Source organism: Notolepis coatsorum, assembly GCF_963971535.1.
Source record: "Notolepis coatsorum genome assembly, chromosome: 18".
Lineage (NCBI taxonomy): Eukaryota > Metazoa > Chordata > Actinopteri > Aulopiformes > Paralepididae > Notolepis > Notolepis coatsorum.
The window spans coordinates 50,074,650-50,146,137 of NC_140182.1; the positions used below are offsets into that span (position 1 = coordinate 50,074,650).

The 71,488-nt window shown below is 46.6% G+C and overlaps 1 protein-coding gene across 2 annotated transcripts; it reads left to right on the plus strand.

Moving 5' to 3' along the window:
• Nucleotides 1-17,160: 17,160 nt before the first annotated feature.
• smad6b (SMAD family member 6b) lies at nucleotides 17,161-50,540 on the plus strand. Of its 2 annotated transcripts, XM_084334892.1 has the most exons (4): nucleotides 17,161-18,664; nucleotides 23,984-24,040; nucleotides 25,688-25,765; nucleotides 49,640-50,540. In XM_084334892.1, exons 1-4 carry the CDS (start codon nucleotides 17,872-17,874, stop codon nucleotides 50,173-50,175), a joined length of 1,464 nt encoding a protein of 487 aa, XP_084191018.1. In that variant the 5' UTR covers nucleotides 17,161-17,871; the 3' UTR covers nucleotides 50,176-50,540. The 2 variants fall into 2 exon arrangements, with proteins under 2 accessions (XP_084191018.1, XP_084191019.1); XM_084334893.1 differs by lacking the exon at nucleotides 25,688-25,765.
• Nucleotides 50,541-71,488: the final 20,948 nt, after the last annotated feature.

Below are 71,488 nucleotides of genomic sequence, written 5' to 3' on the forward strand. Positions count from 1 at the left end.
CAGCGGTTCACACTGAGTGTCTGTACTCTCTCTGTAGTCCCCCCCCCCTCCTCCTATATACCGCCACTGTGAATGTGGACTAGTAAAAAACACACAGACACACGAAAACCTCACAGAATTTATACAGAAACCAGTCACAACGATAGTTTTGTGACTTCAAGTGGTGCTGAAATTCCTAGCCTACCCGTGGCACCGTTATTTTCCAAAAGAGGAAAAATTATGTTTTTATATTTTTTGAAAATAATGTACTTCTGTTGAACCTGAAACGTGAATATGAGTAGTGAGTGAGCAATCTGTTTTTGATGGAGAGAAAACGGGAGGATTTACATGTGAACGTTAAAAGCCAAAGTGGCTGGATGATGTCTTCCTGAGGTGTGAAAACCTGCTCGCTGCCAGCTGCTCTTGGCTCTGGTACCCGGGTGCTCACCGACAGTATTCTCAAGTTTAACACTTCTCGTACGATCCAGATCCAAAAACAAAACTTTATGAATGTGTTAGTCACGTTGAGAAAGTTAAAATGAGCTGAGCACAAACACACACACACACACACACACACAGACACACACACACACACACACACAGACACACACAGACACACACACACACACACACACACACACACACACACACACACACACACACACACACACACACACACACACACACACACACACACACACACACACACACACACACACACACACACACACACACACACACACACACACACACACACACACACACACACACACACACTCATTATCCTCTGCCACAATAATAATTCAACACAGCAGTTATAATTCAACGGTAGTTATAATTCAGTTACAGCAGCATATTAAAAATACATAACATCAACTATGGGTTGATGGGCATAATGCTGTGGGGAAAGTCCGCCTGTGGATGTCTGGGCCCCCTGGAGGGAGAGATGGAACCCACACTGCAGAACCTGCCGCACCACTTGGATAATTATGACAGCCAATGATTAAGCTGCTTCTTGACGTACAGGCACCCAAACCAGGGAGAGGTGTTTGGGGCCGAGCCAGGGTGTGGCCCCCACCACGGGGCTTGTTACCTTTGTCTTTAGACACGCCTCTAATTTGCAGCCCAGAGGAATGCCCTGGTGATTAGGCTGGAAGAGACACTGCAGTTAGACATGGTCAGGAACTCTGTTATCTGGATCTCAAAAAGGCTATCTGTCTCCATGGCCAACTGACCAAATGCTGATAGAGAGGGGAAATATTATTCTTCACACAGTGGCTCTGCTTGTATCTCTATGCAGAGTTTCCATATTTGTGGAAGTTCTGCCTGTCAGGAAGAGGAGGAAGAGGAGGAAGAGGAGGAGGGGGAGAGGCAGTGATAATGCAGATGCCCTCAGTATTGATCCAGGATTAGAAGGTGGGTGCCTTGCCTTCAGATGATTATCTTAAGATTTGTCTTTATGACATAATAGGCTATATACTGGTAGTCATGTAGCTTCATACCACCTGACTGTTTGACCTTGTGTGTGTGTGACTTTAATCTAAATGTGTGTGTGTGTGTGTGTGTGTGTGTGTGTGTGTGTGTGTGTGTGTGTGTGTGTGTGTGTGTGTGTGTGTGTGTGTGTGTGTGTGTGTGTGTGCGTGCGTGCGTGCGTGCGTGCGTGCGTGCGTGCGTGCGTGCGTGCGTGCGTGCGTGCGTGCGTGCGTGCGTGCGTGCGTGCGTGCGTGCGTGCGTGCGTGCGTGCGTGCGTGCGTGTGTGTTAGCCATAGATATTCGGGATGGCAAACAGAGCAGCACCAGTCACAGTCTGTTAATATTATTGTAAAGATTCTTTTTTGGGTGAATCCCCCCAACAAATTACATGTGTTATGTGGCTGTATATGAAATACATACTGGCCATTCTAGGGCTAATGCATATGAGTTTGGACTGTGGACAGTTGTGCACCACGTTGCCTGTGTCAGGCGTGTGCGCATGTGTGTATTTACGTGCGTGTGTGTGTGGACTGTGAACAGGGCTGGGTGCTGCGTTGCCTGCGTTGATGACTGCTGATCACATTGTGCACAGCTCATGTGGCTGGTTGTGTGTGACTTTAATCTAAATGTGTGTGTGTGTGTGTGTGTGTGTGTGTGTGTGTGTGTGTGTGTGTGTGTGTGTGTGTGTGTGTGTGTGTGTGTGTGTGTGTGTGTGTGTGTGTGTGTGTGTGCGTGCGTGCGTGCGTGCATGCGTGCGTGCATGCGTGCGTGCGTGCGTGCGTGCGGGCGCGTGTGTGTGTGTGTGTTTGTAGTCTTTGAGGTGAGGATTAGTAGTTGAGTGTTGAGTCAGGCCCAGACGAGGGCCCAGGAGGTCAGGAGAAGAGGCCTACGTAAGCAGGCTCCAGTACGTGTTGCTGAATGGGCCCATAATGGGCCTGGATCAGAAGGAATGTGATCATGGATCCTTGTTACTGACAGCAGGCCCCCAGGGACGTGAGTTACTCCCACTGATACAGAAAGAAGATGACAAACACGCCGCCCCGGGCACCGTCTCCCCCGGACTCGCCGTCTCCAACACGACTAAATTAATCAAATTGCCTCCAATTAAAGATTTAACTATCGTTCTTCCCTCTCGGCTGTTCCACTTTTTCTGCCTCCCATCTCGTGGCGATACGCACTTTGCAGAGCGTCAGTGTTGGCCAGGCAGACGATAGGAGAGGAGGTTCAGGGTTGGTGTGCACAGCGCTGTTGTTTTATTCCTCGTTTTCTGTGCAAGGAAATGGACGTGTATGTTGGAGAACTGATTGTAGAGATTCAATTCCACAGTTTGGAGTGAAGGAATGTAAGCCTGTTTCTACCAGTGAACAATTGAAACCCTTGACTGGATATATAGGCTGTACTGTCCAGATGAAGTTCTTAATAAACTAATAGTCATAGGAATTTCTCGACAAATTGAACAGTGCATTTTATTGACAAAATTGTAAAATAGTTCTTTTTGCGCTGCAAATTAATTGAATCGTGTGAAATTAGACAAATTTTTCAGTGGCCAATATGTTTCCGCTAACAACTCGCGTAACGTGAAAATATCTAACGACATCTAATAGATCTAACAGCCTCTTACAAAGACACTAATGACCGATACACCGACCGACAAATCGACTAAGAAGGGATGGCCCCAGTGGTCCGTATTGAGATCTTCAAGTGGTCGCTGAACATATAACATAATCTGCATGTTGAATTTGGGATAACATCGAACATGACCTTCTTGCAGAACACGCTGCCTTGAGATGAGATTTCCTCCCCCGGCTCCTGTCGTTCCTGCGATGCAGATCCGTATATCCCTGTTATTAGAACCCTTCTACTCCTAACCTGCTCTCCTTACCTCAGCTGAATGAACGCTTTATACCAGTTTTGAATACATACCGTCTGCCGTCACAGGCTAATGCATTTTATGAGTGTTGACGGTTTGGCTCTTTTATAGGCTACTCTTGCTGTCTCTCTTGTGAATTTGGCAGTGCCTACATTGTTCCTAACGACAGAATGTGTGATTTATGGTACGAGTTTGCTAACAAGTGTAATGTTGAGTTATTCATGGACCTTTTTTGTGGCATGCTGCTCCGGTTTGACAGTAGGCTACAGTTGCAACTGATGGTGACATAATAGTCCTGTACAGTTTTTTTTTCTTCTAAATACAAAGATACACCGTGTCACCCTAATAAGTCTATTTTGATACCAAAAGGATCTGGTTTTGACAGTGTATTATTTTTCAACGTTATTCATTCTCACACTCACATAAATCCAGTGTGTTAGTTTAACATTGTAAATGCTTCCCCCCTCCGCGTGGTGATCTATGCACTAACAACAGTACGCAGACGGGTTGTAAAAGCCCCTCGTGTCCTCTGTGTTGGGGTTCTGTGGGAGTCTGATAAAAAGAGGTCAATAATTCAACAAGACATGGAGACAAGACGCACCGTATAGTGGTTTTCCGCAGCTCCTGCGCTCGCCGTGCAAGCAAATCAGCTCTTGTCCGTTCCTCTCCCTCGGCCACTTTTAATTTGATTTGCTCTCCTCCTTTCTCTGAAGTGTCAGTCGTGAGCTGGGCTGGCGTGACCACCGCGTTATTAACCCAGAGGGCCCTTCACAGGGAGAGGGACAGGCTAGTAAGGGACAGGCCTGTTGTAGGCCCTCCTACTCCATTACGTCCTCCTCTTTGAAGAGGTCTTCCCTTACACACGGACACATGCAGCCCACTTTAGGGCAGTGGGACGGCGGGTTAAAATTCCTGAACTTTGATTTCTCAATTGTTTTTTTTCATCTACACTCTGAAAAAAGATGGATCTTCTGAAGTTCTTTGTGGAATAGACGGTGCTTCATAGAACCATTACTTTTGGAAGAACCCCTTGAAACGCAGAATGTTTTTGCATAGTACTGTAACACTGGAAACATAACGACCATTACACTGTTAAATCATTCTTGAATTCCACTGAGCTTCTGCACTAACAGTCATATTTTGAGGAATGGTCACTTGGCGTGAAAACCTTATCATCGAATGTGTAAACCCACCACTACATTAATCCTAACCTTAACCTCATTGGACCTAACACCCCAGCTTAAAAGAACATGCCAACATTATGCTAAATTAGCTTACTGTCTTCTCCAGAGTCAGACAAGAAGATAGATACCAATTTCCTCTCTGTGCGTTCAGTAGAAAACGATCCGGCTGCAAGCTAGCTTAGCTTAGCATAAATTAATGGAAGCGGATATGGACCACTAGCCTAGTTTAAAACTCCGGGAGAGGTATTTTTGGCCAACAGTCTGTATCCGCTTCCATTCATTTGTGCATCTTCAGGAAATTTGTATCTATCTTCTTGTCTGACTGAGACAGTTAGCATTTCCCATAATGTAAGCATGCCCCTTTAACCGTCCATTGGACGTGGTGCATGACGCGGCACTTGAGATACCAAGTTTTTAGAGAGTCCTGGTTCTTCATGGTACAGTAATAGTTCAACAGAAAAAAAAACTATTTTCTCTACAATTCTATAGTTTTCCCACGGTTCTTTCATAGACCATATGAAATTCTCCAGGATAGTGATGAGGTAGCCTGTCAGTCCACTGATGACCTACCGGTTAAAGAATATATTTTGTAACCAAACATTTTAGCAAAAATAAATGAATCAGCCAATCAGGAAGCTGTCCTGCCTCACACAGGAGAACTGAGGCTGTTTAATACAGAGTTTGCACCATAATTGCTCTCTGGACACCTGAGAGAGAGGACCTGTCGTAAAGGTTGAAGTAGAGAGAGACCATTCAGACGTATTTCTTTAGGTAAATACCTTGTAGATCTCTCCCTTCTTTTGTTTTGATCATTTGATGGTGAACTGACCCAGTAAAGAGACTCACCAAGATTCCCAGAAGATTGGAGTGCTCACCTTCCCGCTCACCCCTCCTAGTCTGTCACTGTGGTAGGACTGCTCCGTACCATCTGGCTCAGAACTCACTATCCACACCACACTGTCCCAAAGGCACTGCCCCGTACTGCCCACGCTGGGGAGGAATATTTCATACTTACCTCTTTACCTAGCCTCCTACACCACTCTGTCCACTCTGACATTCTGTGGCACAGTGGTGTAGTGGTTAACACTCTCGCCTCACAGCTAGAAGGTCCAGGGTTTGATTCCCGTTTGGGGACCAGGTCGCCGCGTTGCCAGGTACCCAGGTGGGGTATCTCCCGGGCCTTTCTGTGTGGAGTTTGCATGTTCTCCCCGTGCTCGAAAGGGTTTCCCCTCCAGAATATAAACCCAAGGGAAAAACATGCAAAACAGATCACTAACGCTGTTGTGTCCCTGACGAAGACAGACAGGAGCACTTGGATTGGTCCCCGGGCTCTGCCCCACACCACAGCCCGTGTCTGCTCCCAGCTTTGATATCTCATTACCTAATTGATTTGCAGTTTTTATACTTATATCTACATACCTGGTTTGATCATTCATATCTCCCTGAAAGGAATTTGACTCACCTGGTCTGATGATGAGATGTTAGTTGAAGGTTGACGTTCTGGTACTACTGCTGTTAGATGTTCCAGTAAGCATCCTACTGCTGTGTTAGATGTTCCAGTAAGCACCCTACTGCTGTGTTAGATGTTCCAGTAAGCATCCTACTGCTGTGTTAGATGTTCCAGTAAGCATCCTACTGCTGTGTTAGATGTTCCAGTAAGCATCCTACTGCTGTGTTAGATGTTCCAGTAAGCATCCTACTGCTGTGTTAGATGTTCCAGTAAGCATCCTACTGCTGTGTTAGATGTTCCAGTAAGCACCCTACTTCTGTTAGATGTTCCAGTAAGCACCCTACTTCTGTTAGATGTTCCAGTAAGCACCCTACTGCTGTGTTAGATGTTCCAGTAAGCACCCTACTGCTGTGTTAGATGTTCCAGTAAGCACCCTACTGCTGTGTTAGATGTTCCAGTAAGCACCCTACTGCTGTGTTAGATGTTCCAGTAAGCACCCTACTGCTGTATTAGATGTTCCAGTAAGCACCCTACTGCTGTGTTAGATGTTCCAGTAAGCACCCTACTGCTGTGTTAGATGTTCCAGTAAGCACCCTACTGCTGTGTTAGATGTTCCAGTAAGCACCCTACTGCAGCTCACAATGTTGAGTCTCCACCACATTGCGAATAGAATGTTTTTCAATGAATAGAAATCCATTTTGTTCTGAGATGGCACAATATACCAGTACTGCCCGTCGTCCTCTGCTCGGAGGGTAGAGAGCAATCAGATCTTTTAGAGTTAGCTGCTAACTGGGTCTTTACTCTTTGTTTCTATCTCCCCCGCTGGTGGGTTGTACACATTAACACGTCCTCACAACGTCACGCCCTGTCCCACTATGCCAGGCAGTCCCTTTCACACAGAAGCTGAGGTGAAACCACCCCGGCAATGTCTCTATACCTGAAGACGGCAGAATACCGCATCAACTTTGACCCCCCGTTCCTTGTTCATTCCATTCACACAGAACGGCATGCCAAAATAATGGGGGTAAGACTCCCGGCTTGAACGCGCAGTTGTGGACTGTTCCACAACTGGTGATAAACATTCACTTGTAAGGTCTACAGTCAACCAACTCTATGCATGACACAGTCAGGAACCTTACCTCATGCAGGAGAGCCACAGGAACATGGTAAGTTGACTCATAGTAGCCTACAACATTTTGTTTGAATTTTTTTTTTTTTTCTTTTTTTTTATTCTAACACAAAACAAATATATATAAAAGGTTGTCACCAATGAGTTGGGTAATGTGAAACAGTTTCAGTAGCGTCCTAACAATTCCCAACGCGGTTTAGCTCAAAACCCTGTCCCATTGTTTTAATTGGTTTTACATGTCATGGCATCACAGCGCAAAAACTGCGGATCTTGTCGTCTCAAAGCATAACTAGGCAGCATCCCCAGTATTACATATGTGTTTGTTTGTGTTATGAACAATGATATTTGAGGAGCCTAATAATCAGGACTTCCATTCATAATTTGGGTTTTTGTGCTGGTTGTCAAGTCCTGGCTGACCATGGAGCTAACGTTAGCAGTGCCCTGTTAGCTACGTTATTGCTATATTCCTAGGCCTACAATAGTACAAAATAGATCAGTCATTCAAATTGTGAAAATATTCCCACATTTTTTATAAACGATATGTCATAGAGACTTTAAATGTATCATTTTCACATTTGTGCAAAGTTTCACACTTCCTGCTGTTTTACAGGCTTTCAGTGGATACCAGTAGCACTGGTGATGGAGCTAACGTTACGCTAGTGCCCCTAATGTAAATCTATTGGCGATCTAAATTGCAGAGACAATGAAGTAGCTAGATAGCTATTTTAACAAACATTCGATCTGATTATATTGACTGATTTACAACTGTAGAAGACTAGGCTGACTAGTGTAGCGGGGTGGATAACCTCCGCTTCGTGAGGGTGAGATTATACGAACACCGGATAGCAGGGACACGGAGGAGCTAAGTCCCACCGAACCCCCAACTGTGGTGGCCGTGCTGTTAGACGTAAGGGGTAGGAATGCAGTAGGCAGGGCCTTAGGATTTACTAACCTAGGAACAGGTATACGTTAGTCATGCAGGATGTTATAATAACAAATACTCATTAGTACCCTGTAACCCCCCTGAACAACTGCGTCCGGTCTAACAAGCGGCATTCCCCCTCACACCCGGTGAAAGTAGGGATCAATAGTCTCCCCAACCTGTTACCTTATTGCTCCGCTGTTGAGAAATTATGTTAGCACGGAACCCCTTCATACACATTGACAACTGCCAATAAAGGGCAACAATTAATTCTCTGTAAATAAATATAGACACAGCAAACCAGGTATACAGTTCTCAGCAGAGCTTTACTGTAATTAAATCTCAATGCTCAACAGTCACATAAACATAATGGTCCCCAGTACTGCTCCCTCCATACACAACGTCTCTGTCACTTAGGCAAAGAAAGCACTACGTTACTCAAAATGCATATACAGTGAACGTTCCCTTTAAAGGCGCCCCGTCAGTAGTGACACGTGTAGCAATGTATGTCCTTGATATACCTTCGCCCTGTGGCGGCACACTAATAATACTCTGCACAACTGTGCTACTGCACGGATGAACACTCGCAGCACACACTTTCTGTTGTGAAGGGCCAGATTAAACCGAATATATATATTTATTTATATATATGTATTTAATTGTATTTGTATATTCTCTAATATTCCCTGATATCCCTTGTATATTCCTTGTACAATATGCATTGAATATCCATTCTAGCCTACTGAACATCCCATAATAGTCTCCATTCTACTATTGGTCGAGACCTTGGTGCCAGGCTGCCATACCCCTCAGACCCAGTTCAAACGTACCGCTCGACATGTACGAACAAGTCCTAGTTCCGCGTAGGAATTTGGCTACCGCACCACTAATGGGACTATTTGTTCATAGTGCGTATATATACTGCGCTACTAAAGTAGGACTTTCTTTTCAGTCCAGTTTCTTACCCTCCAATAGAGTCACAGACGTAAAGCCTCCCCGCGATGCCACGTGTGGGAGTAAGGCCAAGTTCGCCTACCATCGGTATTGAGACATCGTGTATATTAATATTTGAATAGTCATATTTGGCACTATATCGTCGAGTTGGACGTAGTCTATTAAGCTAATAATAGTCTGTTAATATATAGTGCTTCGTGCGGTGAGAATACTACCGTAGTCAGTACCCCATCGTTTCGGGCAGAGAACTGGCTGCTTACCCAGGGTGGTTGACCCTATGTGAAGCTGCACCCGAGGAGCCCCAGAGCCGACGAGCGAGTGGACCTGTATACCGGATTATTCTACCGACGACAGCCCGCCTTCCCAGGCACGGATTATGCTTTGGATACTTTGATTATTCTATGGATAAAGACCCCCGACACTACCGTGTGTTGGAACCCCCCCCCTGGAGAGGACACAAGGTGAGGAGACGCTCTGCAAGACGAGGTCTCTCCACATCTCTCCCCCGTGGACCGGAGAGAGCCGGCCCACAAAGAGTCCACCTGCTTTCATCTGTGGTCCAAGGATCGCCGGCGCATTGAACGGCACTACAGTGGGTTCTCCTGGGATACCCTTGGCCGGACGAGGCAGCTGGATTCTACCCCCCCCCCTCCTACTCCTGTCGGCTTACAAGCGACCGGATTAACCCCCTCTAGTGTATCCAGCCTATAATCATTAAAGTATCATTGCTGTTATTCCTTAACTATTCCAGGTCGTATATTTACCACCTGCGCCTTCAGAGATTGGACATTATCTATTGATATACCGACGAATACTCCTTGCCATAAAAGTGCATACTATTTCAATTCATAAATGTAATTAAGTGATTAAGTGCTTATTCTACACACCATCGCTGTGTAGGAAAATAAATACCTGTTTCTAATTCGTACATTTGTGTTGGATCCGTTTCATCTACGTGAGAGTGTTCATGATAATATATTTATGCCGTGTACTGGGTGGCCGAATATTAAGTACAAAGGTAGTGGTAGTAAGTATCATATCTAGTAATACAGTCAGGGAATTGTACCCCTCATTTACACTTTCCATTCTGACAACACTGGTACCATAACACAATTGAAATAAACCAAAATTAAGTGGGGCCCACACTTTAAAAGGAAAAGGCACTATACCTAAGCCGGCTGTACCAAAATAACAAACCCCCACGTTGGAGCGCCCTGTCGTGGTTGGGGAACGTAGTGGCCACAAACGGTATGACCCCTTCACTCTCTCGAGCATGAACAAATAAAAGGGGTTTATAATCCAACAGCAAGAAACAGCGCGGGTGTACCTTTAGCGAGCACGCTATACTTCTTTAATTCACAGCCACGGCGCTGAGGTCTCGCACATACAATGTCAAAGTCACGGTGAACAGTCTAGCCGTGGCTGACTCCAGCATGCGTGTTCATAACGTCTGTGCTCACTTGACGGTGAAATGAAAATGGTCTCTAGCGACCGTCACCTGGTACACCCCCGCTTGGGATGATGCAGAGTTGCAGACAGTCAGTTGGTGGTCTCCGTGGCTGCCAGCGACGTCCAATAGAGCCCCGGCGAAATGTCCTTCTCTTGGCTGTAGACTGCGGGACTCGACGAGCTAAGCTAGAAAGGCTCACAATGCTTGATATTGACTAGTAGCCGGTGCGGCTACAATAGCTATCGACCTACACTTCTAAAACGCCCAACTGCAGTATAGTCTTCTCCCGTAGGTCGGCGACCGTCGTTCCAATAACACGACGCCTCGATGCATATACTCATGTTCTAATTCGCAAATACTCTGCGCTATATACTATTGTTCGGCCACGTTGTTAGCCTTTAGCTCTTTACTTGGGAGAGCTTCTTCACACGTGACTGCTCCCGTTCACGGACGTCGTAGGAAGGGGCGTGTACCTCGCTTCTTCGTGGGTTACACAGTACACCTCTCGTCGTTCTTTTGACCACCAGTCTGACTGTCTCGCAGCACCCCCTAGTGTCCGTCCTCCTAAGGGAAATTGTCTGAAAGTCTTATGGAACGTATTCCAATGTCTTATATGAATACCGGAGTCTTTGACAGACACATTCATGTGTCTACACTAGCATAATGTTAGCTGTACATTTCTGAACCCCCCTCCCACCCCCTCCTATTGAGTTCCCTCCACCTCGTATATTTACTCACTGTTAGGATCTGTTTAACAGTACTGTATATTTGCATATCTTGTATGTCACAAATGAAATGAAAATGGTGGACCCTGATGTAAACAAGACGAAAGTCTTTCTCTGGTCTGCATCCCCTTAACAATTGTGTGTATTGAGCTGTACTGTACTGTACCCATTCTGCAATCTGTTATTTAAAGTGTTCAATCAATCAATCAATCAATCAATCAATCAATCAATCAATCAATCAAGCTTCTAGCTAACAGCTTGACGTTGACGAACAGTAGAGAGAGGGAAGCCAATGTGGAGAGCGTCACAGCAATATCGGAGGCCACGGCAGTTAAATTTGAGCTCAATTTGGTTGGGAATCAGGGTGTGTTTCAGTAACCACCAATCCTGAGTAATGCCTTCTGAAAGTTTTTTCGTGGATCTGGCTTACGACCAATCAGGGAAAGGCCTGCACCTCATGGGCCGCCACAGTTGTCAATCACACTCAAGTGAGAGTAGGGACAAGGAGGTATAACGAAGGTTATCCTATAACCCTAGTTATATGAGTAATAGCGAGCGCTTTGCTCTATTGGAACTATCCCTTTAATCATATTCTAAAATGAAAATGTTCACCACGTGTACGACCTGCCCACCTGCCTGACCACTCCCACATCCGCTCCTATATAAGCGGGGTCATGGCCACACCACAGCTCCTTCCCCAGTCTTTCACCGCCGAAACGGAAGACCGTGGGGTCCTCAGTGAGTCAGAGCAAAGCGCTCGCTATTACTCATATAACTAGGGTTATAGGATAACCTTCGTTATATTTCGTTAATAGCTTACGCTTTGCTCTATTGGAACACAAGAGCTGAGCAGAGCGTAAGCCCGACAGATGCACCCGCTGAGGTCCCCTACAACCATCAGAACCGGGGAGGATCCGGGCCCCCCCGCCCCCCCTAGTGAGGGACGGGAGGGAGATCGGACCCGACTGTGCGAAGAGGGTTTAGCGCGATGGAAAGGCAACGGAGGAATCCCTGCTTGGATCCGGCTGTTCTGCGGGGCCGCAAGCCTGCGCAGCCGACCCCGCACAACTGACACACCTGAGGCTTGCGTCACGAGACACCACCCACCAGCCCGTCGGTCCAACTGCACAGCCGGAGCACAACGCCGGCGGGGAAACTGCTCAGCGACGCGTGCCCCAAATGCAAAGCGCCGGTGGAGGTCAGAATGGATCATCATCCTCTAGACTCTCCGGTGGTGACGACATTGTCCTTTCTTTCTCCCGTAAATTAGTGAGAGAGGGAGAAACAAAATACAATGCCAACACAGCTCCTATTGTGAGGGCTGGCCCAGTTCTGCGCGCTTCCAGGTACCAATTACCATCACGCACCTGAAGGGAGTTTCCAATCAGCGCGAGGGGAGCCCTTTTATACACGGGGTTCTGAACATTCAGTGTCGGGTAGTTTTGCTTGCCACCAGCTGCTGCTTGTTCCTCTTGTGTTGTTTCTCCAGTACGCCCTTGGAAGTCGCCGCTGTTACCTCTCTCTGCCTCCGTGAACCCGTGCCTCGTATTACACTTTGCCTTGGTGAGTTTTTGGAAGTCTATTTTTTGATGCTCTGATTTCCTAATTTTTTCCTGGACTAAAGACCTTCATTCTGTTTTTTGTGTGTTCTTTAACACTGAAGAAGTGTCGCTTTGTTTTGGTACTGGACTCCGCTTTGTTACTGGACTGCCTCGTAATCCCTACGTTCTATTAATGACATTCTCCGTTTTTCTGTTCCTCCCCGAGTGGATATTCAATAAGCTGCAGAGCCGCAGAGCCGCAGAGCCACGGAGCCAACTCTGCTCTGGGCAGAGCCGCAGAGCCGCAGAGCCCTACTCTGCTGAAGGACATTCCCCCGGAATGCTTTTACGTTCTTTTTTGCTTGTTTCTGTTTGTAAATAAATACGCCCATTGTTTTTGGCTAACTCTGAACTACCTGTCTGTGTCGTGCTGTTGGGGTTGTTTACAAACCATAACACCTATAACTAAACTAACTACTTTAACACTAAACTTAAAGCGGTGCTATGACACAGGCTTCGGTGGTGAAAATAGGGAAGGAGCTGTGGTGTGGCCATGACCCCGCTTATATAGGAGCGGATGTGGGAGTGGTCAGGCAGGTGGGCAGGTCGTACACGTGGTGAACATTTTCATTTTAGAATATGATTAAAGGGATAGTTCCAATAGAGCGAAGCGTAAGCTATTAACGAAATATAACGAATGCAATTTTATTTATTTTTTTACTATACTGTTGTTACTGAGAAATTGTAAAGATTGTACATGTATTTTTTTTTATTAATCTAAAACAAAATACTGGCAGTAGTATTATAAAGATTTCAGAATATGTCAAATTCATACCCTTTTGAATTGAAAAGCATGTGTTGTATACAGAAAAAAATATGTTAAACTACGCTGTAATTTGTATAGAAAGATCGATTACCATTAAATATCATTATAACACAAAGATTTGAAAGACATCACATATTTTTCCCATACCGCTCTGCCGTAAGTTTCAGCAAGAAAATGGAGGATGAAAACAATGCAAAACAACAAGAATAAGGAATGAGAACAGCTTATTTTGCATAATGTGATGTAATAAATTCTCAGGCAGGAATCACAACACTGAAAGCCTTTCCGTGTTAAAAAGGATGTATTTTGTTGCATTGGACCGTGGCCGCTGATTAAACACCCCCTCTTGGAAGTTTCCCTCAGCTTTAAGCTGCCGGAGCTGAGGCAATGATGACCTATTGGCCAATTCTGTTTTACTTTGACCTAATTGAAAAGTTGCACGAGAATGATTTAAATGAAGCAGCACTCTGCAATAACAATTTTCTTTTCCTTGTCTGACATGTGATTGAGTTACAAAGGAGAATGTATTTGCAACAGGTGCCCCTAACACATTACAGGCATGAGGGCCTCCATGTCCACCCTCAGTAACCTCCCTGTGCCCCGAGCCCAGAGTCTGCCAGGGAAACATGACTCCTATTCACACACTGGCACACTGCTGGTGCCTTCACAGCCCCTATTGGTGCAACTCTGACAGTTTGTGTGTGTGTGTGTGTGTGTGCGTGTGTGTGTGCGTGTGTGTGTGTGTGTGTAGATGTGTGTGTGTGTGTGTGTGTGTGTGTGTGTGTGTGTGTGTGTGTGTGTGTGTGTGTGTGTGTGTGTGTGTGTGCGAGCGCGCGCGCGTGCATGTGTGTCTGTTAGGGTATGCGTTTCTGCATATAATATGTGCACGTAATACAAGCATTACTGTACATTGTTTATAATTTTATTTAGAAATATATATATATATATGATTAAATAAATATATACTCACAGTACTTATAGCAACAAAGTAATAAATGTGTCACACGTCATATTAGCTAGCATTGGCTAACATTGCAACATAATAATGGACATAACAGCATTCACCTTTCAGCCAGCTGCAAGACTCTTCACACTGTAGGACTAAACAATTAATCAAAATGTTATCTAAATCGCAACATGGTCTAGTGCAATATTCAAATCACAGAAGGCTGCAATATTTGTTAAAAGGCTAAATGTGAATGTCAAAATACCATTCTAAAGTATTGTGGTGTTGCAGAGATGCCCCTGCCTTCAAATCCTATATCCTCCAGAAAACCTCTTTGTTTGGTACAGATCCCTGCAAAAATCACACCATGATCATTTAATGTTTTTCAGTGAAAATGAGAATAATGAAGCAAATATCATCATTCCCTCCAATAACATGAATCATATCACAGTTGCAACATCAGACAAAATAATCACAATTAGATGTTTTGTTCAAAATGGTTCAGCCTTACTTCACAGTTCACATCATCACATCAGATGTGTCAAGTAACAAGTGAAACTTGAAGCATGGTTGGTCAGTATCATCAAATAATGATTTATGATATATATTTATGATTTATAACTTCCTATTGTCGGCCAATCACTGTCTTACTGGGCAAGCCTTGAAGGTTTTTCAACCAATCGCTGTCTTAGTGGGCAAGCCTTGAAGGTTTCTGAACCAATCAGCTGTCTTAGTGGGCGAGCCTTGAAGGTTTTTCAACCAATCAGCAGTGCCTACTCTTTAACTTTTGCTTCTTGGAGCAAGTTAATACATCTGGGGGCGTGGCTTCTCCTGGCTGAATTCTCTGCAAGCAGTTTTTAACTCCTAAATGGCCAAATTAAATGAAAGAACAACTATACTACTCGATCATAGGGCACTATGCATCATAATGTTAGTACTGTTACATATATCTGTAATGTCCTCTGTAAAATATTTAGTTTTATTATAATTAGCAGTCAATATAGTGTGTTATATTACTAATAGGATTGGTGAGAGCAATGAAGTAAGAACTAGTATCTCATAGATGTGTCTCACTGTTAGTCCTGCAGACAGAGACAAGAGACACATGAGACGATGTGAGGAGGACTTTCACCAGAACATCCTCACTAAGCTGGAATTCATTAACCTTATGCACCCGATGCTTTATCCAGCTGCATCACAAGGTAAGGAATTCATCAACTCAGATAAAGACCCCTGTCTCTATAATGTGATGAAGTAACACATAATAATAATAATAATAATAATAATAATAATAATAATAATAATAATAATAATAATAATAATAATAATAATAATAATGATAATGATAATGATAATGATAATAATAATAATAATAATAATAATAATAATAATAATAATAATAATAATAATAATAATAATAATAATAATAATAATAATAATAATAATAATAATAATAATGATAATGATAATGATAATAATAATAATAATAATAATAATAATAATAATAATAATAATAATAATAATAATAATACTAATAATAATAATAATAATAATCACAATAATAACCATTCTCGTCTTGTCTTATTCAGGGCTACCAGAACAGATCATGATGAACCATGAAAGATATGCTACTATAGATTGTTTTACATAATACATAATACACAAACACTTAATACCATCTGTGTTCCTCACTCTGAGTCTATCACTATGTTGCAATGTGACCCCACTGTCCGAGTCACATTGTATTGCATCTAACGTAGCCTTTTCTGGCAGGCCTAACTGGAAGACTTACACAGTTCTTCCTTTATTATTATTATTATTATTATTATTATTATTATTATTATTATTATTATTATTATTATTATTATTATTATTATTATTATTATTATTATTATTATTATTATTATTATTATTATTATTATTATTATTATTATTATTATTATTATTATTATTATTATATATATTTAAATATATATATATTTGGAAATAAAATCGAATCCCTTTTATCGGTTTGATATAGTCCACTTTCTGTGCTGTCAGAATTCCTGTTCAACATTTGTGTATTAATTGTTTTTATATTGGGATTTTGTCAGGTATTTGGAACCAAGCAAGGGGTCCTTGTCCATCATGAGGTCATTGCGTGGAATTGGTTGGTTTCCTGCTCCAGTGAAGATTCCGTGTTGCTGCCGGACAGGTAACTTGCAACGCCAGGCCGCTGTACAGAGAAATGAAGGTGGACATTGGTCACCAAACGTCCTCATGCTCAGCCCAAGTGTCCCTGTCATAAAACAGCTCCTTCAACATGCCTGCTGGCTTCGCTGAGGGGGTAATAATACAGCATGGCGTCTCTACCCTGTGCATACATACATGTTACAGTTTTCTTTTGTTGTTTGTTTTTACGTTCAACACACTTAAACCAAAAATAAGTTTTAGTAAGTTAAGTTAAAATAAGAAGTGGATGTTACGCCTTTAAGAGTTAAGAAACTTGAAACCTTGTTTGCACAATCAGTGCAGCAGCTCTCAGCCGCCAAAGTGTCTAGACTAGCACATGATGGTAGTCAGCCAATGGCACCATCGCTCTCCTCGGGGGCCCCGTGTGTGTGCGTGTGTGTGTATGTGTGTGTGCGTGTGTGTGTGCGCGTGTGTGTGTGTGTGTGTGTGTGTGTGTGAGGTAGAGGGGAAAAAAGGAAAAAGGGAGAGAAACGGAGAAAGAAAGGGATCAGAGCAGCAGTTTGGCTAGATCTGAGTAGGGAAGCAGGAGTGCTATTCAGCCCCGGGATTCATTCTTTTCTAGCTTCAGCTCACATGGATATTTTTTGGATTGTAAAAGAAGTACACGGAGACGTTTAGAAGACGACAAGGATCCTGACTTTTTAGAGCATTTTCTTGGGATTAAATCGCCTCGAAGCACCTCATTCATGCTCTCTTTACCGGGTTAGAAGTAGATCCGAGGGGTGTTTTAAGTCCGAAACTGCAAGGCTACGAGTGCGCGAGTTTAGGCTACATTACTTTGGTTGAAGGCTACTCGTTTTGGATTTTATTACATAGTTTATTATGTTATGTTATCATGTACACTACGTTTGCTATCCGCTTGTAGCGAACATATAAACAATTCATTCCGCAACGATCCTGGATAACGAGTAACATTTTTGCCTCACGAGCCTATTTTTACAAGATAACAGGCCAAATGAATGCATTTTGATTATCATGTTGCAATGCATTTATCGCGGAGTGTTGTTGTTATAGATGCAACAATATAGCCGTGAATCTAATGTTGCGGTTTGGTTACTGCTCATCAGTCGGCTGTGCATACATTGCACGGCATTCAACGGACATTAATGTTGTTCGACGACCACAAACGTATCTCTAAAACTCGGATATCCGAACAAGAATAAAAACAACATAGATTTTCAAATTGTCGTATGTTCAGGACGAAACGCTCAGGTCTTGTGCGGCGACTCTGGAGAAGCCGTTTGATTCCAGATAAAGAGGGGGAAGATGGAAATGACAAAACTAGTGAGGGCTGTAGGGACGATCTGTTCGGCAACAACCCAGAGAAAATTCCCAAAACGGAGCTCAGACCGATGACCCCTAGCGGGTCGCCTGTAGGGGAGTTGGGGGGCGTGTGTACCCGGAATCCCGCGGAGGGCAGCAGCTTGGGGGTTACTTCGGACCAAGATGGGGGTGCTATGTGCGTCCAGGAGCAGGGGAGCCCTCGTTCCATGCAGGACAGTGAATGCAGGACAGTGACGTGCTGTTTATTTAAAGACCGGGACCACGCAGAACTTCGAGGTCCAGAGACTGTTCAGGGTAGGGACCCCGGGTCGTGTCACTTTGTGCTTAGGAGCCTTGGACCACAGGACTGTTCTCCTGAGGCACAGGAGGCGATGCCACGCACGGTGTTAGAGCAAGAACTCAAATCGGCCACATATTCTCTTTTGAAAAGGCTAAAGGAAAAAACGCTGGATACCTTACTGGAGGCGGTCGAGTCCAGAGGGGGGATGCCGAGCGACTGTGTTATGGTGTCCCGGACAGAGCTGAGGTTGGGCGGCCATATGGCATCCCCACAGCTGCTTATATGTAAACTGTACCGTTGGTGCGACCTACAGCACACGGCCCAGCTTAAACCGCTCTGTGAGTGTAAGAGCTTTGGGGCCCTGGACAGTCCGACAGTATGCTGCAACCCCTATCACTACAGCCGACTCTGTGGGCCAGGTAAGGACATTGCCGATGATACTCAACTACACAACACCATGTAGCCAAACTGTTATGATCCGAAGTCAATGAACTTCTCGGTTTTACAACATCCAGCTAGCTCTTTATCTTTATTGATACTCTAAAGATACTGTGTGCAATATAGGCTACTGAAATGTTGCAAATATATATATTTTTAAAACATTTTAAGTCTCACCTTAACCAATCGCCTTTCAAATGGATGCAGAGTAACTGAAAAGGGCATTATTGAGAGTTAGAGTTTTCAATTTGGCACAAGGGTGAAGGGCCTTGAAATCTTCTCAGAAAAGTCTTAATCCATAGGCCTGTTTTCACTCTGTTTATCTTCCTCTCACAGAGAAGGTCTGGGACGCTTTCTTTGGTAGTTAATGATTGCTGGTCATTCTTATAACAAGGTGAACAATTATAACTTGGCTTTGGCCATTATAATGTCTGGGTAGATTTCAGAGACAACCTTTGGTGACAAGGTTGGATATTTACATTCTCAGATGGGTTTAATTGTGGGATTTCTGTTATAATTATATTCATTACAGTTTGATTTTTTTTTTTTTTTTTACAAAAACTATTAGCAAAATATATCCATACATTATCATAATTCTGTGGACATAAGTCTTACAGATAACAAACATAGTAACTTGTGTTTGGACTTGTTTTGACCAAGCCAAAGGTTAGGTACCTGCTACAGTCCTACACCTGCACATCCCTCTCACATTGGCCTACATCAGGAGGTCCCAAAGACTGTTTATTTGGGCTCTGCCACAGTAGTTTGAGCTCTTTGTGGGCAAAGGCCTAACAATATCAACAATTATATCCATGGCATTTTCAGTTTTCATGACTGACGTCATTGATGTTAGTTTTGCAGTGGGATGCACCTCAAAGTCTTTGTCGTAGGCCTGTCCTCATTTCTTTCAGGGTTAGTAGCAGGTGAAGAAGAATGAGTCATTTTAAACCATGATTGTTTCTTACACAAGGGATGCATTTTTCTTGTTCAGCATGGGACCCAGGCTCATTGAAACATATCACCAACATATTACTCGCCGTTGTCATGTAGGGGCACCCACCAGAAGAGGGCCTGTGACCCGTTTTGGTTTTGGGTCCTCGACCCATAGTTAAAGAAACCAGGGATTAGACTATGACAGAGGAGGTCAGTTAGTTAGCCTTTGGTTAGTGTTGTGGTGGAGGAAACGGTGAGCTGAAGCTATCTGTTACTGGACCTCGCTGACCTATATTAAATGGACTAGGTTTTGGCAGGGCCGGCCTGTGATTTGGCAAACCTTAAAAGTTGGGCCAGTCGACCCCGCTGACCCGAGGGCAATGTGTGGTATCGTGTGTAAAGATGCACGTCTCAGTATGTCTCTCCTCTTCACTGGCACCGGGCTGGATCTCAGTATGTCTTTCCTCTTCACTGGCACCGGGCTGGATCTCAGTATGTCTCTCCTCTTCACTGGCACCGGGGCTGGATCTCAGTATGTCTTTCCTCTTCACTGGCACCGGGGCTGGATCTCAGTATGTCTCTCCTCTTCACTGGCACCGGGCTGGATCTCAGTGTGTCTCTCCTCTTCACTGGCACCGGGGCTGGATCTCAGTATGTCTCTCCTCTTCACTGGCACCGGGCTGGATCTCAGTGTGTCTCTCCTCTTCACTGGCACCGGGGCTGGATCTCAGTATGTCTCTCCTCTTCACTGGCACCGGGGCTGGATCTCAGTATGTCTCTCCTCTTCACTGGCACCGGGGCTGGATCTCAGTATGTCTCTCCTCTTCACTGGCACCGGGGCTGGATCTCAGTATGTCTCCTCTTCACTGGCACCGGGCTGGATCTCAGTATGTCTCTCCTCTTCACTGGCACCGGGGCTGGATCTCAGTATGTCTCTCCTCTTCACTGGCACCGGGCTGTATCTCAGTATGTCTCTCCTCTTCACTGGCACCGGGGCTGGATCTCAGTGTGTCTCTCCTCTTCACTGGCACCGGGGCTGGATCTCAGTATGTCTCTCATCTTCACTGGCACCGGGGCTGGATCTCAGTATGTCTCCTCTTCACTGGCACCGGGGCTGGATCTCAGTATGTCTCTCCTCTTCACTGGCACCGGGGCTGGATCTCAGTATGTCTCCTCTTCACTGGCACCGGGGCTGGATTTTCCATAACATTCACGTTCACGAGGGCCAGCTGGCTATGACAGGCATCTCAAAGTCTAACAATATCAGAATTAATAGTGCATGGATGTGAGAAATTGATGTGGCTTTGGCCCTCTCGTCCTTCCACAGTAACCCTAACCAGATACTAGATATTAGTACATATCTCACGGCCATTTAAGCATGTGGGTTTTGGATTCTGAATAGATTGTCTTCAAAGGAAGGATATGGGGAAACTCTCCCCTGTGCTGAAGTGGATGAGAGACTGTGCTGTATTAGGTGAATTGTAGAAGGGGGGGGGGGGGGGGGGGGCTTCAGCTTGTAGTAGACATAGCTCACATGCGCTCATGCGTGTCCCGATAGAACGGGTATTTCTTTCATCCTATTCAAGAAAGGGGCCTTCGAATCAGAACCTAAATCACCCGTTTTGACATTACCTGTAAGTGGGGAGAGTAGGAAATAAGGCATTAACAGATTGATGAAGTATCACAGTCAGCTGCTCAAGGACTTTGGTCTTTTGAATGAAACATTTTGAAATATATAAAACATATATATAAAACAAGAAGTTTACTAACAATTATTCTACCTTTGTTTGATTCAAAACATGGCTACAAATAATTAACCGTATATGCTCCTGTTTCATTTTCACAAGTTGGTAAAGCATACCAAAGTCCATAATCTTAGACAAAGAAAAGAATAACCTTAAATGGACACACAAAAAAACGTTTTCCCTTTATAGGCATTATGCTTTTCAAATGAGATCAGTTTCAAGTTGCACTTTTAAAAGCCCTTTTGTCCTAAGGAGGTCCCCTCATGTTATTTAGGTGAAGGAGTGGTGATAATATACAGTTTGCATACTACTGGCGCCAGACTGACTAGCTGTGTGTATCTGAGTGACTGAGTTCAGATCCTGGCAATTACTGCCGCCGCTCTTAAAGGACCCGCTGCTATTATGCTTTCTGCCTCTCCTCTTCCCTGTAGGCCAGGCCACAGTGTGCTCTCCTCTTCCCTGTAGGCCAGGCCACCGTGTGCTCTCCTCTTCCCTGTAGGCCAGACCACAGTGTGCTCTCCTCTTCCCTGTAGGCCAGGCCACAGTGTGCTCTCCTCTTCCCTGTAGGCCAGGCCACAGTGTGCTCTCCTCCTCCCTGTAGGCCACAGTGTGCTCTCCTCTTCCCTATAGGCCAGGCCACAGTGTGCTCTCCTCTTCCCTGTAGGCCAGGCCACAGTGTGCTCTCCTCTTCCCTGTAGGCCAGGCCACAGTGTGCTCTCCTCTTCCCTGTAGGCCAGGCCACAGTGTGCTCTCCTCTTCCCTGTAGGCCAGGCCACAGTGTGCTCTCCTCTTCCCTGTAGGCCAGGCCACAGTGTGCTCTCCTCTTCCCTGTAGGCCACAGTGTGCTCTCCTCTTCCCTGTAGGCCACAGTGTGCTCTCCTCTTCCCCGTAGGCCAGGCCACAGTGTGCTCTCCTCTTCCCTGTAGGCCAGGCCACAGTGTGCTCTCCTCTTCCCTGTAGGCCAGGCCACAGTGTGCTCTCCTCCTCCCTGTAGGCCACAGTGTGCTCTCCTCTTCCCTATAGGCCAGGCCACAGTGTGCTCTCCTCTTCCCTGTAGGCCAGGCCACAGTGTGCTCTCCTCTTCCCTGTAGGCCAGGCCACAGTGTGCTCTCCTCTTCCCTGTAGGCCAGGGCACAGTGTGCTCTCCTCTTCCCTGTAGGCCAGGCCACAGTGTGCTCTCCTCTTCCCTGTAGGCCAGACCACAGTGTGCTCTCCTCTTCCCTGTAGGCCAGGCCACAGTGTGCTCTCCTCCTCCCTGTAGGCCAGGCCACAGTGTGCTCTCCTCCTCCCTGTAGGCCAGGCCACAGTGTGCTCTCCTCTTCCCTGTAGGCCAGGCCACAGTGTGCTCTCCTCTTCCCTGTAGGCCAGGCCACAGTGTGCTCTCCTCTTCCCTGTCGGCCACAGTGTGCTCTCCTCTTCCCTGTAGGCCAGGCCACAGTGTGCTCTCCTCTTCCCTGTAGGCCAGGCCACAGTGTGCTCTCCTCTTCCCTGTCGGCCACAGTGTGCTCTCCTCTTCCCTGTAGGCCAGGCCACAGTGTGCTCTCCTCTTCCCTGTAGGCCAGGCCACAGTCGGTGTGCTCTCCTCTTCCCTGTAGGCCAGGCCACTTTCTTTACAGTTTTTCTTTTAATTTATCCAGCCCTGTTCCTGTTCAGCGCTAAAGAACAAGGGTTTATCTTTCTGATCTTAAACAAAGTTAAAAACAAATTATATATAAAAAAAAATAAAGCTTGTTTTCATTATATTCCAGTTTACTACTGTATATGTTTCACAACTCTGTTTACTGATTGTTATTCGCTGTAGATGTTGGGAAAAGTATTTTACTTTGGTGATACTATGGAACTAACTTTAATGATGAACAATGTTTTTAAAGTCTATCATCATCAATCGATAATTAGGCTTAGAAATGTTGATGTTAAATACATTTTTGGATATTTTTTGTTTTCTAAAATGGATATGAATAGTTGTCAGTGTTTGACTCATTTGCTAATGCCTCTGTTATATATGATTGTTTACCTTCTCATAGCATGTATTAAGGCTTTTTATAAAGGAAAGTCTAGTTAGGCCATAACTAATTGGACTCTTAATCTATAACAAATATATATTTTGTAATTGCTCAACAACAAACGTTGACTTCATATTACAGTAGTGTGAAACTTGATTTAAAGTACTTGGACGTGGAGCTAAGAGCTACAAAGGGAATGGAATGGTGAGATTACAATAAAAATACAATTACAATCGCTTCAATATCTCACCTTTGCCAGCAGCTGAATACACCATTAGTACTTACTACATTAGTAGTATCTCTTTGTTTGAGGCAATACTTCCCGACTCCCTATCCCGAATTTCCCCAAGGGGATCAATAAAGGAACATCTTATCTGATACTTCCAGCACCCTTTGTGTTTACATTTTATTACAGAACATTTTGTATTACACGCTGAGAAAAGCACCTTGAGGCAATTTAATTAAAGTGTGATGTGCTCCTAGATAGAGAAGTTTGTATATTAGGTATAACTGCGTTTTGAGAGTCTCACGTATGTGGAGCAGGGATATAGATGTTTTATTTTTTTACGAGCAGTTCCTCCTTTGTCTGATTATTGACATGACCTCTTCTGTGTTCCAGAGTCACCCCCACCCCCTTATTCACGGCTTTCCCCTAACGAAGAACACAAGCCACTGGGTAAGCAACAGACACAGTGATGATGAAATGTAACGCACGTTGACCTCACTTTTACAGTCACAATTTGCTTTAATGGTCAAGAGTGTTTTGAGAAGATATAAAAGAGTCATTGTTAACACTTTGAGAGCCCATCACGTGATAACACGTGTTATCAGCCCACCCCCTGAATGCCCACCACGACAATTAGCGTGTTATTTTTTTATTTAACCAGCCCCATCAGGAGCTCGGATGTGAAAAAACCACCCCCTATCGTCTCCCAGATGGTAATGCACCCTTTTGGAATGGACTCAATGAAAATGGGTGAGAAAAGAGAAATCCGGAATCCACATTTTACTTCTCAGGCGTGTAACCCGAGCCGATCGGATTCATTGTGGACCATCAGAACAGCGTGGAATATGTGTTTACAGTATGTAGCGTTGGATTAATAAAAGCGATAGATTTTTGGAATGGCGATCAGGAATTGGAATGATCTTTTTGGAGAACATCTGATCTGAGGTAAGGAATCTATTTTACAAGTCTTGGGATAATCAGAGTTGTATTCGCTGAGCTCTCAGCGTTCGCCCTATGTGTGTGTGTGGGCGATGGCTTTGAGGAAATCAGAGAATCGATTTTTCAGATCGCCTATATAGCGTGCATACGTACACATATACTATCGATAATCTAGCATTTATTTGAAAACTATTCATAAATGGGCAGAAAAATGACAACGTTCTAGAATATTCCAGTACAGGGCGTTTATCACAGAATCTTTTTATTTTCCTTGAAAACGAGGGCTTTTCAAAATGCTATAAAAACGGAAATGAACCGATAAAAAAACAATCCGCTTCGACAATGTTGACTGGAAAACGAGTCATTGATAAGCGACGGGCAGATTAGACACATAGCCATAATTTAAAACATAGATTAGGTGTTATTAACGCTAACATTGAAGTGGATGCTGGGCATTCAAGCACTAAATCGTGCGCCCCCTGCTGGCACTGAAAGTGTTAAGACACATCATTTGAAATTACAATGGCACAATTCATCATGATTTACCCATTATTCCCAATAAGACATTTGTAACCTGTACAACAAAGCCAGCAGAATGGCCCCTCTCTGGTTATGTCCCCAGCTCAGATGGCGTACGAGGGGGAAGAAACGGGAATCAAACAACGTGAAGAATTTTAATGGCAGTAATTAGGCACAGTGACTGGGAATCTGTGCAGTAGCTTTGAGCAGAGACTTAGGCCAGCAAGTGGCACAATGTCAACATGCCAGCCGGAGACAGTGTGGGTTGTCTGTGGTTTGGCCCGCTGGACCTCTGGAGCCTGGCTGATAGTTGGTGGGTGCGAGGGGGGGGGCTGAGTGTAGGTGGGGAGAGGCTTGGAGGGCTTCATCAGGTACAGCTCTGTGGATTTGTATCATCATCCACAATAGCTACATAGGACAAAAATAAAAAAATAAAATTTGAAAGAAAATAATTATTTCTATCTCCTAAACAAAACTAAGGAAATGTTACTTCTTTATCTTTTTCTTGTGAAATATCTAAAATCCATAGAAGGTTCCCGTGTTAGTTTTTCTCCAGTGAGAGATGCTCTCATTGTTCTGATGTTGACAGAGGAGTGCGAGGCAGATGGGAACGCTGACGTACATGTTGTTCCCCCGCAGATCTGTCAGACTCCACATTGTCTTACACTGAAACGGAGGCGGCCGGCTCACCAAACGTCACACTGGGGGAGTTCTCAGGTGGGTTCTGTTCCTTCGACAGCTTCTTCAGTGAGGATAGACGGAACACTGCACGGTGGACCGCAGGGCTACAGGTCCTGGTGTCAGATATTTCATCTCAGCGTTCGTTTATTCTCTACTCAGTTTTGGGTATAAAAGGGAGAAACTGGAGAGCAGTGTTTGTTGCATTCAGAGACACGATTCTTCTTCGACACAGCACAGTATTTACTCACTCCACGAGCAGATTAAAAACAACCGATATCTCAATCCACATAACCACGTAACGAAGAAGTAGTTTGTATTCTGATCAATCTTTACTGGATTATGAGCGACCGAAGGAGTGTTGATGTTGGGAGCGATGAAAGAACTACTACTACTGCTATACTCGGGACCGCCCGGTGTTCCACAAGCTCCCTGCTCCGACGCCACGCATCACTGTACGACTTTCTTCCGTTTCTTTCCTGGACGCGGGTTTGTGTGTGTCCGCCGTTTGTGTGTGTCGTGTGCATTTCTGTGCGTACACAACTTTAAGCCTGAATAATGGGTAACATGAATCACAGTCTTATCAAGAGTTTTCTTTTGGCTTGAGCAGACGGCACATGTCACACATAGCTGGATTTAGAGGGTAATAAGTTACAGATCTGGCAGGGCTCTATCCAAGAGTTGCATCATCCCGCTTTGGCTTTGAAACGGTTAAACCGTGCTTAGCGAAAAGAAAAAATAAAGTGTTTTCTGGCCGCTCCGTTTCACCGTCGGTATATAGAACCGGCTGAACGCACAAACTTAGCAAGGTAATTTGGTTTTGATGTTGTGCTTTATTTCTCCTCATTAAAGGCCATTAGGAGCAGTGCGAGCTGTTGAGATAAAGGTTTCATTGTGAGCTGCAGAGGTTCAGCGGGGCGTGTGCATTGGCCACAGAGCCCAGCCTCCCCTCGACTGTTTTTCTTTCAGAAATATTTGAGTGGGATCAAACTGTAATAAGATCCAAGCTCGCTCAGAAACGCACACAAGCACACATACTTGCGCGCGCGCGCACGCACACACACACACACACACACAACTAGCTGGGCTGAAAGTGGGCTGCGGGGAGGGGTGGTCTCGGGGAAGTGAGTTGCTCCTGTGAATGGGGCCACACCAAAGGAAGCGAGCAGAAACAGTCCTGTCCTCTGATTTGAAATGAAGCACTCCCTTCTCATGGCATAGAGTCAACACCCCCCCCCCCCCCTCCCCGCGCTACAAACTCGGACCACGGTCTGCGCGCACGGTATCGGGTTCATGTGCGCCGGGGAATCAGAGCCCTCGTTTTCGGGGGGCTTGCTGGAGCAGCATTTCCTGTGCTGGGGTCTGCCACAGCTCAGGAGTCCTGGGCTCTGAACGGTTGACATGGTTACCTGGCAGTGAAGGATTGGGTCGGGCCCCACGGCCCCCCTCCTCCCCGGTACATATGCTGTCACCACCTCAGCACGGACCGGCGACACTCCCTGAGTCAACAAATGAGGGGCTTGTCAGAGCGCGCACCACAATTCCTCAGAGACTGTGGTAAGGAGGGAGGATCTAGACATGCTAGGCTTTGGTTTCTTCCCAACTGTGCTGCCGCTCGCATTGGGCCAAGCCGGATCATACTCCATACGGCTCTCTCTCCGAGAGGGTAGGTGACTTCTGGGAGGACAATGTCTTGTGAATTAAAGGGGTGTTGGTTTCATGTCTTGTGAGCAAATCTGTTTATCCCAGTTCTTGGTCTCCGGTCGTGAAGCTATGCGTTTGGACAGTGTCTGTGTGGCGTCCGGAGGTTTAGGTCAAGTGTGTCTCTGATAATGGAGAGAGTCCACTTTGAATGAAACAAGTCCAACAGCGCCTGGCCAGTGAAGTACATTCTCTCTACCAGGAGTGTCAGCCATAGTTGTTGTTCCTCAGACTAGTACCATCATAGGACTCAGAGCCACAAGATCTTCTGTTCACCAATAACACATGGACCTGTAATGGTCAGATGATCCTGTTTAGAGCCTATTGCTGACCCAGAGCCGACATGGCCTGTTCTTCCCCCTTCCCTTCACAGAGCTGACTGCTGTTCGCACACATGCCTGTGTAACCAGAGTTCTATGTGGACTAAACTCCACCCTCTTGCAGGAACAAGTAAATCTCTTAAAAGCGAGGCTGGGGGGCACCGGGATGTGTAGCCAGCCAAATATGCAACCGTAGTTTGCAGCCCAGGGCTACAAGAAAGACCCACTCTAAACATTCTTCTCTGTCAAACAATGGTAGAGAAACGTATCGGAACTGGTTGGTTTGGTAGATAAGCCCGTTCCGCCACTTTGAGGAATATCCAGACTTTAATCAAGGGAAACGGCGGTCATTCACACTTCTGCATTTGCGTTTTTACTTATTGTGTTATGTTGAATTTTTTTTAAATCCATGTACCGGGATGCAGTTAGGTCCATATGTGTAATGACATAATTACATACGGTTGAATAGTACTCGATACCGACTCCAGTGGTTGACACTTGCAGCTGAAAATGGATCAAAGGGTATTGTTTTAAATCTACATCTATATAATATAGTCTTAGGCACACAATTGTCCGGATACTCGCCGGCCAGGATAGTGAGATTAAATCTATGAGTAGCCGAGGCGGGTTGTAGTATCCGTACCTGAAGTTAGCGTAGCATGGTTTTTCTCTCTACACATTTGGAATCTTCCTGGCGACGTGTTTAAACCACCGCAGTGTGGCGAGGCAGCAGTAAGAGAGCTCGCAACAGGGAACACTTTGATGTAAAGGTTTGTGTTGTGATCCGGCTTGGCTCTTAACTCATTCTGCGCCGGAGCTTAATGCGCGATATAGGTCTAGAACGCCACCGCTTTAATCAATGGGGGGACTGTGAGATTTGCGAGTGCTTAAAATATATTTTAAATTATAGATATGGGTCTAATACACGTCGATTATCAGTGAGTTGCTTCCAGTCAACATGTACAAAACGGATAGTTTTTTCATCTGTACATTTCCGTTTTTTATACTGTTTGGAATATGAATATAGTTTTGGTGATTCTGAGTAATTCCAGGAAAAGACGCGATAATAGCCCTTTAGTGGAATACACTAAACATGTTGTAATTTTTCGCCTGATTATCGAATCTTCCTGAAATCAACGCTAGATCATCATTATTATCCTTCCTTGTGCAAGAATGAAAAGGGCCTCGTAGCGCGAGGCTCCCCCAGTCGCCTCCTGCACTCAACGGCACACAGCCACACACACACACACACAGAGACAGCGGGGTAGAAATAAATATCAGATCAACGATCAAATTTATATATAGTGTTCTTACCTTGTATCTGATGTAATGCAAAAGAAATAATCCAATTATCTGATCGCCATTCCAAATACTGCTCGTGGAGGTCCGTCCCACATTACCGACCGCTACATATGATACGGGTGGGAGCGGGGTTACTGTTCCATGCCATCGTTGTATAGACCTACGTCGCCTGAGTATTTAAACCCCGCCCGCACGGCTCGTCCCAGAAAAGAAACTACACCATTCCCAGTAGAGTGCAATACCAGCTGTAAGGCGTAGGCGGCGGTATTTGCCCTTTTCCGAGCTCAGACCCATTCCCAACAATAACATCAGGCTGGATGGATGAAAATGAATGGATATCGCTAATAAAAGAAATGACAATTAAAACCCGACTATACTCGTGATTGGCGCTCAAGCGATCATTGTGACTGGCGCTGAATGAGTTAAGCATCCGTCGTGCGGGTATAACTGCTAGTGCTTTGTGTGTGTGGGAATGTGCTGGGATGTGACTGCCTGCACTCGGCCCTTCCAGTCCGCCTCCACGCAGACACACACACACACCTGTTTCCTCCGTGCCTGGGTCTGGTCGTGTGGTCATCAGAGTGAGAGCTCTTTGAAGCAGGTCCCCATTGCTTCCTGTATGACCGTCTGGGGGGGGGGGGTTCCCAACTACACACTGAGTTTTATTATGTCAATCACATTGTCTCCTGACTTCAGGGGCTTTCTTTTTCTGTCGGTCATCCGTTACCACTGCTGCTCCGACCGCCTCTCGGCTTGGATTTCAGGGCCAGGCCAGAACTAAGCCTGTGAGGTGTGTGTGCTTTTTAGACTTGTTGTGTGGTTTAAAGGAACACGCCAACATTATGGGACATGCGCTTACCGTCTTCTCCAGAGTCAGACAAGAAGATGGATACTAATTTCCATCTTGCTATCAGTTTGCATGCCAGCCTAGCTTAGCTCAAATGAATGGAAGCCGATATGGACCGCTAGCCTAGCTTAAAAGTCTGGGAGAGGTGTTTTTGGCCAACAGCTAGGTTAGTGGTCCGTATCCGCTTCCATTATTTGTGCTAAGCTAGGCTTCCTTGCAGCCACAGTTTCTTTAACACATTCGGGGCCATTGGGGCCCGTCTAATCCCTTTACTGCATACTGAATTCGGCGTCGCAAAAAGTATTCCAGGCGATCGGGTTGAAGCCCTCGCTTCAGGCTAACAGAAAAGCTAACCCGGAATGAGAAAAAAAAAGTGACACCCGGTCTGCAGCAGGGGAAACTGCATTATCGAGACAGCGCCAATACCAGGATCTGGCCGGTACTGCACTTTCGGAGTCCCGATATGCCGTTTCCAGCCAAAATACAGCTCTGTGACATTGAGTAGGATATTAAAATGGAATAAAAGCAAAACCGAGTGTACAATGTATATACGTGGTTGGCCTTCAAAGGATGGCGCCCAATCATGTATATATACGTGGTTGGCCGTGAAACGGTTAAGATAGGGATGCATCGATACCACCGTTTCACTGCTGAGTCCTGATCTTTAACTACAGGCCAATACCCAATACCTGATCCTTTACTGTTACTGAACAGCATAGAATTACACCCAACAGAGTTATTGGACAAAAATGATTGTGATATTCTCCTTATACCCACCCACTTCTGGCGTTTGTCTATTTATTTTTCCGGTGGCTTAACTTCATGAACAAGATGCTAGCTAGTGTGGATATTCCCGAACGGAATAAATAATGCCCATATCAACATAACACCACTTATCTATGTTCGCTCATTATCCTTGTAACAAAGATATTTGTAAAGAAACAGGACAAGGGGCGTGTTTTCACTCAAAATGGACTTAAAAGGCAAATTTACACCTTTCAATATCCAGTTTTAAACGCTCAGAGGAAGTTGAAGGACAAAAAGAAGGCAGCGTTCCTTGTAAAGACCACCTGGAATGTGGCGCTTTGATGATCATTTTAGCAGGTTGTGGTTTAATGTAAGGTAACTTTTTATCAGTAGGAACCGCGCTGCGCTGCAGGGGAATGACCACGTTAACCTGTCTTGACGCAGACCTTCCTGTGTGCCCAGTTTAGACCAGATGTCAGATCCTGGCTCCTGCGTGCCCACATTCTGTGCTCATCAGAGGATGTGTCCTTAATCAACCCAGTGGAATGTGTCAGCGTGACACTCGTGTGTTACGCGCTCGCGTCAGCGCGAGGCAAGCTCACCGGGGGGGGGGGGGGGGGGGGCTCCCGCGGGTTCTCTGGGAGGAATCACAAGTGTGGGGGAGACGGGGTTTTCTGTTTTATTCTTATTATTCTTTTTGCGTGATCCGAAGCCCTGGAGCAACCTGGAGGAGTGACCTGAGGACATGCAGAGAGAGTTATTGTACTCTTCTATTTCCTTCTCTTTCTCCATGTCCTGAGAAGGCAGGAAAATTGGATGAAAGTGGTGGAAAGAGTGAAGGTTGCCAGACGAGAGAGAGAGACAGAGAGAGGCGAGAGAGAGAGACTCTGTAATCATACCTTACTCTATTTCGCAAGTCGATTTGTCTTCTTTTATGCGGGATGAGTTATTATTCATTACTCACAATTAGGGCTGGGCGATATGGCCTAAACACTTAATCTACGATTATTATTTTTTAAATCCGATTTACGATTTTAATAGATTTTTTTTCTCTTAAACTAGAAATCATTCAAATAACCTTTATTTTTATTTGGCACAGAAAATATCAAACCAAGATGAATTTCCCTATTGGGATTGAAGTGCAAACCTAACTTTCACTTAAAAAAAAAAAATAATAAAAATATATATATATAAAAGGTTACTCTTGATCAAACAAAAATGAATGTCCCTATTGGGATTAATAGTGCAATAACTTGCTTTTTCACCAAACTTCACTTAAAACAAATAAAAGGTGCCTCTTGATCACCAAACAAGAATGAATTTCCCTATTTGGATTAATAAAGTGCAAATCTAACTTTCACCAAACATCACTTTTTGTTAAATAAAAGGTGACCATTAAACTTTTTTTTTTATCGATTTAAATTTTTCAAAATCGCCCTAAATCATTCATTCAAATTAATCGATAAAATCGATTAATCGCCCAGCCCTACTCACAATAAACATGTGTCTTTAAGACTCACTTGATTTAAACAGAAAACAAAAAGGTCCTTCTGCAAGATCACATTCATTTGCAGAAGGATGGTAATGTGGAAAACATATTTGTCTATTAAATTGACTAAGATTTCCATTACTATGTTGATGTGGTCTCTGGTCGGCTGGTTCCACTGCTGCCATCGACTTGTCCTTGGAGGCAGGTAGTTGGGAGACAGACGGAAGGGGTCTTTAACGCTCAGGCAAGTCTACACTACAGACTGTAATGAAGCATTTCTTTATTTTGTGAATTTCTCTTAACACATCTGTGTGTATATACATATATACATTAGGGGTGGACGGTATAAACGGTATGAATTTGCGCTACGGTATGGATTTTGACTATACCTTCATACCTTGTGACCGGTAGACTAGAGCAGCTAGTCACAGCAGTAGCAATGACGTTAACGTTACTTGACGATTCACTCGACGTTTGCAGTGGTCGTTGCATAGTGTTTAATTGTACTGAGTTTTTCTCCACTTGCTCACGGACCTTGCCATATAGTTTGGGCATTTCAATTTGGCTAAGGAGGCTGAGAGGAGACTTGCTTTAGCGCAGCAACGGGCTAACGTTAGCCGCTAAACCAACGTTCTAACGTGACTCCGTGGCACCAGTTTCATTAGTGAGGAAAGGGGGGGCTATTGACGAGGCTTGACAACAGAGGTTCAAAGATAACTTCACATTTATTGGCTATTCGTTTCTTTATATCGCTTTATCCATCGGGCTGCTCTTGTTTCCAACTCCGTGTTGACAATGACATCCTGGTGTGACATCATCAACTACGGCAACTTAGGATGCTCAAACCTCAAACTCAAACCTATTACATCACTCTCTCGCTCTCTCTCTACGTTGTCAAACATGTACACTAAAGTTAAGTTATGTTGGAGTTTTATTGTGTTTGAGTTGTTTGAGGGAAAGAAACCTCCTGTCCCCCAGTAGTTTTTATTTTCACTTTGTGCCGCTTGATTTTATTGTATTTCATGAAAAAAGTGTTTTTTAGAGATGGAAGTAACTTGAGAAAAGGTTTTGCATTTTTCTATTGCAGTTTTCCACAATAAATGTTCTTAAAATACCTCTGTACTATGTGAAATATGTCCTAGTAATACAAGAGTACAATAGCTGCCAGTGTTTTACCCCTTCAGAAGCATTTATATAGACATTTTAAGATAAATGAATATACCGTGATATATACCGTTATCGTCTATGCTTCAAATTATACCGTGATATAAATTTTAGACCATACCGTCCAGCCCTATGCATGCAGACAGATACACACAGACACACGCCTGGGAGAGGTAGGAGACTACCCAGAGAACCCTGATCATGGCGTGTTTGTCTGTTTACATCAGGGAGGAAGCTCATTCTGTGTGTCAGAGATAGTGGATATGCATGGAATAATTAGACTGTGTAATCAAGGCATGTGATGCTGCTCTTCATTAGAGTGTCCAACCGGTCTCAGCGGGTGAGGCTGGGGAAGAGCATTTCCAGCTCTAGGTCCACCAGCACCGTTTCCCCGCAGGGCTGTGTCCTGTCCCCACTACTGTTCTCCCTGTACACCAACAGCTGTGCCTCTCTCCACCCCTCGGTCAAACTCCTGAAATTCGCTGACGACACCACCCTGGTGGGTCTCATCTCCAGGGGGGACGAGTCAGCCTACAGGAGGGAGATCGAGAGGCTGCAGAGCTGGTGCAGCTGCAACAACTTGGAGCTCAATGCTCAAAAGACAGTGGAGATGGTAGTGGACTTCAGGAGGAAAGCAGCCCTGCCCCCTCCCATCATACTGGGAGGCACTCAGGTGGCCTCCGTGGAGTCATGCCGATTCCTTGGCATGACCATCTCCCGGGATTTGAAATGGGAGCTCAACGTCACGGGCCTGCTCATAAAGGCCCAGGGGAGGATGTTCTTCCTCCGGCAGTTGAACAAATACAAACTGCCGAGGACCATGATGGCCCAATTCTACACGGCCATCATTGAGTCGATCCTCACCCACTCCATCATCTCCTGGTTCCCCGCTGCAGCGGCAAAAGATCTCGCCAAGCTGCAGCGGGTGATTCGCTCTTCGCGGAGAGGGTAATTGGCTGTCCCCTGCCCTCCCTCAGGTCCCTGCACGACTCCAGGGCGCTGAAGAGGGCGAGGAAGATCATGGCCGACCCCTCCCACCCCGGTCACAGCCTCTTCACCCGGCTCCCCTCTGGGAGAAGGCTGAGGATCCCAAAGGCTGTGAAAGCTCGTCACAGACTTGAGCTTCTCCCCCTCAGCCGCCAGGCTGATCAATGCCTCAGGCCCCCCCCCCCCCCTCTGCCCCCAAGTGACACTGGCACAATGACACTGACTGCACTGCACTAGTCCTTACTGGAACTCTGCACTTTACACTTTATATATATATGTATTTAAATGATTAATCCTCCACTGCACTGTTTTTTGGCCTGTGTCTGTGTTGGTGTTTGTCGTTACTGTGAAAAAAGAAATGAAAAAATGCATACACTGTAATGCTGCAACAATTACCAATGTGTTTTTTACACAAATGGCTTAATAAAGGAATCTGAATCTGAATCTGAATTAGATGGTGTGATTAGATTGCAGCCATAGATATTGAGCCGGCTTTGAACGCATGTGATTCGACTTCTGTGAGGAACTAATTGAATAGAACCTCTAGACGGATCTGAAAAGTCCTCTGCGAGGCTGATGTTCTTTTTTTTCAACGTCCTCTGTGTGTTTTTCCATGTTAGATCACCCGCCCCGTACAGCGCGGTGCCCGGGTCCTTTCGGAGACGGCTCTTTAACTTTGGCTCTTGGGTCCCCGCCGGGCTAAACCGGGGTGACCGGGTGACATAATACAGTTGACATAATTTACAACACGCCCATATTCACAGCCAACTGATTAATTTATGGCCCGGCGCCGTCTCGCATCACGTGCAATGGAACACATTTAACTGCCATCCCAACCTGACTGGCCCCTCTGTCCTCTCTGCGGATGACTTGTTTTGTGTTGACGTGTGCGCGTTTCATACCTGTCGATTGCACATGTGAGAGATCCGGACAGCGCAGTCTATTAATGCAGCCGGCACATGGACTCCACACGTACATTCTACACCGACAGGCATGGCCTGATGGAGTGACAACTGTATCAGCGAGCCCCCCCCACTGTCGGGCCACGGTACCCCTCCCTCCGGCCTGTCAGGCCATGTCACCCCTCCTCCCAGACCCCGCAGCAGCCTGGCACACGGCCTCAGGTTTCCACCGCAGGCCCAGAGCCGGCCCAGCGCCTAGCCGCCCACACTCCCCCAGGAGCCCCGTCGCTCCAGGATACGGGATGTGGAAATAATGTGACTGGAGTGCTTCCACCCGGCCTCCAGAAATCAGGTTTTGCGGATTGTTTATTTGAGGGGAAGGAGGCCTCAGACAAACATCCTGTTTTAAAAAAGCTGCCTGGGTTTTGTAGCAGCGCCCGGTGAATTGCCCCTTTGACGACTGGGGGGGGGGGGGTGGTTGGGGGGCTGAGGAATGTTGAAGAGAAGGCCAGCATCTCCAGGGAATGGCGAGGAGCTCTCCTGACCCGACCGTGTGTCCAGTTCAGGCCCGGGGACAGAGGGGCTCTCCTGACCCGACCGCGTGTCCAGTTCAGGCCCGGGGACAGAGGGGCTCTCCTGACCCGACCGTGTGTTCAGTTCAGGCCCGGGGACAGAGGGGCTCTCCTGACCCGACCGCGTGTCCAGTTCAGGCCCGGGGACAGGGGCTCTCCTGACCCGACCGCGTGTCCAGTTCAGGCCCGGGGACAGAGGGGCTCTCCTGAGCCGACCGCGTGTCCAGTTCAGGCCCGGGGACAGAGGGGCTCTCCTGACCCGACCGCGTGTCCAGTTCAGGCCCGGGGACAGAGGGGCTCTCCTGACCCGACCGTGTGTCCAGTTCAGGCCCGGGGACAGAGGGGCTCTCCTGACCCGACCGCGTGTCCAGTTCAGGCCCGGGGACAGAGGGGCTCTCCTGACCCGACCGCGTGTCCAGTTCAGGCCCGGGGACAGAGGGGCTCTCCTGACCCGACCGCATGTCCAGTTCAGGCCCGGGGACAGAGGGGCCATGGCGGGACCGTCTCGAAGCGGCCAGTCGCTGTGTGTAGGGCCTGTACCCAGAGTCCGCCCCTCAAGTATCTGTTCCTGTCCTGGGAGCCTGGCTTCCGTTTCCCCTTACGTAACGCTCGCAGCGCACACAGAGAAATGAGAGAGCCATTGATAAGCGTGATAAGACTGTTCTGTTGTTTTCCCTTTCTCAGCATTGTTAAGAGTGTGGTGCGTCAGAAATCCAGTTTTCATGTCAGGGGTTAGTGACTCCAGAGGACCTGCTACTGCCCTGTATAGTCTTCATGACCTGCTGGATCATTAATTGTGTGTGTGTGTGTCTGTGTCTGTGTCTGTGTCTGTGTCATTACATTGAGTCCATGTCTGCTACTGTGATGCACGTCAGTGAATCCATGTAGGACGGCTTCTCCGTGTATCTGGAAAAATTATGGTTTTTAGGACCATCAGATTAGGATCTTTTGTTTTCTCTCCAGGTTGTGTGGGTTTTGTAAAGACTTAAGACATTATAGTAGCATTCGGGGGAAGGTTTGTTTTAATCGTATTAACAGAGTTTCTTTAGAGGTTGGTTCACTCTGCATTTGTCTTGATAATGGGGACTAACCTGACCCTTATCTTCTGAGTAATACGTATCTATGTTTTGTGTGAGCTCTTACACCCAAATGAGGTTTACTTTATATTCTAGCATTGCCAGAAGGTCTGAACCAGAATTAAAACACAAACATGTTATGGCCTTAGTCATAAAGTCATTGGGCCTCATGCATGAAGCGATATAAGAACAGATTTCGTTCTTAGCATTTCCTCTTACTTTGTTCTTACCTGGGATTCAGAAGTTTTCTTATCGTTGCTTTTTTCTCAGGCAAGAACAAATTATAAGAGTGGTCGAGAGCACTCTTACTGAAATAAGAAATTCTTACCCCAAACATTTTTTATAAAAAAAAGCCTACCATTGGTTAATTGCCCCCAAATACGACTTTAAAAATACAGAACTTTTCAATAATTATTATTATTATTATAACTTATTGCATGCGTTCTGTCTGAAATGGATTATATATTGCTGTTATGCTCTGGCCACCCAGGCCATTGATTGATTGATTGAAGATTTTATTAACAGATTGCAGAATGGGTACAATACAGTACAGCTCAATACACACAATTGTTAAGGGGAGGCAGACCAGAGAAAGAATTGTCTTGTTTACATCAGGGTCCCCCATTTTCAATTCATAATGACATTTATGACATGCACAACATACAGATATACCGATATATATCATGATATTTATGACATGACATACAGATATGCAGTACTGTATACGTAGCATAGAACGCATATTTAGAGATCGTCTACATCAGTGGTTCCCAAACTTCTGTTTTATGCGGACCACTTGTTATCAAGAACATTTGCGGACCACCTCGTATGCAAACAGTAAAACATAAATAAATAAACAACTGACTTAAACCCAGTAATACACGATACCCTCTTCTTGGACCAAGTAGGTTTAGTCGATAATCCAATGTACAGTTACCCGCCTACCCATCCCATCCCACCCCACCCCACCCACCCAACCACCTCCAATGTACAGTTCCCCCCACCCGAACTCCACCTACCCCCCCCCCCCCCCCACCTCCTCCAATGTACAATTTCTACATCAAATGTATATACTCTCTTTTTTTTTTTTTAACTATTTTTGTATCACAAACAGTACTGTATTTGTAGATCTGGTATGTCATAAATGTATAGATGTAGCAGTACTGTCTATCTGTATGTCATGTATGTCATATATGTTATGATGAATTGAAAATGGGGGACCCTGATGTAAACGAGACTAAGTCTTTCTCTGGTCTCCATCCCCGTAACAATTGTGTGTATTGAGCTGTACTGTATTGTACCCATTCTGCAATCTGTTAATACAATTTTCAATCAATCAATCAAGACCTGCGTCGCGGGCACTTCGTTCCGTTCTCAGAATGGATTTGAGAGAGATGCGTCATCCAGTTTGACTTGGAGCACGCACTGTACTATGCGCACTGCCAGTCATCAGGCTATATATGCGGAGATATTCAGACTCTAGATCTATTTGCAGAGCCAGATGAGTGGCAACCTGTGCGATTGGCTCTTGACAACGCACAGTCGTTCAGTATTGACAAAGCCTACAGTACTTTGCTGGAACGAATTTTGCACGTACTGTATACAATACGTTTGTATGCGCGCACTGCGGGAGGTGGCCAGAAGCGCGCAACTAGCCAACTACTATTATATTACTATATTAATACAGTATATTCCACTATATAGCTATAGGTGCTGTATGATGACAATACATTTGATTCCTATCTAATTTTGATCCATCGCAAAGCGCTCCAGTGCTTGAATACGGCCGGGGGATCCGATGCAGACCCACGGCTCTCATATTATAATGAGCCCACAAGGCGTGTCTCTGTATGCAAATGACTTGCGCGAGAACATCCAGTTTAGAATGAGTGGGATTCACCATTAAAAAAAACCTGTGTAAGAACAGATTTGGACTTTAAGAACGGCTTGATGAATGTGGCGGTGGCTTTTCTTATTGTTCTCTTAACAGACAGGTAAGCAAGAATATAAGAAAAATATAAGAAAAATAATAAGAGAGTATTGTTGAATGAGGCCCATTGTCTTGTCTCTGGAGCAGCCCCAGAGTGTACATCCCAGTTACATCACAGATTGGATTGTCCCCCCCCCCATGGATATCTCTGGTTTCTAGCTTTAGGAGAGAGTAGTGCATGTTCACAATCACCGACTGAACTGTCCTGGGGCCCAGGAAGAACACATGTGAATTCTTAAAATGGGTGGCATTCCCCTTTTTAAGAGGAGGGAGAGAAGGCAGTTGCCAGTGTATTGTATTGTTCCGGTTTAGTATGTGCTCTTAGTGTTGATTTTCAGTGTGTGTCTGTCCTGGCAGCACTAACCCTTGCAGTGGTGAGGTAATGTCACCTCTACAATCTAAAGCACTCTTGAGCAGAGGCCTGAAACCCCATACAAGTCAACAGAAACCGGCTCCAGTATTCGGCCTAGTATTTGTCCGTCTCCTCTTGGCAACCCATTGTGGTGCCAGCGCCGCTGGGGCTAACATCTGAAGATTTATCTACAGTAGCTTAAACACCATCTATGACGCTATCGTTACAGCGCTCTCACTCGTCATTTGAATTTGCGGGGCAAAGCGAATTCAGACGGTTCACACCGTACCCACCTAGGATAAGGTGGCCAGTGTTCGTTTTTTTTCTTTTTTAAGCGTAGCTAGTGCGCTCTGTAATAAGAGGTACAAAGTTAGTAGAAATAACAGGATTTAAGCTATCATTTTCATCCCATATTCTCCCTGGGCAAACAGAGTGAGTGAGCTAATCTTGTGGCGTTGCCGCGGGGAGGGCCTTCTGTTGCCTTCTCGTCCAGGCCGCAGCGCCCGGCCTCCACCAATAGCGCCATTCATTCGCCCCGGGGGCCATGGGGTTACGGCAACAAATAAAGAGCGCGCAATGCCATTAAAAATGTATGGAATGTCCAACTGTTAGTTTAGTGTTTTAGCGCGCCTCCTCTCAAGGCTGTGTGGGGGGAACAATACTCCCATTCGAGCCGGCCACAGTGTGAATGTGCTGGGCTTGCAGTGGAGAAGAAGCAGCGGAAGATAGTGCCAGTTGTGTTGGATGCCGTTTTTATTTTCTGACCGGTTCGCCCCACAATTTAAAAAGAAGATTTTAAATCCGGCGAGCGGCCCGTGGCCGGCTATGATTTAGGCTTGTGGTCTGATTGACGGCGAAAATAGATTTAAGAATGTTTCTCCCTTCCTCCCCGGAGGAGCATTGACAGTTGTGCCTGAACCTATGGCCGTCAGTATTTTTAAAACTCTGAATAGCCGGCGCATTCTTTCAGTCTCCAGAATGCTGCGTGTGGATTAACTGGAGGGGCCCATGTCACTGGGCATCTCAACACAAGCCCTTCACAGCCAGAGCTGTGGCACAGGGCTGGGATGGGACCTGGATCTCACACTGTGACTAGACATGGTGCTTCATCTCTGGATTGGAAGTTATTTCTAAATGATCAATATTCAGTCACATTCTTTGGTCCATAGCCCACGAACCATGTTTATGATCAGCCCACGAGTTGGAGTTGGACCAACGTTGACATAAACAGATTTTCTCCTGTGTCTCTCTCTACAAAACTCACGTTATCTACTGGAGTTATCTTGATTCCACTCCCATGTCCTAACACAAGGACCCAGCATCCTTGACATAATTTGCGGCCTTTGATCGTGATCCAGAAAGCTGACGTGCTTGTCAAATCTGACCTTAAAACCTTTAACATTATTTTGACTTTCGACAATTAAGAACAATAGTCAGCTTGTCCCGCGGGCCGCGGCGCTGGTGGAGACATGGGCTCTACTGTTGTGTCTTGCTCAATGGCTTAGCTCAGTGGCTTGACCCAGTACTGCATTCACAGGCGGGTTCGCTTTTTATAACTGAATGTAAAAGCCAGGGTCTATATGGCCCTCCGCAAACTACTCTTGGATCAAGTCTTTGCCAATTTGTAATTTCAAGTTAGTTCGGAAATGCTCATTGATTGTGTTCAGCGGGGAGATGCCATTTACTCTTGTCTTGTTTGTGCGTGTGTTGTGTGTGTTGTATTCGTGTAGATATCTAAAGTCTTGGCCATGCAGCTCTGTATGTGCAGGCAGGCTGTGGCATTTCAGGGTCCGGTTTAGATTAGAGCCCTGGCTGTAGCCCCCCCCCCTTCCCCTCTCAGTGACTGCCAGCACGTCATTTACTTAATGAAATCCTGCCATTCCTTTTGCTTGGAGATTCTTTGCAGATGTTGACAGGGAGGGACTGTATGAATTATTGGAAATGTTCACTCCCTGCGTTCTTAACCCTTTCACTGCCGCACTACCAAACGGTTTAACACTTTCACTGCGACAACACAGAAGGTTAACCCTTTCACTGCCACGTGACAAAGGGGTTAACCCTTTCACTACCACACTACAGAAGGTTAACCCTTTACTATCGCACTACAGACGGTTAACCCTTTCACTGCCACACGACAAAGGGTTAACCCTTTCACTACCACATTACAGAAGGTTAACCCTTTACTATCACACTACAGATGGTTAACGGTTAGTGAATGTCCTGCTTGTTGTGAACAGGCAGACTCGTCAGAGTCGGGTGGGGGACAGTTTTGTCTTTGTTTGGGGGAGCGGGTGTCTGGGTGCCCGTGGTAGGAGCCGTGTGGGTTACTGGCCCCGGCAAGTGTTGTGATTGAAACAGAAAACTCTGCTGCCACATCATCCTGACAGAACACATTCTCCTCACGGACTGTGATCCACTGGGCCGATCAATAGGAAGCCATTGTTTGAACCGTTGACTGTGTCCATCATAGCCGCTCCGGCTCCCGGCCCCGGTGGTAACCAAACACCCGCCTTTCGCCTTAAATTAGTCCCACTAATATAACCCGTAATAATGGAGTTGCTTGTTATTGTTCATTTGAAAAGCGAGCCCCGAGACGTAGCTCCAGTGTGTACACCTACCGACGTGTTTCCTCCCTCCTCTTGCCCCGGGAACTAAAGAGAACCATATCAATTCTGGGGGGGGGGATTGGTACAGTTAGCAAATAGAGAAGTCGACATGGTCTGCAAACATTAAGAAAAACAGTTGAATTTTACGTGCCACGGCCAGGCAAGGCCTCCTCCAGTTTGAGGACAAGGGAGAAAACAAGCTTCTCGCTGCACCCCCCCCCCCCCCCCCCCCCCCCCTCCCCCTTCCAACCAGAGTAGGAAGTTAGGAGGCGCTGTGAGAGGAGGGGGGAGCTCAGGAATGTGTGGGGTCTCCTCCACTGAAACACTCCAACCCACTTGGCTCAAACCTCCCTCATGCGCGCACACACACACACACACACACGCTCGCACGCACACACACACACGGATAGGTTGTGTGTAGAGGTGAAAGGTCACAGCCACCCAGCAGGATGTTCATTGAGTGTTGTGCTCTAGGTGCTCCGCTGCCTTGCTCTCTCAGACGTCACCATGTGGACATGACATTCTTCACCATCTCCCACAGTTGTGTCGAGAGCTTTTCTTTTTGCCCTCAAGGACTCCAGCCCTGTAGGCTCAGCTAGCATCACCAACTATCCTAATGATGATAACAATAATTCCTGCTCCGCTGTGCTCTAAGACTCTTACACATTTTACGCTCAGAAGGAAATGAGCTGCACATTCTCTTCCTACCCCTCTCTCTCTCCCTCCCTCTCTCTCTCTCTCTCTCTGTCTCTCCCTTCCCTCCCTCCCTCCCTCTCTCCCTCCCTCCCTCCCTCCCTCCCTCTCTCTCTCTCTCTCTCCCTCCCTCTCTCTCTCTCTCTCTCTCTCTCTCTCTCCCTCTCCCTCTCCCTCTCCCTCTCCCTCTCCCTCTCCCTCTCCCTCTCCTCTCCCTCTCCCTCTCCCTCTCCCTCTCCCTCTCCCTCTCTCTCTCTCTCTCTCTCTCTCTCTCTCTCTCTCTCTCTCTCTCTCTCTCTCTCTCTCTCTCTCTCTCTCCCTCTCTCTCTCTCTCTCCCTCTCCAGCCTCTTACCCGCGCGCCCAGACGGCTCCTCCGTATTAGCCTCCGTAGCTTCCTGTGCGTTTTACACCCTGTGTTGTTTATTGATTTAATTTATGGATTTGGTTAGTTATCTGCTATCAAGGGTACAGCTTCCTCAAGGAGACGTCCCGAAACAGAAACGCGAAAGTAGAGAGGAAGTGCCTGACGATGTAAAGCATTCCCACTGTGACCAGCCAGGCCTGCATGGGGAATGGATTCAGTTTCCCTGCTCTAGTGTATGGTCCCAATATGTCCCCTCTCTCTCTCTCCTCCTCCCCACTCTCTCCATCTCTCTCCGAGTACGGCCAGACCCCAGGAAGAAAAATCCATAGATATATATAAAAGAGGTGGTCCAGTTAGCATGTCTGTCTGATAAAGCCCACTTTGATGGCAGAGATAGCCCAGACGCCAGCCTAAATGTAGCCTGTTAGAGAGTTGTAGGTCGGCCTGTAGGAACCTTTGTCTACAGAATCGGAGCCATGCCATAGCCAAGACACAGGGGGGGCTGCGAGGGGGTTATTTTGGTTTCAGGCTGGTTTTGGTTGCTGTACTTATGGTTTACTTATCAGAGAAAACGTGTATGTGTGTGTGTGTTGGGGGTCAAGAATACACTGCTTTGTATGAAAAGATTACGTTTGTTCCTAAATCTTCACACAAACACATGCTACGCACAAACATGCCTGCATAGTACACGCACATAAGCAGATTTAATGAACACGCACATGCACACCCCTGCACGGTCCTCCTACCAACCCCCCCCCCCACCTGACCCCCGCCTGTCCGTTCAGTGGTACAGTCTAATAGCTGGAGGGGAATCGAATCCTTGGCACAGGATAAGAGGCCGCTGCTCCTCCTCCTCTCCTCTGCTCCTCCTCTCCTCTGCTCACTCTCCTCTCTTCTGCTCACTCTCCTCTCCTCTGCTCACTCTCCTCTCCTCTGCTCCTCCTCTCCTCTGCTCACTCTCCTCTCTTCTGCTCCTCCTCCTCTCTTCTGCTCACTCTCCTCTCCTCTGCTCCCCCTCCTCTCCTCTGCTCTCCCTCCTCTCTTCTGCTCCTCCTCTCCTCTGCTCTCCCTCCTCTGCTCACTCTCCTCTGCTCACTCTCCTCTGCTCCCCCTCCTCTCTTCTGCTCACCCTCCTCTCCTCTGCTCACTCTCCTCTGCTCACTCTCCTCTCCTCTGCTCACTCTCCTCTCCTCTGCTCCCCCTCCTCTCCTCTGCTCCTCCTTCTCTCCTCTGCTCCCCCTCCTCTCTTCTGCTCTCCCTCCTCTCTTCTGCTCCTCCTCCTCTCCTCTGCTCTCCCTCCTCTCTTCTGTGCCCCCTCCTCTCCTCTGCTCTCTCTCATCGTCTCTACTCTCCCTGCAGCCCTCTCCTGTCCCCCTCTCCTCCTCTCCTTGGCTGGGCTGCTTAAAGGGACTGGCAACTGTATTCCTCATGTTAAGTTGTGGAGGCAGGAGTTCACTGCTGCTCTCCTCTCCTGGATTAGTAAAGAAATTAGTGTAATGGAAATGGGGTTTGAGTCACTCGGTAGATACGTTTTGTAGAAGGAAGGTGGGGTTTAGTGGAGGGAGATGTTAGCGTTGAGGGGAGGAGGTGGGGTTTAGCACTGGATGGAGATGTTAGCGTTGAGGGGAGGAGGTGGGGTTTAGCACTGGATGGAGATGTTAGCGTTGAGGGGAGGAGGTGGGGTTTAGCACTGGATGGAGATGTTAGCGTTGAGGGGAGGAGGTGGGGTTTAGTGGAGGGAGATGTTAGTGTTGAGGGGAGGAGGTGGGGTTTAGTGGAGGGAGATATTAGCGTTGAGGGGAGGAGGTGGGGTTTAGTGGAGGGAGATGTTAGCGTTGAGGGGAGGAGGTGGCGTTTAGTGGAGGGAGATGTTAGTGTTGAGGGAGGAGGTGGGGTTTAGTGGAGGGAGATGTTAGCGTTGAGGGGAGGAGGTGGCGTTTAGTGGAGGGAGATGTTAGTGTTGAGGGGAGGAGGTGGGGTTTAGTGGAGGAAGATGTTAGCGTTGAGGGGAGGAGGTGGGGTTTAGTGGAGGGAGATGTTAGCGTTGAGGGGAGGAGGTGGCGTTTAGTGGAGGGAGATATTAGCGTTGAGGGGAGGAGGTGGGGTTTAGTGGAGGGAGATGTTAGTGTTGAGGGGAGTAGGTGGGGTTTAGTGGAGGGAGATATTAGCGTTGAGGGGAGGAGGTGGGGTTTAGTGGAGGGAGATGTTAGCGTTGAGGGGAGGAGGTGGCGTTTAGTGGAGGGAGATATTAGCGTTGAGGGGAGGAGGTGGGGTTTAGTGGAGGGAGATATTAGCGTTGAGGGGAGGAGGTGGGGTTTAGTGGAGGGAGATGTTAGCGTTGAGGGGAGGAGGTGGGGTTTAGTGGAGGAAGCTGTTGTTTGTCTGCTTGTCTCTGACACTCTGCCTCTCATTCATCTCACTACAAGGCGGTGGAGGAGTGGTGTTTACCCCGGGGCAGCTCCTTTCTCCTGTTCCCTCTGCCCTTTTTATCCCTCCTCTGCTCCCTTTCATGCTGCCTTTTAAAGCATTACTGGATGATCATCAAGGATTGCCATTGAAACTTTCAAGCCCCCCTTTTTTGTGTACTTAGTAGTAATTATCCCGACTCGCCCTCCAGTGCAAAGGGTCTGGTGGCAGAAAGAACTAGACCTTCCCATGTCCTCCGCAGTGGCCTGGTGTTGTTACATAGGTCTATTCAAGGAGTGTGATAATGACACTTTTGTTTTACACTTGTGTCTGTGGATTTCGTAGTCGTAATAGAATCGCGGCCGGTATTTGGGTTGTGTTTTGTCTATGACATTTAATCACAGTGGTCGAAGGTAGGCTATGTGACCCGTCATTGTTGTTGATACACCTGAGCTTCCACGCGTTCACGCTTGCAAAACAATAATTTATGTTCAGCATCATGCTTCTGCCTGACATTCTAATCCGTTGCTCAAACAGTTCAGCATGTGTCACTGTTTGCTCTTTGAGTTCCAAGTTTTCAACAAACTGATATAAGTCTGTATTCGTTGTCAGATCTGACGGCGGGCCTTTGATACTCCTAATTCCTCCAATCAGATGGCCCTTTGGGAGAGAGAGAAAAATGTATGTTATCCGCATGGTTTTCCATGTACGTGCCTCGTCGTGGAAATCAAACGCTGCACGCCAAGTGCTCTCTGTTGGGAAAGCGGCTTGTTAAACATCTCTGTTTACCGTGTGATTGTACTCCGTGTGGTACGTGCCACACTGGTGTGTTGGGCAACACCTATTTGACTTGAACGTGTGGCTTTTTGTGTGTGTGTTGAGTTTGGTCATTTGTTTACCTGGTTCTGGAAATGGAGGAAGGCAAATACAGACCAGTCTTATCCCCCCCCCCCCCCCCCCCCACATATTTAGGTTTCCTACAGGTAATAGAACCCTCTATGAACTAGATGGGTTAAAGCATTGGCGTATAATCTTATCGAGGGCTACACTCCCCCCAGTTGTTAGATGATAGTACTTTTATCCTAGTTGGCGTTTTGGGAGTTGGCTAACTACTCCTGACGCTATTCACATCCGTGTCTGTCGCATAGCAGCCGCCGAGCGTTCCACGTCTGTCCTCTCGGAGACTGACACTAAGAGGAGAGGCTTTTGAGAATAAAATAACAATAATAACATGCGCTACTTTTCTAATGGGTAAACTGAGCTGTTAAAAGGTGGCAGGGTTAAATGGATGCAGAGTAGGGTAATTGCTCCCAGCCTCTAGCCGGGCTCCACCCCGAGCTGCAGACCCTCTTCTTAACATGAAGCAGAAGAGAGGCTGGCCGTCGGTGGTGCGGTCTGCGCTGGGGCTAGGCTCCGAGCACCGGCCTACCGCTGTAGACCTCCACCCGGGTCTGCCCCCTGCTTGTGGCCCAAACTATTGATTAAACCCGTCAGTCAGCGTCTTTCATCTAGGATTTTTTTTTAAGCTGGAAGAATTGAGCACTTCGGACAAAATAACTGTATAATTCCATGTTACGTTTTCAAAGGAACAATGGTTTCAAACATTATTATCTGAAAAGGGTACGTTTAGAGTGTTGCGTTCATTCACAGTTAATTAAAGTCCAGGTTGAGTCGAGGTTGAGTACTTTCTGGTGGTACATCACATTCACACTCCGAAGTGATTTGGATTGACTTTACAACTGCAAATACATGGGTCTGTCCAAACAAATTGTATATATCTTCAGTGCAAGGGTTCAATTAGACTTTCACGGTATACTTCATTGCTACAATTTTGTTAAATCACGGCCCATATTTGACTGCATAAGAGTACATTTAGCTTGGTGTGTATTTTGGGTTCAAAGTTTAGAATGTACTCTTAAGAGTACCGCAATCCTAGTATAAAGTAGTGTGGATAACATGATACAAGAGAGTAGGAAGTCAGACTATAGCAAGACAGGCTATGGACTGTGGAAGTGGCCACAGTCAGTGTGATCATTTTGTCCAAACAGTCAGCCCGTCGGAGGAGAGATGGCTCCGTTTTGTTAAAGAGATTCTAATGAGTCCCCCTCCCCGACCTCCCTCCCCGACCTCCCTCCCCTCCCCTCCCTCCCTCTCACGCCGACACAAACCCATACGTGGGTGCTCTGTTCGCCTCGTCGTCCTACTAGCCAAAACACACAAGTTCACTTCAAAAACACAAACACGGGGCCCATATTCTTCCCACTCCAAACAGACACATGTGCGCACGCAGGCACACGTAGGCCCTTAACACAACACGCCGGGCGACAGGAAAAGGCCTGGCTCATGGCGCGGCACATTGTCTTCCCTCTCAGGCTCCTTAACATTAGATACCTTTCTAACCTTTGTTCCGCTCGTTCCTCTTCCTGATCCACTTTTTTCTTAATTTTTTTCCTACTAACTCCTCTTCTTCCCAGGCTAAGTGTGAAAACTAGATGCAGTCGATAGAAATGTTTCTCCCCCCCCCCCTTCTCTCTCTCTCATCTAAAAAAAGGAGATGGCAGCCATTTGGTCTTTTGTGTTTGTGTGCAGAGTTTTCAAAGTGAGTTTACCTTGATGTGTGTGGGCTCCATTTGATTTGAGACAATAGAGGGCCATAAACAAGTTGTGGCTGAGTTCTTTGTGTGGCCCAGGCCGCGCTGCAGTAAAGAGCCCGACTCTGGAGTGGAGGCTGGAGAGTGGAATTCACTAATGGCACATGCATGTTGGGGCCCCTGAAGAGAGGGGGTCATTTCAGCCATCAGTGTGTGCGCAAACACACAGAGAGCTTGTCTGCAGCTCCTTCTCTCCCTCCCTCCCTCTCTCTCGCTCTCTCGCTCTCTCGCTCTCTCTCTCTCTCTCTCCACATAACATGGTGAGCCTTGAACCGGGCAGGCTTTTTTGTCCATGTAGGTCTGGTCGAGTTTTTTTTGTTTGTGTGTGCTAATCTTTGTATAAACTGGACTAGTGCGTGGGTCATTCTGGAGAAACGTGTAGTTTGACGGGAGGTGAGCGAGGCATTTTTGTTGCGCTCGCGGATCCGCAACGCTCCACCTTAAAGGCGTTTGTTAATGGGCCGGGCGGTCATTAAAGCCGCGAGAGGAGAGGGACTGAAAGGAATGGGGCCACAGGCCCAGGCTTTAAATCCTCTGTGCCAATAGACTCTCTGAAGCAAAATAATGGCATCACTCTGTGTGTGAGTTAATGGGAGCTGATAGCATGAAGGCAGGGGGGTCAGCGGGTCACAGGCTTGTGCTAAGTTGTCAGGGAGCTGAATGCCGTCCCTGGGCCCTCAGCAGGGGGAGGGGGACCCCCTGCCTGGCCCTCTCCCTGCACCCCCCCCTCCACCCTCCTGGAATGTGGGGAAGAGGCACCCCCCCACTCTCCTGGAGGAAGAGGTGAAGAGACGGATGTGAGCTCATGGAATTCTCTGTGCTTTTCTCTCTCCTCTGTCCCAGTCAGCCCCCTTACCTCTCACTCACTCACCACACTCCTCGTCCAGAAGTATAAACGCGTATCAGGGGCCAACCGGGAGAGCAGATCAGAGCGGAGGCTCGATAAGTAGTCAGCGGCAGTGTGTGTGTCTGTGTTTAGTACGGTGAAGATAGAGGTCCACCTAGGGAGCAGTAACTCACGTTGGAGCGCTGAGGGCTGTCACTGAAAAGAGTTCACAGACTGCAGCCATGAAAAGCTGAATTAACAAACTGATTTACTGTAGCGACATGGTCGGGAGTGAGATCGCAGCTTTGTCTCGCTGTGTTAGTAACTTTTCCCTCAAAGCATTGTTCATTGTTACTTTTGATCAAATAGAAATAGTCTCGACGCCGGTTGTCACAGTAGGTTGTCACGGTGGGTTGTCACAGCAGGTCGTTCTAGATTCTTACTTCTATCAATATCCTGGCCGTTTGTCACAAGGTGTTCGTTACCTCCGTTGACTGGAAGCTGAATTCACGGTGGTGAATGGGGTCTGTTATGTAGAGCAGCAGTGACTGGTCCTGGACAGGGTGGTCAGTGTTGTTTTCTCAGTGTGGTGCCCTCCGGAGGCGGAAGACGAAAGTGCAGCTCTTCAGCTTAACTGACCTCACAACACCCTCCACCCCCACTGCTCAGGATATCTATAGCACCCTGAGCGTGTGTGTGTGTGTGTGTTGGAAGGGTATGCGTGCAGTGGTATTTATACAAGGCTTACATTTCAATACAATGCCTCCTTCTGTATTTATAGAGAAGCCATCTGCTCTGAACAATAAAAAGAAATGGTTAATCCCTTTTAACTTAATCCTTCCTTTTTACTAGTCCTGTTTGCGTTTGTTGGTGTTTTGTTTAATAACCACCTCTCTTCTCTCTCTCGTCTCTCCTAGATGCCAGTATGTCGCCTGACGCCCCCAAGCAGAGCCACTGGTGCAATGTGGCGTACTGGGAACACAGGACCCGTGTTGGCCGCCTCTACACGGTGGACGAGCACTCCGTCAGCATCTTCTACGACCTACCTCAGGGTACGGGCTTCTGCCTGGGCCAGCTCCACCTGGAGCACCGCAGCAGTACCGTCCAGCGCACGCGGGGCAAAATCGGCTACGGCATCCTCCTGAGCAGGGAGCCTGACGGCGTGTGGGCCTACAATCGCAGCGAGCACCCGGTCTTCGTCAACTCCCCCACCCTGGACGTGCCCAACAGCAGGACCCTGGTGGTGCGCAAGGTGATGCCGGGCTACTCCATCAAGGTGTTCGACTACGAGCGCTGCGGCCTCCTGAGGCAGGACCCGGGCCTCCTGGACGGCCCCTACGACCCCAACAGTGTGCGCATCAGCTTCGCTAAGGGCTGGGGCCCCTGCTACTCCAGACAGTTCATCACCTCCTGCCCCTGCTGGCTGGAGGTCCTGCTCAGCAACCACAGATAACACAAGACGGACCCCACAGACTATCCCAAATATCATCTACCTAGATTTAATATAAAGTTTTATATATTATATGAAATATATATTATACTTGTAAATACGGAGTCATTTTTACAATGTAATTATTTATGTATGGTGCAATGTGTATATGGACAAGAGAAAAAAATAACGGAAAATGCACTTTGGCTTATATATATTATATATATAAATATATATATAAAGATAAAGAATCTTTCAATACCAATTTGAGAAATTATACAGCAAAAATAGGAAGAGCCTGGATTTGGTGTATAGTTTTCATATACTATTAATATCCAGACAAAAAGCTAACACCATTCACACATTGATAATAAAGTATTCGCATAATACTTCTCTTTGCTTGGTGTCTATCTTCAGCCCCTTTGTTGACCATTACAACACATTCAGTCTCACTCTATGGCGTCTTCGTGTACAGTCTGACAACCGAGGACGGCAATATAATTCCTTGCCAAGTTACTGTTTGTACGCTATTATTCTTATGGAATCATGTGCACTCTCAATGGAGGACTTGCACAGAATATTTAGAGTGCCCATTTGTTCTCTATGTTGGAAGAATCAACGGTTGCTATATGTTGAAACATATCAACAGAAATATACTAAATCTGTCTTATTACTGGATGTTACAAATGAGTCACAGTGGAACAGTAATATGCTTAGTGTTTACTTACTCTACCACTGCACAGAAATGAGACTTTTCTTTCTAAAGTGGTGACCGTGGTTATAGGCAGCCATATTGGAAGAAAGAGTACAACAAACATTCCATGTTTGTGGATTAGGGATGTACTGATGCCGATACTAATATTGTACGGAAGAGGTCCCCCTATATAAAAATATGATGCCAAGATCCATATGTTACTATCAAGAATAAAACAGAGGTTGATTCTTTTGGCATATAGCGGCATGTTCGATCTCACTAAAGGAGACTCGTGAATTATCATTGTTGCCCAAAGGAATGGTCTTGAGTCTATACTGTTCTGTGAAAGTAAAGATTGGTACTTTGTACGGGCCAATACCTCAAGTATAGGACTCTAAATTACAGTGAAAGAGTAGCATTGGTATTCGGTGCAGCTCCAGTTGAACCCTTTCACTGCCACACGACAGAAGGTTAACCCTTTACTATCACACAACCGATCCACGGAGCTAATGATGGAGCATCGCCGTTGGTTGTGTGATAGTAAAGGGCTAACCTTCTGTATTGTCACAGTGAAAGGGTTAACCGGCTGTCGTGTGGCAGTGAAAGGGTTAAAAATGACACTTGGGCCATAGCTCCCCGGTATCACATCCAGCGTATCTCATTGCAGTAGATGTCCTCATGTTTTATTTGGCCTTGTTGCCAAGGGTCCTCCAGGCTTTCTCCCGGTCACCAATCTGGGGCACAGATGATAAAAAGATCAGAGATGAGCGTGTCCTACTCATTTCCTACAGGCAGAGGGACACGAGGGACCTCTTTACTGCTGTTGACCAGGATTGGCTGCATGTTAACAGCATGTCATTCTGAAAGAGCATGGGGTCTGAATTACTGCTGGCTGAGCTCACCTGGAGTACAGCGCAGCTGAGAGGAACGTTTGTCATTGTTTATCCATGTCACCTTTTTCACACTCTTGAGACGGGTCATGAACAAGCCAAGACTTTTCACCTATATTCAAAAATCCACACCATCTCTGATCAAATAATTGCTCCCATAATAGTAAAACTCATTAGGGAATATTATTTTAAGCATCTTGCCATCTTAAAGAACTTTTGCTTTTGAAAGGGTGACATGTTTCAGGTTGCAATTATCCATATATATATATATATTTTTTTTTAAACATTGAGCCATGAATATCGTTTAAAAACGTTTCAAATGGGATGAATGAAATAATCCAATATACGTCGTCTCTTCTGTGAAAGTGGGGATGAGATGAGCTAGCACCACTGAGCCAGACGTCCTTGAGGTCCCAAGGAGCCCAGTGGAGCAGGTTAAGAGGACAAGAGAGTAGGACAGAGGAAGAAGGGATTGATAAAGCTAGCTTCCAGGGTCTTGGGGGAACTGGCTCTACAGCGGGAAGGTCCTTCCAGAACACCGAGCTACTCCATCACACAACGTCCTTGGCCGGTGGCGGCGGCTCTAGTGTCCAGCACAGACTCTTCTCACAATGGACGTTGTTGTAAGAGACCGGGGGATGCGGCAGCCTGAGTCCGCCACATTGATATAGGAATGTATGCAGAGAAACCAAGAAGTTTTACAAGCCTACTGGAATCTTGAAAACTACAGCCAAGGTGGATGTGGGTTAGCTGGCTTCCTTCATAATTGCTGGTGTTGGGTTGTCAGATTGGTGGCGGTGGTAGTGGGGGGGGGGGGGGGGGGGGCATGTAGGTCTGTGCCAACATTAAGCAAAAGGGCCATTCAGTAGCACTTTGATTCTAGTCTAATGAGTACTGAACTGAACCATTACAGGGGGATGGGATTTTTTTAAATTAGTTCTCTAATGAGATGAGGCGTTTATTATAGGAAATAAAACAACTGAATGACCCTTTCATTATTATTATTATTATTATTATTATTATTATTATTATTATTATGTATTTACTTACTGGCTGGTATGTGAACAATGTGCTCTGAGCTTTAAAAAAGGAAAAAGACAAAACAGAAGAAGAGCTTTGTTTTCATTAGTTGGCATATTTTTCCAGAAAAGACCATTTTCCTCTCTGATTTGCAACATCTTTAGTGCATCTCTCTCTCTCTCTCTCTCTCTCTCTCTCTCTCTCTCTCTCTCTCTCTCTCCCCTTCTCCTCCTCCAGGCCCCGCTGTCTGTCTGGAGCCAGGCCCTATGTGTGTGTGTGGAGTTCAAACAACCAGAGAGGAGTGGCTCTACTCCGCCCCTGCTCCGCTACGCTCTGTTCTCTCTTCCCTGCAACTGGGGGCTATTATCCCTCTCCTTTGTGTCTCTGTTATGGGAAAAAAGGTCCCACATCGCCACTGGAGAGGAACTGGCAGACAATTATATGGGGTGGCGAGAAGCAAAAAGACACATAGTGGGCAGATTACACAAGCCACCATAGTGGGTATGAGAGGGGGCCTAATTAGACTGGGCTGGGTAGAGGCCAGGCTTCACTACATCAAGCTACATCTCTCTGGGAAGGCGCCTGCTCTGCTCTCCGCTCTGCAGTTGGAATAGTTGTGGCAGGCAGCTCTGTAACTCTGGGGCTCGATCAAGGAGAGAGGGGGGAAAAGCCGTGTAAGCAGCTTTTTATTTTATTTTCTGTGCGCCACGAGCCGCGGGACTGGTATTGATTAACGGGCCGCGGCCCACACGCCCGCCTGAAGAGGCCTGCGTCGCTGTGTGCCCAAAAAACACAGCCATTTTGTTCCAGTGTTCCACGATGTGCCGCTGTCGGTTCAGAGTGATGGTGGCTGGAGAGAAATGGAAGAGAAAGATGTAGTCGCTGCGTTTCCAGTAATGACACCATATCTCTCCCTGGATAGAAATGCAGACGCACGATTATGCGTGGGTGTGTGTGTGTAAAAGTACATTTTGTGAGCGTTCGTGTGCATGTGCACCAAGTACGGATGTGTTTTGCACACAGGCACACAAGTGTATCTGTGTGCCTGACTGTGTGTGGACAACTGCTTTTTAAAGCTTGAAGTTTAAGTAAAAGTTTCGAAACCTTGTTATTATGGCTTCTGTCCTGCCAAATCCTCTGTGCATTCCATAGACTCTAGACTCTAGTCTGTAAGCCTCCTGTAGGCCAGGCTCTCTAGGTTCATAACAGCAACCACCCTTTGTTTACTCACTGCTAATCAACGTTAATTCGCTTAATTCATTTCTTTGCTCTGTTGGCAAAATACACGAGGAGGCATGTCCCTTTTTTCTCTTTCCATTTCGGATTCCTTCTACACCCAACTAATGAGACTCTCTCGGGGGATGAACCGAGTGACATCGACCTCGATTGTCGCTGAAAGAAAAACTGATATCTTTCCCATGATCTGATCCCCGATGATCACAGACAAATGTGCCGTCGTCTCCAGGGCTACCGAGGCATCCGTGATGAGACAACGGAGACAGACAGGATCTGTATGAGGATGTGTGGTGGTGGTGGTGGAGGTGGAGGAGGGGGGGGGGGGGGGGTGATGGAGACAGCTGTGGGACTACTGCAGCTCGCTACTATCCTCGCTCACTATTTGATGACCCCATCCCGCACATCTGGCCCCCGCACAAACACAGTGAGGTAATAGCATGTTTGAGAGCGGGGAGATTACACACGGTGCCTCAAACACTTCCTGCTCTCTCCCTCTCATGAGGAGCACAAGCCCCACGGAAGTCTTCTCACCTTGGCTGAGGGCGTTAATTACAGCTCCTCGGAGCCGCCGCGCTCCCCACTTACTGGGCCTGCTTGCACACGCCGGCACACACAAGGGGATCCACGCTCTCCGGGAGGATTATGGGCCGGCACGCAGGGCAAGCTGGGAAGGGAGACAACTTTTTTTTCTCCTTTTTGTTCATTCAGGTGTTTTTCCATCTTAATAGGCTGAATTTAAAAGAAGTGGTGTGATTGATGTGTAGTGGATGTCTGTCTTGGTGTGTCTGGATCTCAACCATCTGACTGACTGAGAGTTTATTTTCTTTTGTTTCACCGTGAATGTTCCTTCTAGCACAGCTGTCTTCCAACTAAAGACATTCTTCCTCAACTAACAGCCATGGATTCTTTAGACTAATCAGTTAGTTTGTTTAATCGACAAATCTGTAAAAATGGTGTTTCCCACATCCAAATAATGAATCCAACGCTTACCAGAGATGTGCTCATCATCTTTTGAGATATAACTCATTCGGCATGAGGAGAAAAAAGCCATACTTGTCTAGATAGCTCACACACACACACACACACACACTGGAGCCCCAGAATAATCTCTGACCACGGGTGTGGACTTGAGGTGAGGCCATGTTGTTTTTTCTTCCTGTCTAAATGCTTCTCGTGTCACTTTTTATTCCTTACATTGGAGTGACCTGGGTCATTATCAAGCATCTCCTGCCCGTACAGCTCTGCACACAGGAGTGGCGTCCCCCCCCCCCCACACGCCATATAGTTCTGCGTCTGTGCTGTGAGTCTTAACGGAGGCCTTGTGTAAGAGACCATTGAGTAAGCATTCTAGGTGGTTTTCAGAAGCCAAAAGCATCCCGATCCTGATGCTCCTCCAGAGATCCCACCCTCCCTGCAGTAATTACAGGCTGCATGTGGGCCTCTCTGACGTATGACCAGAGGGATTTATTTTAGTGAGTTTCCACAGAGGTTAAAAGAATGCCACAGTGTGCGCGCTCGCATACACACACGCGGGCGCACACACACACACACACACACACAGCCTTAGGCTCACTTCTGACAGCATTAATCAACGGACTATCTCCCCCTCCCCTTGTCCAGACTCCTCCCCTTGTCCAGACTCCTCCGTCTCGTCAGACGATAGCAGCACAATGGACTTCATTATGGCTCTCAGGTTAATTGAGGGTGTTATTGTCAAATATCAAGTCCATTTGGAGAAGTATAATTTTTTTTTTTTAAAGTTCCACATTCCATTTCTCTACTGATTTACGACGCTGTAGTCAATTATCTCTTAAGTCTGTCCCTCCCAAGGAGCCTCGCCGGCTTGCAGGCTGTTGTTATGAAGCAGAGGCCAAGCTGGCAGAGAGTGAAGTCACACTCTTATAGCTTCACTACGACACACTCAACCTGACTGAGTGCAGCTTCTCCCCAGCAGCTGAAAGGCCAGAGCACGGATCGGTGTTTCTCTGCCTGGAGTCTGGCCAAGGACGGCATTTCTTCTTCTTCTTCTTCTTCTTCTTCTTCTTCTTCTTCTTCTTCTTCTTCTTCTTCTTCTTCTTCTTCTTCTTCTTCTTCTTCTTCTTCTTCTTCTTCTTCTTCTTCTTCTTCTTCTTCTTCTTCTTCTTCTTCTTCTTGAAGTCAGATAGATTCTTCTTTCAATGAGAAGAATGGGGGGAACGAGTTGTTCTCTAGTTTTTTCTCTGCGTGGAACGATTTATATGGATAAAGAAGAGAAGTGGTGTTTGTGGCGTTCTGTGTGATATTGTGTCAAAGATCCCAGTGAATTATGCCATTAATGGCGCTTCTTTATGGGCTATAATCAAATCCCACCAGACCCCTCGGGCCACATTGTGAGGCAATGGCACATGAACGTAGTGCGCTACACTGGTGAATCAAGAGCACTGAGACACATTGTGTGGCTTCATGGTCAGGCCTTTGCCTGTAGATACATGAGCCCTGGCCTGACCCGTCGAGAGAATACATTGTGGATGGGCTTCATACTTTATGCTCAGTTTTTACATTTTGTACCAGGCAATACTTAATACGTTCACTTAACACTACGCCTCACGCATGTTTTGAGAAGTAATCCTATATATTAAACTACGTCATGCCCTTTGATCTCGCCAAGAACTCAACAACTTTTTATTTCCACAGGGCCAGTTTGTCCTTTTAGAAGTCTGACAGTTTTTTTTTTTTTTTTTCAATGGGGCCGTAAAAGAGAAGATCTAGGAACGCGGCCCTTTTTTCTGCAGGGCTCCTAATACGTTCCATATTGTGAGTTTAAATGGGGTGGATTCAGGAAATGCAGTCACACTGCTTTGCCTTCCAAGCTTCCAGTCTGAGGTTTGGCCTGCAGTGCTGCTGGTTCTGTGGACTGGGGATGATGGGTCTGCTGGCGCGGTTAGGCCCAACCGTGGGTCCTCCCCCCCCCCCCTCATCCTCTCCTCTCCTCTCAGAAGGACACATGTCCACGTCGCTGGTTCTGTTCTACCGGGCCGTCTCAGCCTGGGGTGCTGGAGGCCCAAACCTGATAGAAAGGATGTTTGAAGAGCTTGAGCTCTATTCATTCACATCAACAACCCCTCCTCCCCAAGACACACACACTCCCATTCTCTCTCTCACAATCTCTCCCTTTTCTCTCTCTCTTATAACCATTTGCAGTTTACAGCAAGAAAAACATCATTATTCTTCATTCATTCTCTCTTTCTCTCTCTCTCTCAGTTCTTTGTTTTCTCTATAGACGTAGCTGTAACCAGTGAAACAACCCTCTCTTAGTTGTTGTTCTGACTGATGTGTTTCCTCCGAGGTCTAACTTGTCTTCACTCGGCTGCAGCGGGAGGTAAACAGACAGCGGTGTCTCCGGATGACTTTATTTAGCCGTAGTAAGTGGCGCGTCGGGGGCCAGGCTCGTAGGCTCGGTTATGAGGGAGGAGGCTTTTGGAGCGTATCTCCGAGAAGAGTGGAGATGAGTGAGGAGGCTCAAATTCCAGCCCAGAGGTCAGGTTTAGCATTCCAGGGCCACGGACCCCAGCCTGTCTCCAGTCTGACATACCTGCTGAGTGTCTGCGGGGGCCTGGGACGTGTGTGTGTGTGTGTGTGTGTGTGTGTGTGTGTGTGTGTGTGTGTGTGTGTGTGTGTGTGTGTGTGTGTGTGTGTGTGTGTGTGTGTGTGTGTGTGTGTGTGTGTGTGTGTGTGTGTGTGTGTGTGTGTGTGTGTGTGTGTGTGTGTGTGTGTGTGTGTGTGTGTGTGTGTGTGTGTGTGTGTGTGTGTGTGTGTGTGTGTGTGTGTGTGTGTGTGTGTGTGTGTGTGTGTGTGCGTGCGTGCATGCGAGTATGTGCGTGCGAGTATGTCCGTGCGTGCGTGCGAGTATGTCCGTGCACATGCCTGTGCATGTGTGCGTTTGCATTAACCGTGTGCACCACAAAAACGACGTGTCAAAATGAACACATTATATTCCATTACACGTCAACCGTGTCATACAGAAATTGGATAAAAATAAACAAGGGGGCGAGCGGATTGCAATAATAGTTAATGTTCCATATTCATGCCTGACATGCAGAGAAAAGCACACACAGATGTAGGAACGGAGTCCACTCTCTCTCTCTTCCAAATCAAACTCTCTCTTCCAAATCAAACCCTAAGAGCTCCTTTTCCGTGCATGCCATTCACAATCATCAGCTCAGCTCACAGGGTGGGTGGGAGTCCAGAGGGGGGAGGGGGGCTCCTTGCAGTCTCATGTGAGGAGGAGAGCTGGAGCCGTTCAAATCGCTGTGGAATCTAGTAAGGGAAACCAGGGCAGCTTTTAACTGCGGCTGGTGCCTACTGGCTGTTGTTGTTGTTGTTGTTCCAGAGCCTTTTATTTCAATGTAATAGCCCTGCTGAACAACAGCCACTTGTCTTGTGTAATTGTTCAGTTGTGATTTTCTTTAATGGCAAAAAGAGGGATTTGGATGCCACGCACGCACGCACGCACGCACGCCCGCCCGCCCGCCCGCCCGCCCGCCCGCCCGCCCGCACACACACACACACACACACACACACACACACACACACACACACACACACACACACACACACACACACACACACACACACACACACACACACACACACACACAGGGGCGTAGCTGGGGGGGGGGTAGCTTAGGATGATTCCAAGGGCCCAGCACTGGGGGGGCCCCATTTTTTTTTTTTTTTTTCTTTTTTACTAGACATCACTCAGGTGTATTATTGATGCTCTCATTGATACTATGTTTGTTTCTGAAGTGTGTGTGTGTGTGTGTGTGTGTGTGTGTGTGTGTGTGTGTGTGTGTGTGTGTGTGTGTGTGTGTGTGTGTGTGTGTGTGTGTGTGTGATATATAGAGAGAGAGGGGGGGCTTTGGTAGACTATTGCATTGGTCCATTCATTGAAGATGAACGCAATGCGACATCCTTTACTAGGCTCACCCACCAACAGTGCAGGTGCTGAACTGCTGATCCGAATGTATAGGTAAAAACCATATTATGCGTTTTCATCAATAAAAAAATGTCAAAAAAAATGCCCGCTCGCGTTCACTGGGGGCCTACAAATACATTCTTTCATGGGGCCCAGAATCTGGAGCTACACCCCTGCACACACACACACACACACACAGGTTTTGATTATTCCCAACAATAGTGTTTATTTTACTGTGTGTTTGAACGTTGTAGCGGGGAGCGACAAGAGGCAAACAGATCTGAAACGACAGAACGGTCCTTTTATTAAAACACAAAATGCTCTACTAACTAGTACATGAATTGGAACTCAAAACATCCCGGTTTCACTCGACCCCCGTCCAAGAACAGAAAGAAACTGGAAACTGGCATGAGCCAACAATAACAATAATAACAGCAATAACAACAATAAAACACAAAAACTTGCTGAAGAAACTGAAAAAGCCTCAAAATCTTTTCCCTGTATGAGCCAGCAATGTAGCTGCGGTAGACAAGAGGCAAAGCGACTTGAAATGACCAAACGGTCATTTATTAAAACACAAAAATACTCACACGAATGGAACTCAAAACACCACGGTCCAAGAACAGAAAGTAACTGAAACCAAAGCGTTTAAAGAAAGCTGACAGGACTGACGCGGCGCCCCAGGTGTGTCCAGCGCCTCATTAGTCGCTTGGCATTGGAAGCCGCTTGTCTCATCAATCAGCTGACTGCCAATTGATGAGACGAGTGGCTCTCTGGCTCTATTGGCTCTCTCCCACAGTCCTCATGAGCAAAATGGGGGGGGGGGGGGGGGTAAATGACTCATTTGACATAGCCAGAGTGGTGTTTCTTTCATGTCAAACAGTAGTTGATAGACACACAGAAATCTATTGTGCAACTTAAAAGACACTATAGGTTCAGCAGCACTCTGGGTGTAATGTTCAGGCCTCATTCAACAAGGGACAACTGCAATGTCACTCTGCCACAAGGATTTTGTATAGGCTATGACGTGGTCTCAGATGTTCAAATACATGTTTGGGGGGATACCTTCTCAAGACAGTGGCGTACCCCTTTTTATGGTTTATGCCGGAACAACATGACATTTTCAAGTGTATATGTCAGACTTGGCGACCCAGCGCAGGGTGACTGTGCGTCCAGAACTTACCTCTTTGTAAATATTGCTGCAGTGGAGAAGGAGGCCGATGGCCAAGAAGAACCTGGCTGCTCAGTGCTCTCTCTGGGGCAGTGGACGGACAACAACCCACTGATCATTACCTGGCTGCTCAGTGCTCTCTCTGGGGCAGTGGACGGACAACAACCCACTGATCATTACCTGGCTGCTCAGTGCTCTCTCTAGGGCAGTGGACGGGACAACAACCCACTGATCATTACCTGGCTGCTCAGTGCTCTCTCTGGGGCAGTGGACGGACAACAACCCACTGATCATTACCTGGCTGCTCAGTGCTCTCTCTGGGGCAGTGGACGGGACAACAACCCACTGATCATTACCTGGCTGCTCAGTGCTCTCTCTGGGGCAGTGGACGGACAACAACCCACTGATCATTACCTGGCTGCTCAGTGCTCTAGGGCAGTGGACGGACAACAACCCACTGATCATTACCTGGCTGCTCAGTGCTCTCTCTGGGGCAGTGGACGGACAACAACCCACTGATCATTACCTGGCTGCTCAGTGCTCTCTCTGGGGCAGTGGACGGGACAACAACCCACTGATCATTACCTGGCTGCTCAGTGCTCTGGGGCAGTGGACGGACAACAACCCACTGATCATTACCTGGCTGCTCAGTGCTCTGGGGCAGTGGACGGACAACAACCCACTGATCATTACCTGGCTGCTCAGTGCTCTGGGGCAGTGGACGGACAACAACCCACTGATCATTACCTGGCTGCTCAGTGCTCTCTCTGGGGCAGTGGACGGACAACAACCCACTGATCATTACCTGGCTGCTCAGTGCTCTGGGGCAGTGGACGGACAACAACCCACTGATCATTACCTGGCTGCTCAGTGCTCTCTCTGGGGCAGTGGACGGGACAACAACCCACTGATCATTACCTGGCTGCTCAGTGCTCTGGGGCAGTGGACGGACAACAACCCACTGATCATTACCTGGCTGCTCAGTGCTCTCTCTGGGGCAGTGGACGGGACAACAACCCACTGATCATTACCTGGCTGCTCAGTGCTCTCTCTGGGGCAGTGGACGGACAACAACCCACTGATCATTACCTGGCTGCTCAGTGCTCTAGGGCAGTGGACGGACAACAACCCACTGATCATTACCTGGCTGCTCAGTGCTCTCTCTGGGGCAGTGGACGGACAACAACCCACTGATCATTACCTGGCTGCTCAGTGCTCTCTCTGGGGCAGTGGACGGGACAACAACCCACTGATCATTACCTGGCTGCTCAGTGCTCTGGGGCAGTGGACGGACAACAACCCACTGATCATTACCTGGCTGCTCAGTGCTCTGGGGCAGTGGACGGACAACAACCCACTGATCATTACCTGGCTGCTCAGTGCTCTGGGGCAGTGGACGGACAACAACCCACTGATCATTACCTGGCTGCTCAGTGCTCTCTCTGGGGCAGTGGACGGACAACAACCCACTGATCATTACCTGGCTGCTCAGTGCTCTGGGGCAGTGGACGGACAACAACCCACTGATCATTACCTGGCTGCTCAGTGCTCTCTCTGGGGCAGTGGACGGACAACAACCCACTGATCATTACCTGGCTGCTCAGTGCTCTGGGGCAGTGGACGGGACAACAACCCACTGATCATTACCTGGCTGCTCAGTGCTCTCTCTGGGGCAGTGGACGGGACAACAACCCACTGATCATTACCTGGCTGCTCAGTGCTCTCTCTGGGGCAGTGGACGGACAACAACCCACTGATCATTACCTGGCTGCTCAGTGCTCTAGGGCAGTGGACGGACAACAACCCACTGATCATTACCTGGCTGCTCAGTGCTCTCTCTGGGGCAGTGGACGGACAACAACCCACTGATCATTACCTGGCTGCTCAGTGCTCTCTCTGGGGCAGTGGACGGGACAACAACCCACTGATCATTACCTGGCTGCTCAGTGCTCTGGGGCAGTGGACGGACAACAACCCACTGATCATTACCTGGCTGCTCAGTGCTCTGGGGCAGTGGACGGACAACAACCCACTGATCATTACCTGGCTGCTCAGTGCTCTCTCTGGGGCAGTGGACGAGACAACAACCCACTGATAATTTCCTTAAATGCACTGATGTCTTGTTAGCATCTTTACACTTAGTGGCTCAAACGTAAATATTGTGTTAATTTGTCGCAGTCAGTTGGTCTAAGAACAGAGGCTCAGAGCCCAGGTTGGATGAGTGAAGGGCCATGAGGAATCAGTGGAGGACCATGGTGTGATCCATGTTGTCCCTGGGCTCGGGGGGGGCTCTGTGGGGCCCAGGGGCTCCCCTGAGAACACAAGCGTCCCCCTGAGGGCTTCCCAGCCAATGAGAGCAGCCAGTGTTAATAACATGTCTTATTCCTCCAGGGCCGTGCAACATGATCTCTATCTCACATTCCTGGGGCCTTTTGTTTGTCTCAATTTCCACAGCACTCTGGCCCTGGCTGCCTCCCTTGTCCCGTGCCATCCCATATGAGGCTGTTTAACGTCTTAATCTGCTGCTGTCTTTCATCTGGCTGCTGTTAAAGCCTTAACAGAAAGACTGTGAATGCTAACTTCTGTCAGCGCCTCGCTGTAAGAGAGCAGGGGAGAGGTGGAGAGAGGGAGAGGGAGAGGGGCAGAGGGGAGAGAGAGAGACACACACACACACACAGAGGAACAGAGGTAGACTGGGAGAGAAAAAGGGCTGTTTTAAAAGACAACGTGTATGTGGTGAATAAAAAGACAGGAGTTAAAGAGGGAGGAGAGATAAAGGTAGAGAGAGGGGATGAGGAGAGAAGAGATGAGGAGAGACAAGGAGAGAAGAGGAGAGGAGAGGAGAGAAGAGGAGAGGAGAGAAGGGGAGAGGAGAGAAGAGAAAAGAAGAGAAAAGAGAAAAAGAGAGAAGAGAAGAGAAGAGAAGAGGAGAGAAGAAAAGAGAAGAGAGCTTGCAACCAGGGCCGGAGGGGGAGTCCCTGACGGTAAAGTTGATGTAACAAGCTGTCTGTCAGTTCAACTGTATTGCAAGCTGATCATCCAGTTGTCCATCTTCCTGGTGTTGGATTGGATGTATACCCCCCCCCCCCCTCCTCCCCCTCCCCTGTCATCTATCATTCAGATTAATGTAGAATACCTGGATGTATGACACGCAGTCTGAGGCCAGTATCTTCTCCATCTACACCACTGTCACTCCGCCTCATTCGCTCGTTAAGTTGAAGAGTGAAAGCCAAGGTGAGACGAGCAGGCCTGCTTTGTTGTCGCCCCCCCCCCCCCCCCCCCCCCCCTCCTCTCTCTCTCTCGCTTCTTGTCAGTTTATTGCCGCAGCGGCGGCCGCCCGGTTCTCACGGATTCCTGGGCAGATTTATGTGAGCGCCCATCCCCTCGCCTGTGGCGGCAGGTACGAGTGGCGGCAGCCTGATGATGTTCTTACAGCCATTAACATGGCCAAGAATCCCTAATAGGAATGAGCCTGTGGCTACGTGGGGCCAGAGCCAGGTCAGAGCTCCAGCAGCGGCGCAGGGGGATCAGACACCGTGCACGGTCCTCGTCCTGAGACGCTACACGCAGGGCGACAACAATGACCTCACATCGACTCTCTCCAGTAGCATGAACATCGATACAGCCTGGGTGCATAGTGCATATACACACTATACATATACAAATCAACACTTTTTTGCAGCAGCAGCAGCTACGAGTTCTCTCTCTCTCTCTCTCTCTCTCTCTCTCTCTCTCTCTCTCTCTCTCTCTCTCTCTCTCTCTCCACTATAGCATTCCTCTAATTACTAGAGTTCTTTTTTCCCCTCTTTGCCTGTATGAACAAAATGAAGCAATCCAGGAGAATTAATATAAATGCTGTAATAACTGCCCCCAGGGCTGCTCAGAATGGGGATAATAGTAGGCGCCTTGAAAGTAGAGAGAGAAAGAGAATCCTCATTACACTTGCTTCTGCATTCTTCCCGACTGGCTGACATGCCGCAGCTTGTCGCTCCCCGCTCTTCTGGAGAGAGCGCTGCCGCCGTTCACTCCGTCCTTGGCTCCCGGAACGAGCTGTGGATTGAAAAGAGGCTTTTTTCTTCTTATTGAGCTCCACTGATTCTGGTTTGAATGATGTATTTGTGAGAGAACTTCATGAAAATTATATATCCGTAACGTGTTTTTGACGACCCGGCGGCTCTCCGGTCAGTGAACGTTGACGTTTTTGGAGTCCGAGCGTGTGGTTTCTCGAGCCAGCTCTCTCTCGGGTGTGGAGGTTTAAACCCAGGGCAGATCTGGGTCTCTGTGTTATTGTTGTTGTTGTTGTGTTATTTTTACTGGCACACGCAGGGTTTCTGGGGCACGACCAGGGCGTCGGCTAGTATTCCAGGTCCTCTGGCGCGGCCTCAGTCAGGGAGGTACAGTATCAGGGGATTTCTTCCCTCTGGCATTGACTCCAGTGCAGAGCTCAGCACTCGTGTCTGTGGAGAGAGAGGCCCGTGTGTGTGTGTGTGTGTGTGTGTGTGTGTGTGTGTGTGTGTGTGTGTGTGTGTGTGTGTGTGTGTGTGTGTGTGTGTGTGTGTGTGTGTGTGTGTGTGTGTGTGTGTGTGTGTGTGTGTGTGTGTGTGTGTGTGTGTGTGTGTGTGTGTGTGTGTGTGTGTGTGTGTGTGTGTGTGTGTGTGTGTGTGTGTGTGTGTGTGTGTGTGTGTGTGTGTGTGTGTGTGTGTGTGTGTGTGTGTGTGTGTGTGTGTGTGTGTGTGTGTGTGTGTGTGTGTGTGTGTGTGTGTGTGTGTGTGTGTGTGTGTGTGTGTGTGTGTGTGTGTGTGTGTGTGTGTGTGTGTGTGTGTGTGTGTGTGTGTGTGTGTGTGTGTGTGTGTGTGTGTGTGTGTGTGTGTGTGTGTGTGTGTGTGTGTGTGTGTGTGTGTGTGTGTGTGTGTGTGTGTGTGTGTGTGTGTGTGTGTGTGTGTGTGTGTGTGTGTGTGTGTGTGTGTGTGTGTGTGTGTGTGTGTGTGTGTCAATGTGATCAGTGAGAGGAAGACAGAATAGGCAGGTGGCTGTTACGGTGGGACAGAGACAGACTAGTGGAGGCCGATCGCACCTACTACTATGAGAGAGAGAGAGAGAGAGAGAGAGAGAGAGAGGGAGAGAGAGAGAGAGAGAGAGAGAGAGAGAGAGAGAGAGAGAGAGAGAGAGAGAGAGAGAGAGAGAGAGAGAGAGTCAAAGAGCTGTTTTATTTTGTTTTGACTGGATAAATATTTGCAAGTCCATTATGAGGTTACACCTACAGACACGGACGAGAGAGACAGTAGGAGGTTGTTTTCATCCTTTTCATCTTCCTCCCCTCCTCCCTCCCGCCTCTCCCTCTCCGCACCCGCCCACCACTCCGTCCCCCCCACCAGAGTTTTTAATATCAAAGTGCGCTGTCTGACAGGGGTAAGTCTCAAACAAGGCCTCTTTTGTTGGATCTCTCTCCAACCGGCCAGGAACGACAAGAACTTGTCAACCCTTGTTCAGTGAGAAAGGAAGATGAGAGGGAGAAAAAAAGGTCAGGATGGAATTGACTCGTCTACAACATACAAAAGAGATTATTTAGGTGTCTGGCGATGGCTATGAAACTGAATAACTTAATTTTGGTTTATCAAGGGGCGCCTGCTCAGCGAGGGAAGGATCTAAGGGGGGTAGTGTGATCCTTCCACACGTTACACCCTCTCAGTGAGAGTCCGCGCTACCAGGTGAAAAGAAGCGGTTGATTGGCTACACATGTGTCGGAGGAAGCATGTGATAGCCTCCACTCTCCCAGACCGATTGTAGGGGGTAGGTGCGCAGCGACCAGGAAGGGGATTGGGAATTGGCATAACGACTAACATTGGGATGGGAGAAAAACGGAGGAAAAAGGAGGGGGAAAAAGATTAAAAAAAAAATTAAAAAAATAAAACAACAACAAGCAATGCTGTTTGTTATTTAAGATGAGGTCGGACTCGGCACTGACAGATTTGTGTTCATTCTGCTGCTTTTATTAAAACCTCAAATGACGGCTTACAATATTTCATGAAAGCAAAGTGTTTCGTTTGTCTAAGATTTCAAAAGGTTTAAACTTTACAGCACTGACAAAGTTTAACAAAGTGCTGTACAAGTCCCACAACATAAATAAAAATTATTTTTTTAAATACAATTATTATTATTATTTATTTTTTGAAGCTTCGAATTAAAATCGAATCTCGGCCCCGAAGCTTCGAATTCCAAAAAAATATTCGAAGGTCAGCCCACACACACACACATGATTAAATATATCCACCAATTGTGTCATTGATTTATGGTCAGATTTGTGCCAGGCCCATGCATGTGTTTGGAGCTGGTGGCACCCACTATTGGTTTTAAAGGTCCCATGGAAAGTAAATAAAATCACTTTTTGGGCAATTTTACACAATTCCTGAGTCTATGGAACACATCTGTAAGGTTTCTTTCAATCAAATTCATTGTTTTGTATTTTTAATCATGTACTTTGGTGGACCACTTTCTCCCCTTGCAAAGTCCAAGCTGTTTTTGGCTGGGCTCCGCCCATACTTCCAATGCGCTTTGAGTGACAGTCACCCACCTGCACTATAGCCTAGCTAAGAGATGGTTGATACGCTAGCACAGAGGAAAATCGCAAAACGCAGAAACGCTACAGTAAAATAGTAACATAAACGTTACACTATTGACACATGTGCAGACAGTTGACAGTTGCTGAGTAATGATTTGACAACTTCTGTCCATAATAAATATAACCCTGACAGTGAATTAATGGCCAATGGCTCAGCTTCAACTCCCATATGAAATGCACACACACGCAGAGGAGTACCGCAAACGCTAACGTTAATACACTATTGACACAAACGGATGAATGAACGAGGTCCTACTGCTAATTAACTAATTACGATGTACTGTATGTACTTACTGATTCGATACTTCCTTTCGGTCCCGAAGACTTGGTACAGGCTAACTCCCTTACTTTAGCAACAGCTAGGAAATCACAGCAGCATCATAAAGTCCTATAAAGTCCTTATAAAGTCTTTGCAAAAATCCAAAAACGAACTTGGCCCATTGCTTGTGGAGCACGATATCATTAGGAAATGAGTGCAAGGACGTATTCGCTGCTTGCCCATTTTGGTCATAATTTCAATGTTACACTAACTTCCTCGAATTGTTGATTGTAGGCGGTGGCTACAACCACAGAAGGAGCTGAGGTATGCAGATCAGATTTCTTACACGTCACAGATCGACGTAAATTCAGAATGGCTTGGTTTAGTGGGGGAGGTTCTTGTCTCAGCTGAACTGGAGGAATGGGACTGGGTATAAATGTCACATCTCGTCAGTGTTGGTAGCCTACAACCCCACATTGCTAGAAAACAATGCAAACCACTGGAAAAGGCCATTTATAAGATAGGGGACCTTTAAACAGTGCCATGAAACATATCTTACAACAGTGTTGTAATGATTGGACAATTAAAGAAAAAAAAAGTATAGTCTGATTTGTGTTATGCCACGCCCATTTATTTTTTCAATTGTAGTGCCTCCTAGTGGTAGATTTGAATTAAACATTCATGGTATGTGTCAGGTACTTATGTGGCCATATCCTGCAAGTTTTGTGATGATTGGCCCAACGGTTGTTGACTTTGGTCTATTAATGGGCTGAGCCACGCCTTTTTTAAATGTATTGGTCGATATCTTCAAAATACAATTAGATATCAACAAGATAGGCTTGTGTCATCAGTAATTATCCACGGAAGATTTGGTAGCAATCTATGGTTTAGGAGATGTAAAAAATGTGTTTTTCAAATAATTTGAGAATCCAATATGGTGGACATTATGGGTTCAAATTTGTAGAGTGAGGATAGATGGATGTCTGTACCACATTTTGAGTAAATTAGATTCACAGCGTAGGAGTTAACTCCTACATGACCTTTAATTATAGCGCCCCCACCAGGCTGATTGGGGTAATATTCCGGAGTCACGTCCCTAGCTTTCTGTCAGCCTATGTGACAAGTTTCATCCACCACAGCCTTTCTAGTTGGTATGCTATTTTAAGCACACACACACACACACACACACACACACACACACACACACACACACACACACACACACACACACACACACACACACACACACACACACACACACACACACACACACACACACACACACACACACACACACACACACACACACACACACACTCACACGCACACAAAACACAATACACCAGCTGGTGGAGATGAAAATAGCAATACCTCGTCTTAAAGGGACTGCTACCTTATAATTTCATTGAGCTGTAATTAACACAATACAAGGATTCAGTGTCCCCGATGACATCACTGGTGGCAAAACTGTTTAGAGTTTTTTGATGTGTATGAGATTAGGTGCAAAAGTTGATTTCATGCACCTTGATTGGATGACAACTCACTGCACCCGTTGCTCTCATGACTCACCAGTCGCTCGACTCCTCCCCTTTTTGCCAGGTCGTCACCCAAAAGTGTGTTCTTCTGCTGAAGATCTTCTACCTCCGTTTACACGACATCGATTAAGGCAGAAAAAGAAATAGGCTCGACACTCGTGACAGACCCGGAGAGCTCCCATGCTACTGTATACAATGTGAACAGCCGCCACTGCCTTTGATGTTCCCCGGTCAACAAAGATCTCCATGCCGATTTGGGAGGAGGAGGAGGAGGAGGAGGAGGAGGGGACTGACATTTGATCATTCCCACAGATCCAGCAGGCAGGGATGTTGTGGAGACTGACAGTCTGATGATCATTTCATCTGCCAAACGGAGGGATTTTGATTTACGACCGCCGGCACTCCGGTTCTTTCTCTTCTTGGATCCTTACATATACTGCTGTCAGTGTTGGAGGAGTAGCTTCACCACGTGTAATTAAACCAGTAGTTTAACTACATTTTGCAGTAGCTTGCTCACCGTGAACTTTGAGAGACTGCTTGTGTGTCATATAAATAAGGCATTCTGCTCTTACAGCCAAGCTGATATTCTTCAGACTGTTGCTTTGATCCGTAAGTTGTTAAACCGTCTAAAGAAAAGGTTAAAGATCAAGAAGTCACATTTTTGTTGACTGTTTTAAACAGTTCTGATTATACAACAAAAAGACAACACTTCCTATACTTGTCTCTGTGAAGAAACCCTTCGATATAAAGTAGGGTTATTTAGTGTTGGTTTAAGTCTGTCCGGCAGACAGCTACTAAAATGACACGTGTTCACTACAGCTTTTGCAATAAACTCAATTGAGGTTCTTCCTTCTTTTGCTGCATTTAAAAGGATGATCTCCGACCACTGTGTGTCGACTTGTAACTGGCCTAGCTGATTTCTATTGTTTATTTTTATTTGTTGTGTGTATGAATTTGCTGATAAACTGTGTGTTCTCGTCGTCTCTGTAAATGAGGGTAACCTCAGTGTCTTACGAGTTGAAATAAAGGTTTGAAATATTATATTTTGTAATAATGTTGTATTGCTTTGCATATGGTCATATTTAAAGAAAAAAATATGTATGTAGTTTGAACTACCTCTTCTAAGTTGTATGTAGTTTGAACTACCTCTTCTAAGTAACGTTAGTTAATTAACCAAACTACAGTATATTTCGACAGTAGTTCAACTTATTCCAGTGTGAAGTAATTGGTAGCTTGCGAAATTATGCTTTCAAAGTAGCTTCCTCCACACTGATTACTGCCCAGCGGCTAATAGGCCTATACGCAATGTCACCCAGCCACATTGCTCAAAGGTACAGTAAGCAGTATAATCTGTGGTATTATCGTGATATATCTTCAAACAAACCGGGATTTGCGCAGGGGGAGGCAGAGCCTTGAGCCTTCCCATGCTATATGTATGAACTTCATTTGACCTTCATTCACACAGAAACGTTGTGGTTCAAGCTGCAGGTATAAAAATGGACATTTACAATGAGCCGTTATGTGCACCAGGGGACTAGAGTGGAGGGGGAGAGTGCTTGTGGCTGGAGGCCAGCTGAAGACACAGATGTGCAGCATTGTTTGGGCCTTGTCCCATGCTGTAAGTGTCTACTGAGGAGTGCTGCTACCGGACACGGGCTCAGGAATCTGGGCAGCAGATGACTGCTCCCCGCTCCAAGTATGTGAGATATACTGTCAGCTACCAATGATTTACTCCATAATAAAAGATGGACATGTTGGGGGGTGATAAAACAGAGCCATTAGCCGCTCTCATTTTGGTGACACCAGCCGCCGGTGACGTCGTGCGTTGTTGTTTATTTGGTGTTAATAGGAACTCCTGGAGTCAAACGCAATATTCGCATACAGCTTCCACATTGTGTTTCTGCTGAGTATCCCCCCGGTTTGTTTAAAGGGGAACTATCTTATAAATGGCCTTTTTGAGTGTTTAGCATTGTTTCCTAGCTATGTGAACTTATATTAATATGATCTATGCATTCTTCCAATTTTCCTCTCACAATATTCACCCTCACTGAACTGAGTCATTTGAAAATGTGCTGATTTGTGATGTCAGAGAGACTCAGCTGCATGATAATGTGGCTGTGTGGCATCAGGTACATGATGAGCTGCACACAGTGGTTGGAGCCCAGGCTCAAAACGGCTTAAGATCTTGAGGTAGAAAAATGCTGTTTTTGAGGACTTGATTAGAAATACAAAAAAATATATATATTACAGAGGTGTTCCATAGACTCACAGGAATTGTGTAAAAGTGCCCAAATAGTGAAAGAAATAGTAAAATAGTTCCCCTTTAAAAAAAAAAATAAATAAAAAAAAAAGGGGGCTATTCCCCTCAGTGAAAGTGGATTGTCAGATATTAGTTAGCTCTGGCTCTCCTCGCTTCTGTGGTAAATTTCTTCAGCACCTTGGGAGTGACACTCAGCTGTAACATCTTAACTCTGGCATTCCACCAAGTCCAGTCCAGAGGCCCAGAAGGCTGCCAGCCCTCATTTCCCATCATGTCTGGGTTGTCGTCTTAATATTCCTGCTTAATTTTTTTCCTTCTTCTTTTCTGGTAATACATTTCCGGTTTTGAGCTTTATTGTGAATGTTTAGTTTGTTGTAATATGTTTTGCTACTGACGATCCCTGTCGTTATCTCCCTCTCTCTCCCCCTCTCTTTCTCTCCTCGCTCTCCCCTCTTTCTCTCCCCTCTCTCTCTCCTCTCTCCCCTCTCTTTCTCCCCTCTCCCCTCTCTCCTCTCTCCCCTGTCTTCCCCCTCTCTCCTCTCTCTCCCCTCTCTCATCTCTCTCTCCTCTCTCTCTTCCCTGTCTTTCCCCTCTCTCCCCTCTCTCTCCCTCTCTTGTGTCCCACAGGCAGAGTCTGTGAGATGCAGTCTCCCCCCTCCAGTCCCCTGGCTTTACCTTGTTTCCATGCAGTCATGGAGA

Coding starts and splice junctions, on each gene's coding strand:
- smad6b (XM_084334892.1), top strand. CDS start 17,872: ATGTTCAGGACGAAACGCTCAGGTCTTGTGCGGCGACTCTGGAGAAGC. Junction 24,041..25,687: donor CGAAGAACACAAGCCACTGG/GTAAGCAACAGA, acceptor GTTCCCCCGCAG/ATCTGTCAGACTCCACATTG. Junction 25,766..49,639: donor CACACTGGGGGAGTTCTCAG/GTGGGTTCTGTT, acceptor CGTCTCTCCTAG/ATGCCAGTATGTCGCCTGAC.